Source organism: Fulmarus glacialis, unplaced genomic scaffold, assembly GCF_000690835.1.
Source record: "Fulmarus glacialis isolate BGI_N327 unplaced genomic scaffold, ASM69083v1 scaffold33577, whole genome shotgun sequence".
In the NCBI taxonomy this organism is placed as follows: domain Eukaryota; kingdom Metazoa; phylum Chordata; class Aves; order Procellariiformes; family Procellariidae; genus Fulmarus; species Fulmarus glacialis.
In genome coordinates, this window is record NW_009225660.1 from 1 (window position 1) to 61,825 (window position 61,825).

A 61,825-nucleotide genomic window follows, 5' to 3' on the forward strand; every position below is an offset into this window, starting at 1 on the left:
TTGCTGGCTAGGGTTAAACCACAACACCCTGTAAGCCTTCTGTCAGTAGAGCCACCTTCATCCTTATCACACTGTTAGCATGCCAAAATTTGGAAAAGAGAGGAAAGGTAATTTAAAGTAAAATATAGAAGCATGAGGTCATTTGGCCCTTCCAGTTTTCCTCAATGTTTGGCAATAATTCATCTGATATAATTCTTCACACAACATCTTAGCAAAACCCCCTCCCTTACAGCAATGTGCTTAACAAGTATTTTGATACTAATTCATCACACCAAGGCTGCATTTCTTGAGGGGGAATTCTTTATCACTGCTCTTCTTAGTAGGGGGAGGTTTGCTGGGCTTGGGGTTAGGAGGTCTGTCTTTTTGGACAAGTGTCAGGATCTCTTTGGCTCTGGAAACAGCAATGGTGGAAACCCTTCTAAATCTCTCCCACCTAATTTCTCAGTTAATACTTTGACCCCTTCACTTACATTTTTGCTACACTTATAGGTGCTCAGGCATAGACTAAAGTGCACACCCCTCCCTCTTTCTCTCATACTCGATGACTAGAATTGCTTGAGGTTAATTAGTGCCCCAACAGACCTGGTCATGGGTAATTGCTTGGGTCACCTGTCCCTAAACCTGGCTCTCTTTCTGCCTCTTGATTTTTATTTTGTGCCTTCATGTCTCTGGCTTTCCTACAGACAGCGTGTTAAAAGCAATGACAGAAAGTGCACCAGCTGCCACTGAACCAAAGTGTCACCTGTCATCTCCTTACCTCTTGTGGTTCCTCACTTGTCAGTGCTCCCAGGCAGCCACAGCAGCTATGAATTCAACAATTAATGTTTCATGTTTCAAAAACAATTACCAGCATCTGGCGAGTAAATTCTTTATTCTCAGTCCTATCTTATAAGCTGCAGCAAAACCTCTCCCAGAAGCTCAGTTGAGACTTGAAGTTAGATCATAGCATATAAGCATTTCTGGCAGGAAGGAGACACCTATGAAGATATTAAATGTTCAAGGTGCTCCTGGTTTGTGGTTACTGATAAAACAATGTGTATCCCTCAGTGGTCACACAGTTGCAGGCAGGGTTTTTGGCAGTTGTCCTAGAGTTGTCTAATTGCCACCTGTCACATCAACATGTCAAGTACTATGCCCCGTGTTCCCTATTGAGAAAAGCTGATTCAGTGAGTTAGAACAAACATGCCAAGGGACAAGTTTTTGGTTGGTTCACAAGAGGCTTTGTTACTGTGGCTTTAGGCATTTGGGGGGACAGGGGAGCAGAGTCTTGCATTACTCAAGAGAAGTAGGTGTTTTGCCAAAGGAGGAGAGTAAGGGTAGGAAAACTTGTTATCTTACTGCCAAAACAACACACAATTCTTTTGGTCACAGGTACATGGCCATGCAAACATGTATACAGGGATGAGGGAGTCAATTTAAATTAGTATTTTCTGAAGCTTTTTGTTTAACTATTAACTCATTCCCTAACCCTGTTTTGACCTCCTCAGACTGGCTGTCTTCAAAATAAATTTTCTGTAAGGGCACTATAAACCTCCCATTTGGCTATGGCACCAGGAGTCAGTCTTTGTCCAGCTTTTACCTAGCTCTACAGACATAGCCAGAGTGAGCTGGGCTTTGAGACTAATTGCTCCACATTTCTGCCAGTAACAAGCTTGGGGGGCTCAAGCTTGTGGAGACGGCGGAGAAGGAATGGAGGAAGTTGTAGAGATAAAAGTGCTGAGAAAGAGTACTTCACATTGCACTTATGAGAGCGGCTGGCTCTTTGCATACTATAACACTACTAGTGAATTGGAACAGGTCATTAGAACAGGTCATTGGAATAGGTCATTGGAACAGGTCATGGAACAGGACATGGACTTGCCAGCCACAGTGAGAAATGTCAGAAAAGTGTGTTTCAGTCTTATGTGGGGAATAGAGCGACCAGAAGACTTTTTGCCTTTCTCCGAAGTCAGGCAGGATGATAATAAAGTCTGATTAATGCTAAACTGTCCACAGATTTTGGGGAAAAAAAAAAAAAAATCTGTTTCCAGATTTCCAACTGTTTCTAAACCTCACAGGAAACCATGGTTGAACCTGGAGCATAACTGAGGGAGGAGAGGTTAGGATCAGAGTTCCCTGAAGAGAAAAGCACAGGGGGCGAAAACCTGCTTGAGAGGAGCTCTGCAGTGCAAACTGCTGTGCTTGGCATGTCAGTGGTCCTGTGAGCCCTCAGAGAGGCACATCCACAGGGTCCCTGCTGCACCTCCAGCCGCTTGTGAAACTTCCTGGTGGCACTGGCCATCACAAGAGTCTGTCCCAGGCAGTCAGCTTCTGCGAGACCTGCCACAGAAACTTCTGTTGGCTCTCCATGTGCTCCAGAAATTACACAGATTTATGAAAGATTTTGTTCAGTCCTGACATGCTGTGAGGAAACCAGGAGTTAGTATAGATCTATAAACACGCTCAAAGGGAGCAATTACTTCTGGCATGTGAATGATAGGATCAATATGTACACATTCTGAATAGCCTTTGGCTCACCTGCTCAGTGCATAGGGGAGATTATTTTTAGCAGTGCAAGTTGTCTTCCAAGGTAGATTTTTCTACCTTTGTTAAAGTTACTTTAGCCTGGGAAAGGCCAGGGGAGAAATATCTGGTGAAAGATTGTGGATTGGGAGCAAGCTTGCTTCTAAAAGAGAGAAGAAGTTTGGACCAAGCTTGCAAAGCTAAAAGCTAGGTTAATTAAAATATTTCATCCTGTCATTCTGATGTTCATGGAAGCAAACCAAAATACTTAATAGTGCCCTTCAGGGTCAGACCGTGCTTTGCTTTACTTTACTTCTAGCGGCCTCTCCCAGTCATTGCTAAATGCAAGCCTCCAGCTCATAGGGACATCAAGCTTATTAATCAGATTTCAGATGAGACCACATTATATTGGTCTGGGTCCCAGGATCACCAGGTGTTTTCTGCTCAGGACTGAGTCTGATACTTTAGCTTGATTGTCCATTTCTGGGCATTCAGTGGAAACCCATTCTCTACAGTAATGCTTCACCAAATGAGGTACATCACAAGCTGTAAAAGATTAGCTGGATTTCATATTAACAGAAAGCATTTTGGGCTAAAATACAAGCACACTGAATGGTGTAACAAGGAAGAGGTATGTCTTGAAACAAACTCTTCCAATGTCCAAAAGTGACCAGTAGGGAGGCTGCAATATGGAATTGCATTAGGCTTCTGCTGAATCTATAGAATCTGCGCATTAATTTCTTCAAAGTCCTTAGAAAATCTTAAATTAAATCTCCCTGAAAAGTCATACATCAAAATGACAGAAGTTGAAGACTACATTTGTGGCGACTAGAAGCTAAAATCGGTACCGTGGTCTCAACAGCATGAGAAAAGAGCAGAAAAGAAGCAAAAAAGAGAAGATTGACCCCCCAAAAAAAGAAAAAGGAAAACCTGTCATGTTTGAGGAGAAGGCAAATATTTGAGAAAAAGACAAAAACAGTTCCCAAACCATTGCACATCACAGCCACAGTGACACACTCAGGAGCCCAGGCTGCTCTTCTATGTCTTCTTCCTCAGGTTCTCCAAACTGTTCTGCCTTCACCCCACCACCATGGGATAGCCCCTCCTTGGGCCAGACAGTGCTAGCAGGAGGTGGCAGCCCTCAGTAGATTTGCTGACGTGACCTCCAAGCCATTCTTGCTCTGATATTGTTCGTAATAGGAAGCGTAGCGTAGCTGGATACTCTCAAATAAGTGACAGAACTGGAAAGCGGGACATAGCCACATTGGTGAGCTGAGGTAGGCATAAAAGCCATTTCCAAGAAATGGACCCTAGGCAAAATCACTGGAAATGGATATATGCCAGTCAAGGTTTATTATCAAGTTAAGGAGGAGATTACCTTTTTCCTGGAACAATTTCAGGGAACACACAGGAAAAAGAGCTGACCTACAGCTGTCACAAGTTAAAGAGGAGGTTAAAAATCCAAGGATAGATACCATCTCAAAAGGATAGATATAATCTCCTTCGCTGCCTCTCTCTATTCAGCCTCAGGACTCTTGTCTCATTCATGGAGGCTGACTGTAACTACATTACTCTTGAACACATACTCTGTCCACCCCGAAGTTCAAAATCTGTCTCTCCTTATGCCTGAAAGACATAATTTCTAGCATGTTTCCAAGTTTGTGAGGCAAGCAAAGGAAGCTAGATCCTTTCCTGGGCCGCTATCCCTCCTTCAGTTATCTCATCAGTTATCCCTGGGAGTCATGAACCTATGGCTCAGCTCTTCTCTGAGCCTCTGCTGGTGTCATCCTCTTTTATCCACTTCTTTGTCTTCTCCTACTTCAAATTCCTGTTCTCCTGTGAGTCCTTCTCAATCATCAACAACAATAGAGCAGTACTTCAACAGGTATACTTCAGCAGGGCACCAGAAGAGATTTTTTTAAAGAAAGAAACAGGGGAATTTCAAAACCTTGTTCTGTTTGGTCCACAGCTCCTTCTGAAATGACACGATGCTATTTCCTATTGTTCTCCTCCTAAATTTTTCTTTATTCGCCCCTATCATAAATTAAACTGGAAACTAATTCCTTCCTCAGCAAGAAATGGAGAAACAAGCATCAGAAGGAGGACTGAGAATAGGTCCATTTCTTTAAGACTTCATGTGCTTCAAAGGAACGAGAGCCAGCTTCTCCTCAGCTCTGCATCACTGGGAGGAACAACTGCCGGAGCCACAACAGGCTCCTCTAAGGCTTTGCAAACACTACTAGAAATAAGAAATCAAATGTGAGCCCTTCCTCAGGTCAGACTGAGTCCTCTAGTGTTACTGTAGCTCTTCTCTTCTTAAAGCATTTCCTTTCTGCTTTTCTGTCTCAGCTGGCTGGTTAGTCGGTCTCTAAAACTCGGGCTGAGGAGCGACTGAGGTGTGGGGGAAGGTCCTACTGTTCTGTCTGTAAGGCAAATTATTTCCTCTGATGGAGGGGAGTGTATTTGCCAGCTCACAAAATTCTTCAGAGTGGTCCATTTTACTGAGTATTAGTGTAATACTTAGTATTTTACCGAATATTAGTGTCTTTCAGAGGCCTCAGCAGTGTATAGGATTCAACGCTGCCAACTCTCCTGAGTTTGTCACATTATTTGTGAGTTTGTTTTCTGAGAAGAAATTATAGACCGTGGTTTTGTTACCCTTTCTCCTTAAGAAAGCACAAGCCTTAGTGCATATATAAACTCAGCTAAAGAGTCAGGGATATTAAGACTGATGAGGAAGCTGAGGTCTCAAGCCTGGGAGTAGTCCCCGGAGCTGGGAGGAGGGTCTGGGGCAGAGAAGGCTGATGGCCCAGAGCAGGAGGAGATGGGAAGAGGGATGGGGAGCACACAGAAATGGAGCCCAATTCAGCGATGTGGTTGCTGAATAGACTGTGGCTGCTGCAGGGATGGGGAAGAGCAGGGAGAGATGAAGAAGTCAGTGAGTAGAGAGCAGGCTTGAGGTAAAAACGTTGATAGTTTCAGGTTTGGGGCTGACATATGGAAGGACATGGAGAATTATATCCCCAAACTCTGAGTGTTTACTTTCTCCAGCTGTCAGCGTAGGGCTGTGAAATGCAACAACAGTGTGTGTGCCTTACCGGGTCTGGTGGAGGTCCCCGCAGGTGGGGACACAGCGCCCTGGCTGCTCTGGGGGCCTCCGCCAGCCCCAGGCAAAACAACGAAAAGTGCCAACCCTGTGGGTTGCCCAAACCCGTGTCAACAGGATGGTACCTAAAGGAGCCTTGGGTTTCTCTTCTGTTTGCGTTTTTTAAAAAGCTATGAGAACTTGATGCAAAACTATTGTAAAAAAAAAATTGAAAGAATGCTCTTTGTCAGTTTAATGGTCTCAAAGACAAGCAGTGTCAGAAGAAGGTGCAAATCAGTCTTTAATGACATACATACAAAATGTTGCCAGTGTCATATGGAAAAGTAGTGTCTGAACATGTAAAGACTCTCTCATAAGGCATACACAGTAGAGGAGAGGTGTTACATTCAAATTACCCAAGCAAATTTTGAGTTTTCCCAGCTCATGGGTGCTTTTTTTGGCAACGATAGTAGTGTTATTTTAGCTTCACGAGTTCCTTGTAAGCCAGCGCTGAAGTTAATGAGAGGCAGTATACCCTGAGCTGCATAATGGCATCTATTTTTACTGTGAGAGTTTGGAGCATTAATGCCCTTTAAACAGTTTATAGATTTTGTTTAACTAGGTGTTTATTGCTCAGTCTTTCATATGTTTGAATTCAATCTCTACAAAGTCTATATACACAGTTTTTGTGTGTATGTATGTAAGCTTATGCAGATAGGTATAATGAAACATTCTTCCATCAGCTTCCTCAAGTGAACGGCAAATGGAACCCTACTCATTGGTTTGTATAGGATATATGTGAATGGCATATGTGTACCTATGCTAAAAACATGCATATGCAGAGAGAGGCCGTAGAAGATTTTCTCAAAAAATATTGCTTTCACTTTCTGCTGATTGTGTTTCTTTATACTAGGAATGCATGAATGTGGTAACGTTTTTTTGTAGCTAGGTAACTCATTTATCTATTTCCACAGCATTTTGACTTTCAGGAACCCTAACTGGTGTTCCATTAGGCACACTGCTAGCTTCACTTTGAACAAATATAGCAAACTCTTCCAGTATGTATCATTAACGACTGCATAGCACACAAAATCGTTCTTTTTGAACGATTGATGAAGAAAAGACAGATGGCTTCTTTACATTTTTAATATTGCACACAGTCAAATCTTGCAATTGCTTTTATTCAATAAAATCTTTTTGTCTCCTCTGCAGTAAGATGTATTCTAGCCTTTATGGCCTTACAACTTATTAGATAAATAATTACAAAATTTCCATCTATCACTGAAGGCACAGATACGCTATAGATACAGATGGGACTGCAGTGTGTTTATGAAACTGATAGATCATCTTTAATCAGTGGGTTCCTGAAGTGACTTTCAGAGATATAAATAGCTACCATCAGGTGTCTGAGTCTGAAGATGGCCCATGGGTAAGGCATGTCCAGAGGGCAAATAAAAGGAGGCGAGTCACTAAGGTACTCTAAATTGTTCTTTGAGAGGAAGTCTGCCTCTGCAGATTAGGTACAGTGCCTAGTAAAACAGTGTGAGCACCTAAATAAAGTTAGAGTCCCAAAAAATACCGGCTGAAACCTGCCCTCTTCCCTCCTCTCCTCCAAGGAGAGTAGGAAGTATCAGAGGAGAGACTACCTTGGCAAGTACTTTGGTCAGAAAAATTCTTCAGCCCCAAGGGGATTCTGGGCATCTCCTGCCAGCTGTGGTAGCTCAGGATCACCCAAGCACACCCAAGCCTCTGCCTTGATCTCAGAGGCAGTATATTACCTGCTGATTCTGTGATATAACTGGAAATCCATTTTTTAAAGGACTGTTGGAAATGTATTTGCAGGAAGCTTCTGGTGCCTGAAGATGAGGGAGAGCTGGGCTGTTTTCTGGCCGTTTTCCCACTCTGTGCCAAGCACTGGGATAACGTGAGGAAGGTGAGGTGGTCACCTCTCCAGCTAGAAGATAGTGATCTGCTCTAAGCTGTTTACCTAAGCTCCTCTGAGAGTTGATGAAGGCAGAGAAGTGATTCCTTCCTCCTGTCTCAGACACTGAGACACTTTGGTGAGAGACAGCACATGTGAACTGAAACTGAGAGGGGCACGTTATGTTTTTCAAATCTTGGGTGACGTGTTGCAGTCAAGTAGCCATTCTCCAGAATGTTGAAGGGCAAAACAAGAAATAAATAAATCACCTTCCCTCCTGTCAATAACAGCAATAGCAAGAAAATAAGGGATGATGATCATTGGTACCCTAAGTGAGCAAGAAGAAATTGAAGTAAATCACTGCCCCACTCCACAGAGAGCAGCAGACCCTCAGTAGGGATGTCTCGTGCAGGTTCTCCTTTGGGCGCTGGTTTGCTGTGGAACAAAGTTATTTATTCCAGAGGGACAAATGACTGAATGCACAAGTGTTCTGCATTGATACTTGCACCACAGACAGCCCAACTTCAGGCCTAACCATTGTCTAGTGACATCCTTGGATGTCACCGAGAATCTGACTGCTCTGATCCTAAATCAGAATCATTGCTTTCTTTTGCAGCAGTACAACAAAGGTGTAACACAGTTGGGCAATTTTTAAAATGTTGGAAAAGGGCACAAGGAATTCACACTGCTATTTTTGCAGTCTAATTTTTCTCTGCAGGGGTTGCAGGGGTGTAAATCAACAGGGAGTCCAATGAAGTCAGTGGTGCTGTGCTGACATGGAGACAGCATTTTCTCAGCGGAGAAGTCTTTGGGCATTGCTTCCTCATGTTGTCACACACTCTTTGTAACTGTGCATGAGCTGTGGAAGCTAGTAATTTTGTGAACCACCAATTTTAAGATCTAGTTACAAAATCTAGTCATATGGTCATTTGTCTCTTGGTCCTAAGGGTCTGTATGTCTTTGTATGCTTTCTCTCCAGGGCCACCACAGATGAAGAGCGCTTTGGGGACAGAAAACAACAATAGCAAGAGCAAAGCTCACTTCCGCTGGGTGGAGCAGATTCGTACCATTCCCATGGTATTGTTGGGATCTTTCACTCGTTGGGAGGTTTATAATTTTCACATTATGTAAGAAGAGCATGTGTGTGAAAGGGAAAGTCTGTTCAATGCCTTTGTAAAAAACGCATTAACTGGAAATGTAAAAAAATGCTATTTTGCCTCAATGGTACAAAACATCTTCTCCGTCTTCCCCTTGATCTACAAGTAGGCATTTAGGAATCCAAAGTTTATCTGAATGTGGAGCGGTGACCACCATTTTAAGCAACATCTGTCTCTTTCTGTAAAAAAAACTGTTTTCCATTATCCATTCCGTCACCCTGCTACTGGCTCTGTTTCATTAGCACAACCTGTACTTGGGTTGGAAGCCCACTCCAAAATCATTCTCCAGGTCAGTACAGCCAGGCAGGATCTCCTGACACTGTGTGGATAGGCATGATGACTGCCCGTGACCAGGAGGACTACCTCTATCCACCTTTCTCTTTACGGCACATCCCATCTTCCTCCTTTTCCTCTTTCATATTTGATTTCTCTCTAATTACAGGTTGGAATACCTCTGGACAGGTAAAGGCAGGAGATTTGTGATCCTCCTGCTTAAATTTGAACAGTTTGGGTTGTCCGTCAAATTGAAGATGAATATGCCTAATGAATTCAAAACTCAGGAAGGGAGATTAATGGTAGGTGGCTTTTTGTACCATGATGTGTGCACCTCTGATCTTTATTTGCCTTTCAGTCTCAAACAAAATCTCGCTACTGTGCTGTTCCTATTCCTCACATCTGCTTACAAAAAATCTCTCTGGGCAATGCCTGATGGCTCTTTTCAGACACATAGTTGAAGAAAGGGAACCTCTGAGGGAAAAAAGTACTTAACCATGTTTAACTTCTTGAATTAGATGCACAGGAGTCTTTGATCCTCAGCATAATCTCAGATATATCCCAAACAAGATAAATGTTCAGGAAGGCTCTTGAAAGTGTTGGTTTTCTATTCTCCAGCCTTCTTGAATTTCCCTCCTAGCTCAGACTAGTCTGTGTCACATTTCATGCAACTTGTAATCTCCAAGGGGAAAAAAGCACTTAACCTTGCTGTCAGGCTTTTCAGGCTCTCCAAGCTCTCAACAATCTTCTGCTTCCTCTGAACACTAGTGTATATGTATAAGACATAGATATTGTCTGACTGAACAAATCAAACCACCAGCTATCTCATGGGAACTCCTGAGGTAGCTTTACTCCCCTACTCTTCAAAATGTCAGGATGTCTTTTAAACATGATTGAAAGTCTGTTAGAAATGCCATCCAAGGTGTAGCAGCTTGTAAACAATCAAACGAATGTAGGTAAACAAGTTTGATAACTTTGCCCTAATTAGATAGATTTTAGTAATAAGATGTTAGAAAGGTGCATATGTATACGTTTGTGAAATAATACATATACCAATACATTTTTTTACTGTGTATATAGTAAGTACGTACGTATATACTACAGCAATGCAACATAATAGCATACATATTGTTTTCCTGTTGCTGTGTAAGTCTAATTTCTAGAGACACTGAGAAATCTGGGAACTCTAAAGGAAGGACCAAGAATATATTAAATCTATCCTGAATCGCACTTGGAAAAATACCAGGAAGTTACTATCTCTTAAAATATTGTTAATCCTCACCTGAAGTAAAACATAATTTGGTGGATGTTCCACAGACAAGCAGATTATCTGGGAAAATGATCCACAGAAGAATAGGGATGGTCCACAGAATGGATGGGTTATCAAATTAACAAAAACAGGAACCATCTCTGGAAAACCAATTAACCTTGTATACGGATCACATAAGTAATCACACAAAGAACCGTCAAAGTTGACCATAACTAATATCTTAGGTTGTGTGTATCAGACTCCATCACACACAGCTGAGTTGTGCGGACACTGCTTTTCTTCAGAGCTGCGTGTGCAGAATTGTTCAGTGATATCCCCTACTGTAACACCCGGTATGTCAATATTAGTTTAGTAATATTAAAGGAAAATACATTTCTATTGCTGGTGTTTGGTCTGGTACCCCACCCTTGAGCCGTGTCTGTAGTTTGGATGCCACAGAGGGATTTCTTCTGCATTACTTTCACAGTACTTGCAGACTCTATGGAACCACACACAGCCCTACAGAAATATAAAGGAATAGTCCGGACCTATTTTTCTTGCTTCCTTTTTTCACTTTCTTTTCTTCCATGCTCAGTTTTCTAGCCATCACTGAGATGCAGCTCACGGTTTATGAAGAAATCTCAAACAGCCTAACAAACGGCGTGAGAACAAGCTCTTGATGCAGTACTCTTGTACTCAACATCTCTGCACTGGCAAGCACTTACAATTCCCCCTGGGTGTCTCTAATTATAATGTATGGTCCATTAAAAATGACAACAGAGTTCATCGAGCCTGCATTCTTGTGATTAATTGCAGTGTTCTCCTAATCAGTTGTTGTTATTTATACCTCCGCCTTTATGCAACTGATTATACTGTACATTTGCACCAGTCAGAGAGTAACAGAAAGGACACGAAGGGCATGTTTACATGATGCAATGGAGCATGGTGTAGATATGCCTGAACTAGTGGCGACCCAAGCTGTGTGCTGGCACAGCACAGAGCCGTACAGTGCTAGAGATGCTCGCCTGGGTCTCCGTCTCACAAGGAAGCTACGCCAAGCTCCTAAGTTCTGCCTCTCAGAAGGATTTGTTAGACTCTGTGAAGAGCTGTGGAGTCATAGTTTTTCTGCTTTCGGTTTCAGACCTCACGTTGTCTCCAGTTGGTGAAAATTCACAGGCAGCTCGGTGCAGGTATTTCTCAGGAACTCCCTTTGAGTGTTCCTGCCCGTACGTCTGTGTATATATCAGATATCAGATTTCAGCAACCAGAAGCTAAATCCTTCTTTAAGCCTCCTAAAAATATCTTTAAAATATCGTAGATCCACTGACTAAGCACTGCTGAGTATTAAAGAACCCACTGAACAAAACCTTAAAACAAAATCTCTGAAATCACCTCCTGTCCATCAGGAGGAACAGAAATTTTGAAGGTGCAAAACTCTGTGTTAAGTTGCTAATAACAAGGCTGTAGTTTGATTCACCTTGGGTTTATATTTGTGTGCAAACGACTTCTGGTTGTTCTTTTATGATCTCAGCTAAGGTAGTAAGCAATTTTGGGGGCCTGTTATTGGATATCCCAACCTGAGGCAGACACCAGTAATCTGATTTTTGGAGAAATTGCAGAGCAGCTATCTCTGAAAATAAGTTAGTCCCTCTTGGGTACACTGGATGCACATATAAAAGTTGTGGCAGTGACATGCTAGCTCATTTTTCAGAGTATTCTTGCAGAGAAGCTGCAAACGTCCTGTATCGTTACAGATCTTTCTTATGTCCTCCTCTTCTTTTAGTTTTCTGCTTGCTACACATCTGCTCTGCAATTCTCCTGTTCCTAAGTTTCAGGCTTTTAGTTGCGATCTAATGCTATTTGCACAGCATTATCGCCTGGAGGCCTAAGTCAACTTTGGCAAGCCTCCTACTGGCATGTTATGTTAATAACTGATTGGTTTCGTACACAGCGAGAGCAATTTATTCCAACAACTGGGACTCATCCCACTTTTTTAGCGAGTACACAGCTACACTTTAGCACAAACATTAAAGGCCAAGAACTTTAAAAATAGAAAGGGAGGGACCACCAGCATCACTGCATCCAATCCAACAGCTGCAGGCAACCACAGAGTAGCTGCCTAGTCCAACTGCACACCCACACACGACCCCACCGTCACAGAGCCTTTCCCAGCTTCTGAGGGCAAATTTACATTTTCAGACTTCTGACTGAAGTTTTTGAGCATCCAGGCATCCCCACCAGCTTCAAATATTTAGACTTTTTAGCCAGACAGTTGTTAAAACTTTGGCCCACACTGGTATGTTGATGCTGCCGGAAAAATCACGCGGATAAGGACCTGCAACATACTGCATTAATTCATACCCAGCAATGGGAATTAAGGTTGCAGAGACCATGCTTATCTATAATGTATTTGCTCTTCAATATGTGCAAAGTATGTCCCTGATATTACAAGCGTTTGTATTTGTCAATACAAGGATGTATCTCCATGGTTTAAGGTAGGCATTTTAACCGCCTGGGAAGTTTCCAAAAAAATATCCCCAGACAAACAAAAAATGCTACTTATGAGCTACGAAAAATAGTACGTGAAAATTACTTTGTCATCACATGCAATTTGCATTTTTAAAATGTGTCTGTGAGATTTTACAGTCATTTGCATTCCAAGTCAGCAATTAGATTAAAAAAGCCCACAACTGCAGCTGTGACAAGTACTCTGTTATGTGAAAAAAACATAAACAATCCTCTTGTCCTCCAGTAACAGCTCTGATGAGAATGAATTGTAGCATAGCACTCAACTTTTGCCTCTTCAAGGTTGCTTTCATCCTTGATACAGTATAACTGGAAAACCTAAAAGAATTGGAGTCCCAACAAGATATGTATTTAATAATACAAATCACTATGGTATTGCACAAGACCCTTTACAGAGCATCTTTTCAGGCGCCATTAGGATCAGCTGTAGAGCAGTCCCAGAGCCACAGAGAGGCTTTTCCCGGCACACAGGGTGGGATGGCATCCTGCTGCTCCCCTCAGTGCTCCCTTCCCACCAATCCCCATCCCGTGCTTAGCATCCTCCTTGGAGGGGGATGAAGGGGAGATGAAGGTCTCTGGGGATGGACATCCATCAGTTTCCCTGAAGCTTGGAGCACAGCCCCCTGCGGGAAGGGGAGCCGTGGCCAGACGCTTTCTTCCCCATCTTCTCCACCTGTCTTGTTGACAGACAGAGACTTTGAGGCTTTGTTTGGCAAAAAGAGATACAAAAGAGCGGGACTGCAAATAAATATCACCTCTTTTCCCCAGCTTCCTCAGCCCTCAGTACCAAAACTGGCACCTTCCTTCAGAGGTGCCTCCAGCTTGTCCTGAGCATTGGTGCACCCAAGCCCAGGCATAGCAGTCAGTCCTACCTTTGGGGAGTAACAGATATTCAGCGTAGAGAGGACGGACACTGACAATTTACTTATTCAACAGCTGCTCACGGATCAGGTCTCTATATTAAACAACCTTTGTCCTTAGCTTTGTCTTCAGCTTCTTTCTGTCCCGTCACACAAAGCATCTCCCCATTTTGTGCTAGAACCAGCAGGTCACGACTGGCTGCGGGATCACAGCTTCTCTTGGGGCTTGAATGGGATCTGATTTTCAGCAGGGACATTTGGAAATCTCTGTGCAACCCTGCAAGTGGCCTACCAAAAAAAGAACAGGAAAGAGCAGGCAGTTTTAGTCTTTTCAGAAAATGTCAGCCAGTATTCAGTGGTGGGTTTTAAAACGCACGTCTGCATCAGTGGGGAAGTTCCTTTGGCTTTCTGAAACACCCCTGCTCCGGCGGGCTGCTCCGGCGGGCTGCCGCCCGCACCCACGGGGCACGACCCACGCCGGGCAGCCGGAGGCACCAGCGGGTTGTCATGAGCGCACTGCACCGCTCTGCTCCGCGCCTGGCTGTTGCTGCTGTGCCGTTTTTCCCTGGGTGGTTTTTGAGGACAACATTTGTGAGCAGCTTTTATGCTTAGCTGAACTGGCGGGAGCAGGGCCCACCGCAGGCCTGTCCCAAGCACCTTGCTTCACCTGTGGCTCCAGTTTCAAACCCTGAGGTAACTCAGTGTTTAAAGTCTCTTTAAAGCCAGCGCCAGTGCTCACCCCGCAACAGGGGCCTGTTAGGCCTGAGCCCCAGCACCTTGCGGAGGAAACGCGGCACCTTGGAAAATACCATCCCCTGTCGATGTCTGGATTTCTCTGCGCTTCAAATCCTGTTCTGGCCTTATTTGTCAGTAGAGCTGGGTGAAAGATGCAGAAGACTTGGGCTCTATTATTCATCGGTGAGATGGGATGCAAGCTTTCCCTTCACCTTTAATTCAGGGCTTCTCCTTCCCTGTAATCGTAGAATCATAGAATGGCTTGGGTTGGAAGGGACCTTTAAAGATCATCCAGTCCAACCCCTAATATGTGTTGATATGAATTCCTTTGCTTACATCAGAAGGCAAGTGAATAGCACAGAGAGAAGAGAATTAGAGACAGAGAAGAATGAAAATAAATGATGAGCTAAGGGCTGGGCAGGGGAAGAGGCTGACAATGGGTATGAGGAGAGTGTGTCCACACCACATGAGAGGATGTGATCCAGAGGAATAAAGACGGTAGGAACAGTATATCATATTTTGGTCATTTGTGATCCAGAAAGAGGATCATTATTATTTTTTTCTGCAACAGGTGAGAGAAAGACTAAAATGGTGGTCAGGGGAGAGAAGAGTATGGTGTGACTAAAAATAGCTGAACTTCTTTTAGCTCAGCAAATTGAAGGTTTAGAAAGATGTGATTTCTCTCTAGAAATATATCGAAAGAGTAAATGCCAGATGGAGATGGGCTATCTGAGCTAAAGGGCAATTTTGGCAAAAGAATAAATCATGTAATATGTCTATATTATTGTTAAATAACAATAATACTATTAATATTATTATATCACTGTTTGTATTAATAAAAAATAATGAGAATACCTATCTGTTGCAGTAGGTCATCAGCCTGCCTCCGGAGATGGGGAGAGCCATCTGACCTGCCAGTGGTGCTCTGCTTCCATTTTTTTGGGGTGCTTTAGAGGTTTTTTATTTGGTCTGGCATTTCGCTGACAAGAGGCAAGTCTGGGTTTTGTGCACATCCATGGACAAATGAAAACACAATTCGGCTATTTGTCACCTTACCAGTTGCAATGTACTCGATTAAACTAAAATCACACAAATTTCTATCCCCTGCGGCTATTGCAATTTTGATCTTTCCCATAGATGCCTTAAGTTCTGGCATTTTTTTATGTCTTGAATTTTATGTAATCAATTAAGATGTAAATTTTCCATCAGTCTGGTTAATATTAACTTCAGGTGGTATGCAAAGCCTGTCGAAACCTCCGAGAACTTTTCTATTGACTATAATGGGCTTTGGATCAGGACTCTTAATAGCAGTCATTTGTTTGAATCTATTCTAGTTTAATGAGTGATTAGCAGATGTTTTTTCCACTCTTTACCTAACAGTTGATAAACCAGAATCCGTGAGGAGCTGTGTACTAAATAATGGAATGATTTTACAACCCTCAAATTGCTTTAGAAAATAGATTTATAAATCACGCACATAAAAGTAAAGTATATTGACAAATTCTCTGCTATAAAAGAGGAGGCTTGCTGTGCTTTATGTGAGTCTCTCAACAATAAAGTGTTAACTACTATGGGACACTGGGAAAAACTATCAGATCTTTATACATCTTGGTGTCTTGGGTACCTCTCCTTTCTGTTCTCTTTTATTTGAGCTAGTTTACACGTCTTTGGTACGGCAGCTCCCATTCCTGCATCTTTCAGGCCCAGATTCTTGTTTAAACAATGTATAAACAACTCTTCATGCAGGAAGAGAGTTGCGCAAAGAAAAAAGCCCTTTATTTTCCAATTACTTGTTATTATTTTTTAAGTCACCTTCCAATCCAAGCAACGTTTCTAACGCTGAAAGATACCAACTATCAGGATTTGTTCTACTTGACCTTTCATGATATTTAGGCATCTGGCTTTCCAGCTCAAGTAATCAAGATGGTAATTAAACCTACATCTTTGTGAATGTCAAAACTGTCATCTGCATTCAGAATGTTACAGGTCTTCAAGAAATGATGATCAAAAGAAATTTAACATCAGTGAGGTCATTAGGAAATTGTTCCAGCATTGGCTTCACCAAAAACTGCCTTGTCAAAGCAAATGAGATACATGGAAGTATCCTCTATGAACTGCCCATATAGAATACCTAATCAGTGCCATTATAAACTAAGCATACTTTGCAAATGTAATTGCTGATGGTATTTTAGATCATACCCAAGCAGTAACAGCAGGTTATGGGTATCCTTTAGATTGTTTCGCTATTAATACTTTGCACTATGTGCAGTTGTATATGCTTCCAGCTTAGAATAAGGCAAAATCAGGAGTTTTAAGTTCACGGGAAAATGTGTGTTGAAATTGTTCTCATTTGCAAATGAAGTCATGTCACAGTTTTCCAATTCCAATAAGTAATCAGAAGTTATTTCCCAACAGCCAACATGGTCCTGAGTTTCCAGCCAAAGTTGTAAGCCCACACTTTGCTCTCACCGATACCGAAGGGGAGGTGAGTGGGACCAAGCGTTGACCGTGATATGGGATCACTCGCATCGCAGGATGTCTTCTGTCACCTGCAACTGAAACAGTTTAGTCCAAAACATTATAAATCTAGGCAAGTGTAGGAATTATTTCCATTTCTCTGGCCTTATTTCTCTCTTGCTCTCCTCGCCACGTGCAAACTTCAAGCACAGCAACTCCAGCTGCAGAGCACTGCTGCACACACAGTTCCCTCTGTCATCACTCACAAGTTTCTCTGGAGGCTGGTTTTGCAGCTAGTCAAAGAATTAAAACTAAAAATGTTGGCTTGGAACTCCAGGTGTGGGCTTTAAATAGCCCTCGGGATGATAGTATGTATTTCTGTTGGTTATAAATAGGGTCTATAATGACTGAGGGACTAACTGGGTGCCTCAGACAAATGTGCCGTGTGAGATGGAATGAATTCAGCCCATGTGTCCTCTGCAGCGGGAGGGGAATTAGGCATCTCTGAAGGGCAAAGCAGCACGTCCAGCATGCAACTGTCCAGGAACAGCGGCAGGAAATACAGAGCTTGGGGAGAATCCATGCCTTGGAGGCACTCAGATATCTGCCTGGCACCCAAAGCCTTTTCACAACAGGAGGCTCCCCTCCAAGACGCATCTAGATGCAGTGCTTTTGTCAGCTCTTTACATCAGAGGCAGATGCCTAGAGCACTTGCCCGAAGGGTGCTCTGGATCATGTCCCGGGACCGTTCTCAGCTGATCTTGGAATTCCCTTCAACACTCTCCAGCTGCTCAGCCAAGAAGAAAGACCTTTGAAAGCAAGAGGAGCACAAGTGCCTGACTCCAGCCTAGCTCCGGGGCTGCCTGCACTGGGAGATTTACTGTGTGCTGGTTCCTCTCCCGCAATTGTTTGTGCCTTTCACATTAAATATCCCTGGAAGAAAAAGGACAGAAAGACTTCATTGCTAGCAATTTTAAATACTTTTGCATCTACCTACATTACTGGTGTTTTGGACTGCAAACTCTTAAGAGTAGCCCTAGGCAGGAGGAATTTTGTACCAAATTACTTCTGTCCCTTCTTTCCCTGAAGGAAAATCTGAGCCTGTGTGTACGGACAGAGGTTCTTAATTGCCTGACAGCCTGCAAATTCCCCTTTTTCTAGTAATTTTCAGAGGATGGGAAAATGGGGTCTCTAGCAGCAGCGCTGGCATTTTAGATGGAGGAAGTGTGAAGCAGCAGTTAGTTGTTAGACAAATATAGCGTCTGATCTGTGAGACACTTTCTAACAAGCAGAAGATCTAATGGTACAGCTGAGCAAGTCATCACTTGGCAGCAGACGGCTGCAGGCTTGAGCTCTCGGTAACCTCTAGATGGGTGGTTAACCTAGCACGGGGGTAATGTAAACTCTGACCTGTGATATGGATGAAGGACGAAGGAAATGCCCAGGGGAGTGCTGCTGAACGGATTCAAAGTCTTCAGAAAACTCCCCATGCTCTGTCCCAGACTCCCAAGTACATTCATGTAAAAAGCATCAGCACCTGGAGACAAGTGTGTTAATTCTTGAAGGCTAAAACATAAACTGAAATATATTTTAATACGATATTAGAACGAATAACCTAAAGATTACCATGATGTATCATAGCCCCGAGTACACAGGCTGTTTGCCAGTGTGCTTCTGCCAGCTAGGATAATAGCTACTTTATCTTCAGGTGTCCGCAGCAGGAGCAATAACATCTGAAAGAAGCCAACTGCTGGTGGTAAGCTGGGGGATAATTCAGAGTTTAGCCTAAGGCTCCCTCTGGAGTCAAAGGAGAGAGATCCGTGCCTCCGAGGAGGGTTCAGAGCAGGGACCCGAGTGGCCTTGGGGAGCTCTGTCTAGGGAGGTATGCAGTGCAGGGGCAAAAGTGGCCTGAGCAGCCACTTTTTGGATTTTCCCTTGTTTCCAGTGCAGAACAAAACCTGCTAATCTAAATAAGGCTGCGATGCTGGGACAAAGGCATACCGCATACACATTGCAAAAGTAAGCGACATCGTCCAAACAAATATTGTGCTTGCTTAAGCATTACCTAAAGTTCAGTTAATTAGGCAATAATTTAAACTCTGGCTGATTTTAAGGGCAGTAGTTTTTCTTTTTGTATTATTACATATCCCATCCACATGGCTTTAGTTTTCAAGTATGACAAGTGATGCTGTATGTTGGGTAAGCTGCCAAAGGGCCTGATTTTCAGTGTGTGTCCGAGTCTGCAAGTCAGGCCATCACAAGCTATAAGAACCACATAAATTAAACACCCAAAATCTGAAATAATTTTAGAAAATCTCAGACTCTATATTTGGAGGAGTTTGAAGGTACTTATGAGAGATTCTTTGCTCCAAAACAGTTCAGAGAAGCCCTGGGATTCCCACTGCCTTTAGTTTTCAGCTGTCTGCTGTACTTCTATTAGCAGGTAGCATTTGCTGTTTTGACAGTCGTGACTATAAAACCAACATCTGTGGAAATAGTCTTGATACTAATAGGACCATATTTATTTGGGGAAAACAGCCAATTATTTCTACTAGAACCTGAACTCCTTTAATATAATGAGTAGTACTTAAGCAATTAATTGATAATGTTTATCCATACATCAGCTCCAAAACACACAAAGAAATACATCTCTTACCAGATATTCCCAAGCAGAAAACTAAGCTTGGTACATCATTAATTTTTCCTACTCTACAAGACGGGCTGGACTGGAATAAATAGATAATAGATGTTACCTATGATCTGGGAAGCGTTGCTAAAAGTGAGCAGAAATGTGCTGAAATCAGAGGGAGCCTTTCTGTTGACTTCAAAGGCCTTGCAATCACATCTACGGTGCTGAATATTTTATCTACTCCCAAAAGTTGTGACATGTATCATTAGCTACGATGAGATTTAAGCAAGCATGTGACAGCTTATTCCAATGCAAAGCACGGCAATTGGGTTTAAGGACTGTCTGCTTTCCAAATCTTCAGGGTATTTTTTAGTTTTGGGGGAAGGGGTTGGTGAACTACTGTCAAGATGACTTCAAAAACCCCTCTCGGAATCTGTCCCTATTCTGACTCCTCTAAAATAACTTACTAATACTTAGCAATAAAAAGTGTAATGAACACAATTAGCATTCCTGATACAATTAGCATAGCTGGAGAAAGTTTTTTTGGTTTGGTTTTGAAATATTTATGACTTGATGAATGAAACAAACAGGACACCACTGCCTTGTTGTGCTATCAAAAGCTCTTTTGCCTCCTGGGCGGGTAGAGCTTTCATATAAAGCAGAGGACAAACTTTCTGCTCTTAAGAGGCAATGCCCCAGCCTGAAGAGAGGTTGGTTTGCCATTAAGAATCTTGCTAAGCCAATGGATGTAGTTTTTCCCTCTTCCTTAATCTACCATAGAAAACACTATGAAATACAGTAGTTTAATGCTTAAGAATCCCTTTTGCTCCTTGTGTGTCGACAAGGAAATGTTTTCATGTGTTTTTTTTTCTTTAAAATTGTGTAAGACTAACCATTACATGATATTTAACACGTAATTAAACATTAAAATTTAGCCAAACACACAGTCGTCATACTCGCTCCATCCCCAGGAAAAAAAGTAAGCAATTGATCTTTAAATCCTTTTTAATAAATGAATATTCATTTATCAATATTTTCATAAAGCATCTCTTCATCATTCCATTTTACTATTCTTTTTTTTTTTCACTGCTGAAGAATACCAAAAATACATAGATGTGCCTTCAGCAAAAAAGACTGGGTTTTAGTTTATCTTTACAATGGGATGAAATCAACTTAAACCACCATAATATTTCTGCTGTTTATTGACCCTTTGGGCTATAACACAAGATAGTTCCAGTTTTCTTTTTTTTAATGCCTTTTACAAACAAATGATGTGTAAGTGTTATTTATAGTAGTGTTGAGTTAGAAAGGAGTTAATTAGCTACGAAATACATTACTCTGGTGCAATTTGGTTGAAATTACCATTTTTAGTCTTAAAGACATCTATGGTTAAAATCATATACTGCAGCCAGCATTAAGGGACAAGAGCCAGAAAATGGGAAGTCAAGGCAAACACTGTTCTTAACACATGGTTGTGTGTGTGTGTCTGTGTGTGTCTGTGTGTAAGAAGTGGTGCTGGGACTGGAGGAAGGGAATTGGCAAAAAAAGGCACAAAAATGCGTGTTAAAGATGAAGTGTTAACCTTAAGTGAGAATTTCCTGGCTTTTTTCAAGTCAAACCAAGACTTGGATTTGTTCAAGGTTCAAGCTGCTTGTGCCCCATGGAACTCAACTAGACTGATGAAAACGGAATCTCGTGAAAAAGCTGAAATGTGCAACTGGCCACTTTTTGCGATGAGAGGCAAGGTGAGGAGTACGGTTTCATGAAGGGGGCTGCAGTAACACACCACCCTCCAGTTGTGCAAAGGGTAAGAGAGGGAGAGTACTCAGAGACTCAGTTCTCTTGCCCACGCAGGGTCCCGAAAATGCACATTGCCTCTACGCTCTGGCCAGACAGTAATTTTCCGTCTGCTTGAAAATCCTGGCTGAAGCCACTGAAGAACTGATTTCAGTGGGATTTGGAGTACACATTTCTATCACAACTAAAAAGTCTCTTCTTCTTGTTGAAGATCTCTGCCTGACCACACGATTTCTAGGAGCTGGGGCTTGAAGAAAAGAGAGAACTGTGATTAAATCATCAGGGTGGGACCACTCTCTTCTTGAATCCCATTTTTCAAGGTAGTTCTTTAGGGCACTTACTGAAAGACTTGCTTGAAGATTGTTTCATTAGGGTAATTTTGCTAAAGCAAAGCCTACCATTTTTAAGTTTTATTATAATCAGATTTTTTTGTTTAATTATATTTTGTTACTAGGATAAAAACTTAGGAGGGCTTTTCAACAATTCTACCAAATATGTACTTTGGGAGGGTGTTAATTGTTTAGTTACTTTGATTATAATGATGACAATGTGCTCTATAATCCCTTCACAGTTTGAAGAGATACTAGAGAGCTCATAATACATTGTGGTTTACCAATGGGAGCTAATACTGAGGAGCTTTTAAAAACCAAGTTTTTCTGCTCTAGCTATACAGGTTCCTTCGAGGCTCTTCATACCGTAGAGTTGTCTGCAGATACAGTGCTTAAAAACTGCAGTTACAGCCACTTTGCGCCACTGCCAAGGATGCAGCAAGACTGCGGTGCTGATCCTGCACGCGCCGGCAGCCGGGGTTACGGTGAACGCTACCAGCCGGGGATCGCATTGCAGCTTTGCTGCAAGGCAGCTGTGCGGAGCCCTGCTCAAGGAGCAGCCCCAAGGATGGGATTACAATACAGACCTTGCAACCCAGGTTCTCCATGCTGATTTTCAGCCCAGAGCAAAGTTTTACAATTCAGCTGCAAATAGCCAGGGGTGGGAACAGTAACGGACCGTACATGGCTGTGCTGGTTTTGGCTGGGGTAGAGTTAGTTTGAGGGGTTAAACCACAACAATGGCAGCAACACTAGTACCATTGCTCTACTCACAGATAAACCAAGTACTAGCAAGAACACGGGTCGTTACACAGCCAAGGCAGCCTTTTCAGTTTCATCCCTTCTTGGTGTTTTTGATAGATGCATATCCACACATTTTTCTCCCATAGACGTCTCTAATGAGCATCCAAAGCTCTCTATCTGCCAAAAATTCCCATCGCTGTCCAGAGGAATCCTACATGCGGGGCCACACCTGAATTATTTTTTTTTAGATCTATTTATGCTACTGTATCTGTTGTTATTTGTGAATGTACATGATAGAAACACTGTTTACAAAAAATATATCTTCTTTTCTTTAGAAAGGTTTAGTGCTGATAAATAACAAATTAAGTTTACAGATCTGAAATTGGCATACCTTGACGACTACAATCTACTAGACTGAAAAAAGTTGGAATCTTGGTGAGGGAATGAATTGGGATGAAAACCAAAGTGGTCACATTTGCATGAAAGATATGTTTGAACATAGTTGATGTTGAAACAAAACTACCTCTTGTGATCTGTGACTGCAGCACACTAGCTTGATAAGTGTACGTGTATATACTTTCAGTATATAAATAAAATATGAAAATGCTCCATTACTGAATCAAAGTATCGGAAGTGTTCTATTTGCTCAATTCTAGAGAATAAAAAGTTGTAACATCACAGAAACAAAAATATGACATAGCATGCGGTCACGATAGCAAGCACAGGGAAGAAAAATATTGAGAAAATATACTTATATGCATATTATGCAAATATATATTTACATTAACATACAATGTTATAAGAATGTTAAATAATGTGAATGCATGTTTAAAAAAGGCTACAGCTAGGTGGTTTCATGTCGAAGTAGCAAATAACCTGAGACATCTTCTACGCTTTCACTGGAATAACAATCTTTAAATCTACAGCAGATGTAGAACACATTGACAGTAGTTGAATTCTCAGCTAAATTATACTAAAAATGTGCTGTTCTCTTTCAAAATGACATGGCAGCTGGAACCAGTCCAAGGGAAGGAAAATGTGCTGTACAATTACAGTACTTACAAAAGATTCGTTTCACTGTTGATGGACACTTAAAATGCTTGTTTGAAATATTATGAACATGTATATGTCTCCAAAGACCTAGAGCAACGCTCCCATGATCAGCTTGCTCACTGCAGAAGAGAAAGCAAGAGATCATTAAAAACGATGCCCATTCAGGACTGGGTTTATATATGTCATAACATATATAACATATATTATGACATATATAAACCCAAGGAATTTTAGCACAGAAAAGTAAATTTGGCTTGATGAAATCGTAGTTGATGGATCTGCAATATAAATGACTTACTTTAAACTTACCAGTGTAACTCTACCACTTTATGATTAGTGTGTATGGCAGCATTTACAAACAATGTTACTAAATACTGACTTTATACACGATTACAGCTGTTCGAAAATTCCTATGACAATCCAAGTTTTGCAGTGATAATATACAACACTTACTTTCTCAAGGCTTGTTGTTTTGACGACACCTGCCTTTTGATTTAAAAAGTTCCTCTGAAATGCATTCTATGTTAAAGTGTCCATAACCTCAGAACGAATGTGTACATGTGTGTGTGCATACATACACTTTTGCTTTGCAGTGTGTGCTTTTATATACACACAATTCTTTGCTATATGTATTCACACATACATGAGTATGGTCTACATAGTAAAAGTTCATATATATATATATTTATAAGTATAAATATATATATAAACTCTGCAGGCAAGTAGTACTTCACTTGTTATAATTGAAGTCCTTTAAAAAAGTTCAGTCACTCAGTTAACATAGTATAGCCAGTAAATTAAGTTGAAAAGAGAAAATGTGAATGGAAACACCATTCTTGACCATCTATCGATGGCATTCACATCTGTTAGATCAGGGATTTTTATTTTCAATTGCGAAGACCTTCTTCGTAAATGGCCCCTCTTGCTGTGGGAGCCTGTTCTTTCTGACGAACGCCTTCCAAGGCTTTCGCGATGTGAGCTTTGTTTTCTGTACTGGATTCCTGAGTTGTCAAAGGATATCGTTGAATTTCGGGCATCCGTAATGCTGGTGGTGACCTCGTTGCTTGCCACCTCGTTGTGAATTTCAAGTGATGTTAGCAGAATGTTTCCATGGGTGTCCACCTAGGGGGCAAAAACAGAAATACAAATTGTTTCAAAAGACTTGACATCTATCAGCAGAACGTGGGTGTATTTAAATCTCCAAACCCATACATATTTTAAGAAAGCATGTATTCATTTTAAGCATGTGATAATCTTCGAAAAAAATGGCAATACTCAGCTGCTTAAAATTAGACAAGTACTTAAATACTTTTACAAAGAGGGTTATCATCATACTACCAATACCCAGTACAAAACCATATTTGGCAAACCCAATCATTTTCCTCTCCCTCTAAACCAGACGCATTTTAAAGGACGGTGTAGTTCAGTGAAATCTCTACGTTGCTGGCGGTGGAGGGAGAGGGTAAGGGATGGATTCTCTCTCTGCTACCTCCATGTGATGTTTGCTAAAATCACACGAATAGTTCTGACCTGCTGACATCTGGAATCACAGAGCTTATTTACAACTTCTCTCTTAAACTTTTCCTTCCAAAGACATTTGCACAGTTTTGCAATCATGGCAATGCTTAGCTGCAGGGCTCTTCCGCTTGGATAAAGTGATCTTAAAAAGCAATGAACTTAGACAAGGAAGAAAGCTGCCAAACTGAGGAAACAGGTGGCACTCTTCCCTTCCACCTCCATATCCAAGAGGTGGTGAGTACAGTGTTGAGCACAGGTGAGGAACGCAATGCCATTTGCAGTAAATAAGTGGAAAGTTATGATCATTTAGAGTCCTTAAATTCTAGTCCAGACTCTCTAGTCCCCCGAGTACTGATAGAGGAGGAGCAGCACAGTTGGGTACAGCTCCTTCAATCCAGAAAATCTTCCAGTTCCCATGAGTGGCACTGACGCGCAGTCCCAAACGATGCTGTTTTAGTAAGTATTTGGTAGCTTCAGCAGTGGAGCACCACATCGCCTTGTGCCCCATGCCCTGCACGGCAGAGAAGACAGGCAGAGAAGACAGCTGATGCAGGGATCAGCTCCAATCTTCCTGCCTGCTTTTGCGAAAGGAAAATAATGTCTGAATGTAAAATAAATGCTCTGTACTGGGTATTTTCAGCCAGTTAACACACGTGTGACTCTGTTCAAGTGAACTCAGTTCTCCATGTCAGAAATAGATAGTGAATCATGCCATACAGGACAACTTCCAGTTTTACGTACACAATTTATTCATCCACAACTCATCCTGCAATTAATACATTTTTCTAACCTGCCACATGATCTAGCCAAGTTAACTGTGCAGCAGTTGAGTATCTCATCCTAGAAGCATCTGTTTAAAAGTGGTTGAGAAAACACACTATTGTCATGGCCTTTTGAAGTTTATACAGTCATCTGGTACCACGTCCTTTGCAAGCTTTGTGTGATGCATTAAAAGTATGCGTAGCTATGTGTCTGTCCATATGCATTTAGCTCTTTTCAATCATCTTGTTAAAATTCTGTAAAATGGACATTTCTTTCATCAATTATTGATGCTACAGCTTATCTTTTCTCAGTGAAAACAATTATGGTAGTATATCAGTAATGCTTTGCCAAGCTTCTTGCAAATGGAAAAAGAATATAAAATGCTATGAACGACATACAGGCAAGTAGAAAAGAAGACCCTAAGGTATCCAACAAATCCTGCTGTTGTAGGCAACAGTACATTATGCTGATGAGTGCCTATAAATAAAAATAAACAACGTGAACCGAAATAATGGGATGGAGAAGCCTCAGTGGTGATTAAGAAGAATTTATTTTCCCCATGGCAGAAACCCATTGGGTACAAAAGTATGAGCTTGAGGTTTGTAGAAACGAGTTCATGCTGTTGAGCAGTATCTGTAACCAGGGAATACACACAGCTGTAAAATACAGCCATGGCTATCATCACTACTTATGGTGGTCTCTGAAAAAAACTGATTCCGTTTTCTCTGTTTTTTTTTCACAAAGAGTACAAATTATGATCAGGATTTGTAACAGCATTGTGTAAAGTATCTCCACAATCTGAATCTTCCTTACGAAGCTTCAAACTAAATCTCTCATCCAGGCCCCCACGGCGTCACATGTCATCTCCCTTCCCATCTCCTCCCAGGCTTTGAGAAATGTCCTTCAGCTTACTAAAAATGCCCCAGCAGAGGCCATTTTGCCGGGCTCCACCCTGACAGCACTGCCTTCCCCTTGCAGGTCTCTACTCCCTTTCTGTCCACCACTACAGATGTCAGCTGCTCTTTCCATGATCTCTCCTACTCTGACTCTGTCTGCCACCTACATATCTACAGACATTAGCCTGTCCACGGGTATTTTGTCCTTCAACACCGAGCCCTGGATTTTTGTAAGTGAGGTGTCAGCTGAAAGCTTGTATTCTGGAGGGTACATCTATGTGTTCAAGCTTCTCCTGCCCAAGAAAAGTATTCATTTGATTCCACGTATTTCATCACACCGCATAGCCTGCTTCACCTTATCTGCCAACCTTACATGCCACCCTAACGTAGCTTCTGCCTCTGATCTGCTGATGATGCTGCCACTTTTCACTGCTCGTCACTGCATCTATAAATCAAACCAGAAAGGTGGTCAAGAAAGTTGCAACGTTTGTGTAAATGCTTTGTCTGAACATACCATCATGTCCTATGAGGTTGTACGACAGCATATATTTTCTCAAAATATCAAATGAGACATCTTTGGAAACATACTTTTGAAATGCATCTCTTTGTTAACAGAGCAACAGACTTGCATGTCAAATACAAGGAAGGAGCAGATGGAGAGAAGAAGAGGTCTGCAGAAATTGCAATCAGGCTTCTGGTCTGCAGATATTCTTGAGACCTATTCCTGCAAATTGTATTGATTTCTTCAGAGGTTTTGGATAAACCACCTAAGCTCTCAACAAAGTTAGAGCAATATATGCTAATACTTTGTGACAATCTTACAGTGATGTTGTGAAGTATGAATACTTAATGCATGCAACATGTTAAAAAGTATTTGCACGTAAGCATGACTTCTGAATGATTTAAGCAATGATTTAAATGACTTTGACAAATGTACACAAGCTCTCTCAATGAATAAAGAAGCAAACCAATAATGGCAGGGTATCTTGTGCAAGTCGACTCATGTTTGCCAAATATACAGGTAAGGCAAAATCCTCCACGACTTGCAGGGATTTGGACTTGATGATCCTTATGGGTCCCTTCCAACTTGAGATATTCTATGACTTTATGAGTGCAGATTGGTGGCTCCAGGGAAACTGTTACTCCAGGTAACTGTACAGGTACAGATTAAGAAAAGCAGCTGAACTGATGCCAGTCATGGCTACACATGACGAACAAGGCCAATGTCTTTGATAAAACTTTAGTTTTACTCCTTATGAGCTGTAGAATATAATTTTATCACCTGGCACAGAAATGTCACTGTCTGTGCACTGGAAATTCTCCCTAAAGTGTGAACACCAGGCTTTGCTCTCGAACCTTGTTATAAATCAGAGAGATGACGTTGTGTATTTGGCCAATTTCCCCTCACTCCTTACCATCCTGCTCTACCCTAAGGATTTCCCTTGTCTCCCTGGGCCCCCATGCTTCCTGTAGTCTTCTTTCTGCCTGACCGTGGCTCCACCTGAAGCCATTCACTCCCGTTTCCCCGCTGTGGTCTCCACTGCCGGTGCTCCCATCTCCTCCCCGACACAAGCCAGGGCTGGTTGTTTCCATGGAGTGTTTCCCAGTGAGCTCATCAAAGCAGATGGTAACAGCTGAGTACCAAATCATTAATTAAGTCCCTGCTGAATCAGCATGGATCCAAATATGCAAAACTGGTGCTCTTATTTCAGAATCAGTTTTAGTCAACCCCCACCCCTTCCCCCTCTGAACAACTACAGCTCCTGCATGCCGTGAGATATTTTATACACGCAAAAACAGATTCACTTTTGAAAGTTCACCATTTCTGAACTATACATGTTACAGTTCAAAGAAAAAACCCAAAGACTCTAGCAGCCTAATGTTATCACACAAAAACGACCATAACTTACCTAACTGAAGCCAGAAAGAGGAGAATTAAGATAATGCTCACAAAGAACCTCTGGTCCTTGCTCTTGGAAGAACACCACATCTCCAATAGGCTCAACTTGGGTTGTACATTGTAGATATGAAACTTCAACGCCCTTTTTACACCTGGAAAGTCCTGAATCTACTACTTAATTCTAGACAAGCTACTGGCTCGTTTAGATGTTAAGTATTATATTTTTAAAGAAATGCAAGCCAAGAGCTGCTCTTGAATACCTTTCTCCAATCAAGATTCTTGGGAAACTTCAGCTTTAATGCCAGTTTGGAAACACTTTACTAGGGTTGGGAAACTACCGTAAGGTTTGATTTACTATTAGGTAGTGTCTGAATTATTTCAGGTTCATTTAGTTCTCTGTTTAATATTCCATAAATTTTAAGGAGTACTTTACAATGAAATCTCTTTTTCCTCATAAGTCTTTCACTCTACTACACAAAAAGAAAGAGAGGAAACATTTTGCTCAAACCCCATAGGTATGTTTGGGAGTTCATCAATCCCAAATTTTTAAATACCATGTAAACACTTTCCATCATATGAAGCAATATAAATGCAAATAGCGGGTTTAAATAACAGCACGAAAAGCCGTCTCTGTAGTTAGTCTTGCAAAATTACTATTCAAGTACATTATCCCACAAAATAGATATCCCCTTAAAATTATAATAAAATGGAAATTATTTTTGGTGGAAATTGTAATCTAGACTCCAGCTACCTGATTCTCACCTGATCTGCCCTGGTGCAAACATCTATGGTTATGCAAAGGGCAAACTACCTGGTAGCAGTTTTCATCTTCTTTACTCACATATAAATGACTTTCCAACATGTAGAACAGTACGCAATCAGGCCCTAAGTGTTATCTGTGCTTAAAGCAAAACTCATTGACCACATTATGCCTTGGATATTTTTTAAATAATTTAAAACTGCAAGCACAACAAAAATGATAGTGTTGAGTGTTCTCCCTGAGTCTAAAAGTTGATACTTCTCTCACTACCGTCGTAATATGTTTATATTAATTAATAAGCACAAAAAAATGAAAGAGACAATTATATCAGCCTAGTAGATGAATTCAGGGTAGCCAGCAGAACTGGGAAGATGGAAAAATCTTGGAAAAAAAGGAAAGGATGAAGAATAAAAAAAATTAGGAAGTTGCATCTTAGTATCACTGTCCACCAAGTAAGAACAGAGTTTGACAATTAACCTTGGTATATTTGAACTGACGAAGAAAAGGAAACGAATGCATGGTCATCCCTTCGCCTGTATTTTACATTGTCTGTGGATTCTTACAATTTTTGGGCTGTACTATGGACTGCATGTACAATCCTTATTACCGTCTCTGGATTTGCACCATTCATACTTGTGCAAAGTGGCTGTGTAACAAAATTAGTACACACATGACTCTCCCAGCGCACACCGAACGTCCCCATTGTAAGCGCTTCGGGACGAGAGTTCTTCTCACAAGAACTGTGCTCATCACCCTTGACAGACATTTTTCAAAACTTGGCACATACTCATCACTGCTCATGTTTCAGAAATATCCCACTGTTCAAAACAGCACCGAAAAAAGTATCCAGGAAAGATGAAGATGCACAGGAGAATACTGGCAGCTTTGCTATTCTCGTATTTTCCAATTTAAACTGAGTGATAATTCTGCCACAGCAGCCAAGATATTAATTCTCAGAATAAAATCCCACTTGTGAGAAAGGTTGCTACAATTAACAGTTCTTTAAAAGCGCTAAGTAGACGTAAGTGGCCTGAGCCTCTATTCTCAGCAATGCCTGGCGGGAAGCTGCTGCCTTGGCCGACAGCGGGGGTTTGAGCCAGGAATCTCCAGAGCTAAAAAACCATGCAGGAACTGCCTGACGAGAATGGCCTTTTTATAAAGGGTTATGATTATTGTTGTTCAAAGGAAGCTCTTCCCACATGTCTGGCAGCCACAGGGGGTTGAAGCTTGAATAAGCTTGTGTGATAGTTACCCTCCTGATTGATACCCTGGGGCTGAACTTTTGGTCCCACCGAACTGAAAACGTAAATTGCCACAGCTTGAACTAAGAAGCAATATTTTTAGCAGGGGACTGTAACAAATCATAACCTCTGTGGATTGGCCCAGAAGGAGCAATGTCCAAAACACATGCTCACCAGCTGATTATGCCAGTAGCCTCTACCACAAGAGCGAATAACAAGTGAAAACAGCATTGCCTTAGAGCTCTCTCATGCTGATTTAGTTATAAATTAGGCTGTATCTGAGCCTTATTTAAAAGAAACAATTTATGTAGCAAAACTGAAAGTGCACGGAGAGCTACAAATGAAGGCTGAATCTGCCAATGCAAACAGGACAAACAGAACTGATTTGTAACAATGGCGACCAGTTTTCAAGGGAAAACATTTTTACAGGCTACCTATTCTTTTCTGACAGTTTTTCCACAGAGAACTTTAATTTAGGCATCGATACCACAGGCAGAATAAATATTTTATGAAAAATCAAGATTCTTTCTTTATCCTAGAGCTTGTCCTTATGTATGAACCAGTGTATCAAGGTTTTCAAGAGAGAGTTTTCAATCTGAAACTGGTAAGCGTACGAAAATTGGTTTACACAAAAAAAGGAGCATCCTATGTTCGTCTCCAGTAACTGTGGTTTACTGGGAAAAGTCTGGAAAAGTTCAGCGAGGAATACTATTTACAGTGCATTATCTGAAATAAAATATGATGCAAAAGCAGTCAGAAGAAGAGGTGGCTATGTGTGAAATTTTCTTTGTAGTCAGCTGCTGATCCACAGATGAGTCATTCGTAAAGGCTCTCTCAAGTTTCATCTCATCACCAGTTCTGAATCTTCTGAAACCATTTCCAGAGATTCCGTTTAGTCAAACGTGCCTCAGTCATCGTCCCACCTTCAGCAGTGCTACACGGGAGAATACAGGGCAGTCTTCCTTTCCCCACTGCTTTTCTTTGTCACCTCTGTAATGTCAGGACACTGGCTGTGCCGTTCGCATGCTACGAGGGCTCTTTTCTCCCTAATGCCTGGAGCTATTGGGCTCGTTGGTTGGACAGAAAGCCGTGTTGGGAGCAGTGAAGCCAACAGGCAGCTCGGCAGAGGCAGCTGGTGGAGCCCTCCTCAACACAGCAAGCCTCAGTGGCAGCGCACCAGGAACAACTCAGAGAGAAGTGCCTAAACGGCTGGCGTTGGAGAGGCAGGTCCATAGCAGCAGCATCACCATGGAGATGGCTGTGCCAGTTTCGGCTTTTGAAACCTGTAACCTCCTGATGCAGGACAATGCAAAGGCATGCATTAGGAAGCAGAGTTACTGAGCATGAACAGTGGCTGCTTTGCAAAGCAATTACCGCATAAAACACAAACATACCCACATCTGTGGATTTTGTGGCCTAGAGCATTTTTGCTATTAAAACTTTCTTTACTGAAAGAGTGGTTAAACATTGGAACAGGCTGCCCAGGGAAGTGGTTGAGTCACCATCCCTGGAAGTATTTAGAAGACGTGTAGATGAGGTGCTTAGGGACATGGTTTAGTGGGCATGGTGGTGTTGGGTTGATGGTTGGACTCGATGATCTTAGAGGTCTTTTCCAACCTTAATGATTCTATGATTATAACTCTCCTGCTCTACAATCAGTAAGACGAGGAAAGCATGAAAAGCCCTTTTGCTACTATAAGAGCAGTGTTTATAACCAAGCCTGCTAGCTTGCACGCCAGACTTCAATTCTCTGATGTGTGAAAAACGAACTACGGTACCAGTGTCTATGCTGGTTCTACTGGTTTCCATGGGCTAAAATGCTCCCGAGTGAAAATAACGCGACATTTTCCCTCATCCTCCTCTTGTTCCCTTTGCCTGAGAGACAGACACTGCCTCAGTAGCACTCCCAGTCTTGGGTACCATAAGAGCAATGCTTGAACTCAGGGCCTGAACGCCAGGCAACATGTTGTGCTGCCTCTGCTCTGCTAGTGCTGCCTCCCAATACAAACAAGCGATTCCCACAGCGCCGCAGCCCCTCCTGTCTGGACCTGATACAGCACAGAGTTGTTCTGTCACTACACCCACAAGTTACAGCATCTGATGTGGACAATAAATGGACTAATGTTTATTTATTTATTTGGCTGGGTTTGGTTTTTGCTTGTTTTTTTCCTAGTGCCCTGAGCTAACGCTATAAATCAGTGACAGGGAGCTCATGCACACGGTTCGTATACAAGCAAATTCAATTACTAAAACAAAACAGCAACACAAATCAACTCAAAATGGTAGTCTTAGAGACAAACTAAAAATAATGCTTTCTTCCAGTTTTATATCTGAATGCTTTTCAATCTTCTTTCCAGCACAGCGTACATTTTAACAGTCATCAAATAGAGGCGATAGCTGCAAAGGGGGCTGCCTGTTTTTAGGCACTCTCCCATTCTTTAAAAATGTTGCTCAGCCCCAAATCATGTGAGATTTGAAATATTTCCCAGGATTAGAAACCTCCCCTTTCTGAATGGAAATATGCTCCATGGAAGCCTGAAGCCTCACCAAAATGAAAAAACCAATAATTTCATTGAACTCGCACAAGGTAGTGTGGCTTCACCTGTGGCTCTGAGCCTCCCTTACTGTGCAGTATGCCCTCCAGTTTGTGAGCCTCTCCCAGGACATCCAGCCACTGAGTCCCAACTCTAAAGCACGAAGCAAGCAAATGCCAAGCAGCCGCTATTTCCATCAGATCCAATGATCTTCGAGAGCCACCAAAGAACAGGTTGGAAGTTAATGCCTCTTTACTGCCCCTGAAGAGGTCAGAGCCAAAGTTGCAGAGCTTTCAGGTACTGTCTTACCATGGCAAGTGTGTTAAAAAAGTCTGGCATGACCACCTGTCCTGCTACATCCATGGATGCCTGTACAGCAAGGTACACGGTGGGCATGATCCAGAACCATGGAAATCGTTCTCCTGCTTCAGGGCTATGGTATCTAGAAGCCCTGGTAAATTTTGTCCAAAGTAGATCTGCTAGATTGATTTTCCTGGAGTGCTCATCCTGAAAGCAATGGGACCTCTTACCTGCTCTGAGCAATTCCCTCTGCTTTGCATTTGCCAGTGTTTTTCAAATCAGAAATTCAGATTTGACATCCTACATCCACTGAACTTGCATTTTCTGTCTATGCTTTCTTTCAAAGGAAGATTTCTGATCAGCTCTACCTAATGTCCCTGTCTTTTCCTGTTGCGTGCTGGCACTGCTTCTCTGAAGGCACTGAATCTAGTGACTGCAACAAAGCTCTGTTGACTTCACCAGCTGAGGCCTGGAAACAAAATGTTTTCCACAGAGAATGGGACCATTATTCATCCTAGATCATTTCAACAGCAAATATTCACAGTCAGTATGAGTATATGTGTCTCTACAAAGCATTTGGAGTTCCCTTTCACAGCTGGGACTACAAGGGACAAAGCAACACACTCTTCTTTCAGCTCTGCTGTGCCAAATTTGTATCCTAATTTAATTCATGCATGGTTGATATTAAACCAGCAGAGAAGTTAGAAAAGTCCATTATATTTGCTTAGGATGGTCTGGAAAGAAAAGCTTGTAAGTCAAAAGTGAGAAAAAAAAGGGTTGATATATGGTATGATCAGATCTGGGATATAAAAGTGACATGATCTGGGTATGAGGACCCCTCATTTTCATTAGTTTACATTCATATGCTTCTTTTGACAACACAGACCAATTGATCTCAAGATAGAAGAACAGTCAGGCATGGGGTGCTATTGAGCCCATTAACAAGACTTCTACTGAATTATGTACATCATTTAAATGGATAAGATTCACCAGATGGTTTCCATTGGGAGAACTGAACCTTAGTGCATACATCTGCATTACCTGCTTGCAGCTAAAATCTTCTCCATTGCTTTCAATTCTGATACTCTTTTTTTCCTCATCTGCTTTTTTTATTATTATAACTATTTATTTTTCCAGGAAAGGGAATTAATTCTTCCTGCTAGCTTAGTCCTAAGCAGTGCTGCCAACTGTGATGAGAATTTGGTTTCATAATATAGTAGACAAAAACGAGTTTATTGGTTCAAAAATTACTTCACAGATATGACTGTCGATAATTAGGTGTAGTTCTGCATTACATTTACTATAGGAGACAGAATCATTAGGATAAAAAAATACAGCTGAAATTACTTTTATGATACTGGTATTTAATAAACAGGTAGTAGTTTTGCCACTGTGGTCTCTTCTAATTTATAGCTGACAGAAAAAACAGTCTTACTCAACAGGACTGAATGAAAAAGCCTCACTGGGAGCATTTTAGCTGTTCTATTCAAACTGACATGGCTTGTTAACATCATATAGTGTTGAATACCTTGAATTTTTCTTCCAAAGGGAAAAAAAAAAGGGTATTCAAAAAAAGGGTATTCATTGGATGAAGTAATACTCCAGGCAAGGAAATAGGCTGGAGCGTAATCAGCACAGATGATGCCAATACTGTGCTTCAGAAATCAATCTGAAAGTTTCTCTAGGAATCATAATTTTCTGCTGGTCTTAAACAGCAGCAGGTGACGATGCCACATGCAGCAAACAATTAATTAGCATGGCAGAACTAATCCCTTATCTGTTCTCTCCCATTCTAAATGTGTCTGCTCTAAGTGAAGTGAGAAAAAGTATGCTCAGATCCTGGATTCCCTTACGTAGGTACTTGAGCAAAATCACAATTAAATTATATTTGATTTAAACAAATAAATGCCTTTGTAGATCTGGGCCTTTAGTTTCAAGCTAGCTGCACTCCCATTGTTATCTTCTTCTTACAGTTCCTTGTTATACAGATCATGATCACTTCGATTTCTGTATGCCTAAATATATTCTTCAATGTAGGTTCTTGAATATAAAAATGCCAAAGTTTGCCCACAAAAAGGAGATGTGGTTGGCAATGTTTTTATGCATCATTATTTTGCTTATTTCATACAGTTAGTTTTTGTAATAAAAGAAAAGAGAGACTATATAGAGATTAAAGATCCTACCCTGTTGCCTTCAAACTTTGAGCGATCGTTGTTTGCCTTTGCTGTTTTTTCTGCAAGTTTCTTCTGCCTTTGAGGGCCTTTTCCGAAGAAAATGTAGTTGACAAAGGCGTATTCAAGTAAGGCCAAGAAGACAAATACAAAACAGCCCATAAGATACATGTCAATGGCTTTAACATACGGAATTTTAGGCAAAGTCTCTCGCAGATGAGTGTTGATTGTTGTCATAGTCAGCACAGTTGTAATTCCTACGCAAAAAAAAAAAAAGAGCATATATCTTACAACTCTAAGCAGATCATGCTTCAATTTTATTTTTCTTTTCGGCAAATTTTTCTTGTCAGTGTGAAGAAGCTTAAAAATTTGTGAAAGATATCCTGCAGGTGACATCACTGCAAATGAAAGAAAAATTAAAGCTTGATGCATTATTATTCTGTTACAGTATTTCCTTCCTATGATCAGGGGGAGCGGCTAACAAGGGGGCCTGCCACCACTGCCGTGAGTTAACATAGCTTCATGGAAGCCAGTGTAGCTGTATGGAGGATCTCTTCCATGAAGACCAAACCGATCTGCGACAGGAAGGCAAATAGTCTGCCAAGCATTAAAAGATGTGCTCTTATAGCACTGTGCTGCTCAACACAACGGAGAGAAGTTTTTAAAAAGTAACAAAACTAATTAGAGGTCTGGATAGATAAAACCATGTGCACATATTAAGGCAGAGTGTTCATATAGATGGTGACAGATTCCTCTCATGCAGTTTTACATTTCTAAGAGTTAAGCAATTGGTTGAAGTTAGTCCTCTAGGGCCCCTCTGTAGTAGATGGAGAGAGACAGGCACCTTTCTAGAGCAGTTCATCCCATCTATTTTAGACACCTGTTTCAGGAAAGAATAACATAGAAGAGGGATTTGAGGTTACTAGTTTAGAGCAGTAGTCTAATTTTTACATAGAAAGAAGTGAGATGAGCAGTGAGAGGCAGACAGGTATGTGCATTTGTGGAAAGAAAAAGCCAAGGAGGGAGAGCAGCATTTTTACAGTGATCGACTGGACACTAATAAAGTACCTAGAAAATCTATAAGGTATGTCATACCCTCATTTATTTACCTAAGGACATAGCACCTGAAAATATATTCCAGAGCACTGTTTTGAAAAGCTGGTAAGAAAAGCAATTTTATTGTCAGTCTACTTGAATTCACCATAAACTGCAGGGTCTGTATCTCTGCTGGAAATTTTACGGGAATCACAAATCACAGGTGGCTGAAAACACTGATTTGTGGACTAAGTCTATATTGGTAAAAGAGGCAAACCATTCTAATAGGTCCCCTCCATTACTATTTTCTCTGATTCTGTAATTATACCATCAGTTTGTAAGTAGTCACTAAAATGCAGGCAGAACAAAAATAAAGAATGAAAAAAAATGGCTGCCATATTATAAAGCACAGCTTCTTTTACCTGAAGAGACAGAAATAAAGACAGTGTAACTCAAAATCAAGCTGTTGGTGTAAATAGTGTCACTCCAGGGAACTGTAGTAGTAGCCTGTGAGGTTCTGTAACAGATATTTTGTATATTTGGTAGGTCAGCATCACGCGGTTTTCAGCGCTTTTCTTCTAAACTGTGAAACAAATGTGTGTTGATGTCAGATGTTTCACGGCTTGAAATACATCGGAGACACACGCAGCACAAGCTTATTTAAAAATTGTATTGGGTATAACTCACCCAGCTCTGCAGTAAAATGAGGAGTATAGCTGACACGTTACTTCTACCTAAAGAAACTTCGACAAAGTCTCTAGAAAACCTCCATGCCAGCACAAGGAACAGGGGTGTGCAGCAAACACTATCATACATTTGCAGCCCAAGGGCTTTCTCTAGCCTGAAGTAGCTTCTTTCCTTGTAGGATTACCTGCTGCTGCTTCCCACAAGGAATTCAAAGAATTACCTAAGATCCAGTTGATTCTTGTACCAAAAATCCTGCAGATTCCTTTTAACACACCCTTGGCATCTCACCATCATTGCACAGATGCTTACCAAGGCCTATGTCAACAAGGGACTTAGAGGACTGCCCAGTGGGGGTTACAATGCCCACATTTTTGGTGCCTGTTCCCAGGCTATAATCTAGATTCCAGAAAGAAGCCCTTAAATACCACATGGAGAGAGTTTGGTGGCTCTCTCGGTGATCCAGAAGATTAAGCACACCGAATAGAAAGATGGCTATCACCAACCAAAAGGAAATACGTTCCCTGGGAGATCCTGACACCCTGCAGGCAAATGCCTTTCTGAAGATCAGTAATTTATTTTAAAGCACAGCTGGAGGAGAAGCAGCTGACACTCACCTATAATATTAAAATAGGGTAATCTTGTGATTACAGCCCTTCCCAAGAGTGAGAACTCTTCAGATTATTCTTCTCCTCACTCAAAGGACTGAACTTAGGGCTAACTAGCAAAAACTCAGTTTTGAACGGAATTGATGGTTTTGCATATTTCTCTTGAGATCAGCCCTGTATCAGCCTCGATCGGCAGTGTCTATAGTGCACAGTCTCTGGAATGAGCTGGCCTTTGCTCTATGCTGGGGTTCCTCTGTTGAGGGAACTACCGGGTTCAGTGCAGGCTGGAGCACAGACGGCGTGTGCAGTGAGGGACCAGGGACAGGAGCAAAACATGGAAGGGAATGAACTAGGACCAGGCTCTTTCAGAGAACACAGGCTTCTTCCAGGGGTGGAGTAAAAGCTTGTCTCCATGTCTCTAAGGACTGCACAGGGAATTCTTTCTCTAACAAATACCTAAGCCAGCAGGCCTTACCCTCCTCTGAACTGAGCTTTTCAGAGCCAGTTCCGTATGTCCAAAGGTGCTATATTGCCTTTAAACTTTGATACCATTTCATATCAGCTTCAGACTCATAAGAGAGGCTATACAAAGGAACATAGGATTAGACCCATGGTACTGAACTTTATTATGCAAACATCACAGACATAATCACCAAGGCACTAACTGTTTTCTCAGAAAAACCTATTAGATGGATTTTCATCCTCTCAAAAGGACTTTGTATCAATCGGAAATAGAACATCTGGGCTCCTGAGCCTGCCTTGAATGTAGTCTCCAACTTTTGTTCTAATATTTGTGTTATCACAGTACGGTACTTGATGAACTTGTGCTACACAGAAATACATCACATGAGACAGTCCTGTTTCTTAAACACGGAAAAACTGTGAGAACTCATTATAGAAGAGCGTGGAATGTCACTGGGTTTGGTAACTTCCATCTAACAGTCTATTCTCTGCAGTCCTGGCCGGCATGTAAAATCTAGATGCTGACTGATGTGTTTGAAGTGCTCCCCTCATAACACCTCCAGGGTGGATCTTCGGTATCCAGTAGTTCATTTATGAATACATCAGAGCTGTTTGGACTCTATGTCCCACCTCTCATTCAGCTACTACTTAGCTGCAACCTGCTAAATGTCAGATCGTGTCATGCCCATATGCACCAGCTAATCCACAGTATCTGTAAAATTACTGTTCAGTAACTGCAGTTAATCTACAGTATCTTCAGTTATCCAAGTTCAGATGCTAGGATGTAATATTATATTGCACAAAGGTATAGGTGTAGCTGCCCAGCCTGCTTCGGTACGTGGGATCTTGGGACGTACGCAGTACAGAGATGGGGAATCTCATGGGCATGGGTTGGAGTCACCTTTTGCTGCAGAAAAATAAGGGAACTAGGAAATATGTTCCTGTTTTAAGAAGAGAAGAGAGCATAGCAGAAAGTTATACAGCATAGGCTTAGTGTCAAGTTTTGGGAAGGAAGGTATGTGCTATTGGGAAGCACAGGGTTGAAGACAGGATTTGGGATGAGATGAGAGGCAGCAGTAGTCATAAGGATTATTTATGGATCCATTTAATATTCCTTGTCTCTAGCTATCCCTGAGTATGCTTCTGTAATAGATGAAATATTTTCTGTGAGCTATTTTGAAGCCACCTCCCCTTATCTAAAGCATACTTTGATCTGAAAAGGTCTTGGACTGGGATCACCAATCTGTGCCAAATCCATGTTTTTCTGCCATGAGGTAAACGGCAGTTTAAGCTGTCATAAAAATGCACTTAGCATACCGTACATTCTGAGGGTGAGCTGGGATGTCATGGTCCATAGCTGACGTGTCCCCTGCACTCTGAATGAGCACATGGTCTTGAGGTCTGTTCCTGCCACTGGCAGATAAAACACCCAGCGCCTCAGGAGGAGGCTTGGAGCCACACTTGTCCTCCCACATGAGCTCAAGCCCTTGGAGTATGATTCCAGAGCTGGTCCCCTCGCTGAAGCTACTGACAACAACATTAACTTTGACGAGAACAAGGCTGAGACCCATATGAGCAGCTCACGCCAGAGATTTAGTGGCAGCTACATTCTTGCATGCAGAGGAAAACTTATCACTTTTGAGACAATACTGAATGACATGATTTTGACGTAAATGATTTTGGAATATCAAAACACTGACATCACGTTGCAGCCTTTAACAACCTCCGATGGCTACATTCAGTCTGACATTTTAACGTCCCACTCATTCTTAGCACATACCAAGGGCAACTCTTGCTGCGGATGCATCATAATTGATCCAGAATGACACCCATGATAAAATGGTAATCAGTATGGAGGGCATGTAGGTTTGAAGAATAAAGTATCCAATATTTCTCTTCAACCTGAAGCTCAGCGAGAGTCTTGGATAGGCACCTGAGGAAAGGGAGGGGAAACCAGTGTTATTCATACTGAAGAGAAGACACTTGCAGATAGTTGTCGTCAGTTTTAGAAACTAAGGTGTGCACATTTTATGGGGTAGTATGACATCTGCAGAACAGTAGGGAAAACGCCTTCACTGTCTTACTGGTTGGTATCAAAAGAAACCTTGCAGTGAATATAGTGAAATCCAAGCAATTTGTATTTGGGAAGAAAAGAGAGAGTAAATTATTCTAGATTACTGAACAGATGGGGGAGCACTGGTTAGTTTTTAAGAACAGCTGCTTAAGTCTCCAAGTACAATGCTTATCCAAATACACAGTTTTATGTGTAGTATTTATATTCAGAGGATTAGTAACGTGCATAGTTTTGTATGTGCATGGAAGAGTTGTTCATGAGATGGAACTTCTTAATTACATCTGCACTATGAGAAACATGCTACCTGTGGTGTCAAAAATAAATTGTAATGAATTCCAGTAAGGAAAAGCCTTCAAATTAGATCCAAAGGCCTCTAACATCAATTACAGCCAGACAGAATTTTTCTTCCAAAAATATTTTTTCTTTTTTTTTTTTTTTAAGCAAAAAAAAAAAGAGTTTATATGTGTGTGTACATATACACAGTATATATATAGGATTCATTAATTGTTAGAATTGGAGCAAATAAATAATGAAAAAAATGAATAACCTCAATGTCAATGTTTCCAACAAAACATTTTATTATTTAACTTCAAACTGATGTATTTCAAAATTGGTGTTGATCTTACTGAACAGATTTTATATATTTAGAAATCTCAAACAGTTTAAAAAATTGTGACTTCTTTCACCAAATGCAAAGAGGATTAAATCTGAGTACAGCTGTACAAGAAAAAGGTAGTCATTCCCATAACATTAGCTCAATGATTTCAGCTCAGTGTTTGCATTACTAGTCTTAGATATGACACTTCCAATAGCTCATGTAAAAGCTCTAGTTAGTCAACATCCTAAAAAACATTTCCCAACACACCGAGGGCCCAACTAGATATTAGATCACATCCCACCCATGCTAATGCAAATATGTGCAAGATATGAAAGATTACATCTAGCAACAAATAAAAAATTACAAACTTCCCTTTAAATTATGTTCATATGTTTGCATATGAGCATAAGAAATTACATTTGCCCATATACACAAGAATGATGGATTTCCTGAGAGAGAAAGCAAAAGAAGGAGTAGAAAACTGCAGATGTCTCTTCATCACATTCCTGATATTTAGGTATACTTTGAGTCATATGACAGAAAAAATGCTACACTGTTTCCAGGCAGCAGAAGCATCCTGGGAGCATCAAATTTTATGCAACTATCCTTAACTGTTTTATCAAACAATCTCAGAATAACTATCACTGGAAAAAGAAGTAGATGTATTTGGTTGCTGTGATTACTTCAATCAATCAGTAGTAATTTTTTGCAGGGTGAAATGACTTCTAGTTTCACCAATAGAATAATATTGGTAGAGTCAGAAGAATTTATTTCATCATGAAAATCAGACCAAGGTTTTCTGCTGTCTAAAGCAATCAACATAATTTTCAGCAAAGAATCATTAGACTTTAGCTTGCTTAAAATCTTCATTTTCCAATGAACAATATTTCATTTCAAAAGACAAATTCTCTCTTTGAAACCATGCCTGCTTTTTTGCTAACAAAGCTTAACTTTTTCATTGAGCTTCCTGTGAAATGGTTTCCACGGTCTTGTGTCTGCAGACTATGTAAATAAAACAGGAGCATACCCTGCCATAATGAAATACACTAAAAATGTAGCAGACCTGATCACCTTTCTGCAAGAAGAGTAGTGCATCAGACAGAAATCTTTATAAAGCTCTGTTGAAGAGAATTATTTCATATAATACACCACCCATGTAAAGGATTCTCTATAAATGTCTTCCTTTCCAAAAGTCCTATCCAGGTCTGGGTGTCTGTGGAATATCATTGATAGAGGTGATGACTGGAAAATTTCCCATAAAATACTGATTCTTTGATAAATAGTCTGAAGGATTCATTCAAGATTGTTCAGTGGAACTGAATCACTGAATCAAAGCCTCTTCTTGGGCTGCTCCAGTGCCAAGGACCCTGGACGCATTGGGGAACCTCAGAGAAAGAAGAAAGAGAGCACTTTGCTATTGATAAAGCAGGGAAAATGGTGTGGATGGAGGAGGCGTGTGTCCACAGTGGAGAGAAGTAATGTGCCACGTATGTCAGTAATGTTCAGTAATGAAATTCTGAACTGAGAAACAGTACAATGGAGAAAACTTTCGACATTTGTCTTGAATGCTTCACCGATGACCATCATCCGTTATCTCATCACGATCTCCATCTAATGGGATAAGGTAATTACTGAAACTAGTGGGACCTGGCCTTAGAGATGGACTCTCCAGGCAGATTGTCTCAAGGCGACCGATATCAACATAAAGTTGTTTCAAGCACTAGGTTCTTTGTCCTGAAGCTAGAAGATAGAACCCTAAGAACCATACCTAGGGCCAGGGCTGTCAGTGCTGTCTGTCTTCCTGCTCTAAAGTTGGAGCTGGACTGTAACAGAGAGATTCAGCTGCAAATCTGAAGGTGCACTGTTCCTTTTGAGATGCCCTAAGACATCTCAGACACTAGCACGCAGCTGGTGGATATGACATAGCCCCTACATCTTTTTGATCAGCAGCTGGAGACTAAGAAGGCTGCCCTGTATGCCATCTCAAATAGCAGCTTATAAAGCGACTCACTTGAACTGCATACACATGAGCTAGGTGTCTAAGCTCTGATTGTATTTACATGAGAGTCAGTTCATCTATTCAATCTAGTAAATGAAACCTAGAGAATTATCCATCTCCTCCTAAAATAGACTCCTACTGGTGGACTGAATTTGTCTCCAGACTCCACAGCTGTATTGAGTAGATTCCCATCAACTAAGACACCTAGTTCATATGTAGACACTGAAATTATATTCCATCAGAGCAAGATGAATCCCAGCCCTGCAGGTCTCGGGGTAGGTTTTGAAGGTCTGTGGCTCCTGGGCAATCTAACCAGAAGTCTTGCTGGCATCACGGCTACTTACTGGAGTTGACACATTGTTCAGTTTCATAAAGGTAAATAGAATGTCATCCTGTTTTGTTGTGATTTTCCAAGCTCAAATTTTATTGGAAGGTCTGGATCTCAGGAAATTCCAGAATAATTTGATCTTTATATAGTTCAGCTTGAAATTGAAACATGAACTGGTAGCCTTGTTTTTTCATATTATGCAGCCAGAGTTCTCCTTTAGGTAGCTCTCCCTGAGACTACAAAAATCTGTATTACTTTCACCTGTATTGCTTTTATGCCTTCACAGATGATCTATAGGCCTTGCCTCCAGCCTGCCATCTCTGCTATAATATCTCACCTCCGGCAAACAGACCACAGGAATCTGTGGAAAAAAAGAATTAAAAGAAGGCGCATTCCTTATTTCCCCTACTTATTTCCCCCTCCTTGTCTGGATGGCTAAAGCTCAGTGAAAAGGATGGGTCCTAACCTGCATGGAGCAAAGATAGTAAGCCCAGATCTTTATTTATCTAAGAAGGAACCATCTTGTGTAGTTTATTTAATAAAAATGGATTTCTTGGTGAGCTCAACAATTACACTGTTACTTGCCCGATTATGCTTGGATAATGATTTGTCAATTAAGGCTCAGTACATTTAGAGATTAATTACCAGGAAATTCTAGTTGTTAACATTCCATCAAAATTTGTTTTTGCCTACAGAACGGTGTTGCTGTTCAGGGACCAGATTTGTTACCCTTCCTCCCATCTCATAAAACATGTTGATGTCTATGTGCTAATTTAAAGAGTACAGGAATTACAGAATTTGGCCTGAAGTATTTAAATCTAACAACAGTATTGAGAATGCAGGCATGAAAACAAATACTTAATCAATAACTGAGCTCAAAATATTCCTCTTTCATATATTTGGGCACTTGGTAAAAAGTAATTACTTGTTTCTGTTTCAATTTCATTAAAAGCTAGCTGAAATATCTAGCTCCAAGGCTAAATTAGTCTCTTGCTGTTTTATCCAAGTATGAACCAAGATAACAGAGTTGGTCAGTTACAGAATTCTTATTTTAATCTGTTCTTCTGGGAAGGTTCTTCCGCTAACTGGAAATGTACTTTACAGTTTGATCTTTCAGAATACAGCAAATAATTAATTTTCAAATCTTTTAAGACTACCCTCCTCTTACTAACAGGTTGCTAATCTGGCTCTGACTGCTATGCATCTTGAAGCTTTTAGGTGGTGTTTTACATATCCCCATTCCTGTTCAGTTTCTTAGCATTTCTGGATAACAAACATTTAGGAGGGGGATTCAGCTCACAGGTTTAGGCACTAAATTTCAGGTGTCTGCATGCAGATATTTACACATGGATAGCGCATAAGCTCTCAGTGTAAACCATGAAGATCTAGACATAGAGCCAGCTGAATCTAAGGGTGTGATACAAGTGCCTATAGAGAGGTGTCTAATGCCATTTGAGATGCCTTAGGCTACTGAAGAGTCGAACTTAATACTAGTTAAGTAATTAATACTGAAGCACTAGATTGGCACATAGGACACAAGACTGTAAAACTCTGGAACAGCAGCCTAACTGCTAAGCAGGATGTTCTACAGCATCTCAAGAGGCACCAGATACCTATGTTTAGGCAACTGAATAGTGTCCTAAGAGGTATTCACTTGACAGAATAGAAGCGTTTAAGAGCTGAATAGCTCTTCAGGCTCCCTTGACAGCACTGATTTTATATCATTTAACTGTAGACTTAATTTAGTTACTGATCCATAGGCAGCCAGTGCCATTTTAGATGTCTTATGGTAGCCTGTATGGCCTTCAGCTAGTGTTAGAAGAATAGTCAAACCAGATTTTTCTTCACAGCAATTTAAATACTCCTTTCTCTTATTTCCATCATGGATAAAGAGAACAGGCTATTCCCCATGTCTTTGTACATGCCTTCTAGACACTTGAAGACGTTATGTCCCACCAAGTGTTCTCTTTTTTTAAACTACACGATCATGCCTGGCTCTCCGGCAATCTCATGTATTCCATTTTCTAGACTTCCTACTTGCTAATTTTCCCTAGACCCTCTTCTATTGCTCCACGATTGTCTTGAAGAGTGCTACCCATGACCACAAATGCACAGCTCAGGCCTTAGCAATGCAGGTCACACTCCTTGTGGGATGTGGTTTGGTTTTGGTTTTTTCTCCAAAAATATGTTATTGACTCATGTTCAGTCTGAGATCAATAGTAACACCTAGATTTCTACACACATAACTCTGGCCTAACCTCGTATTCCCTATCCTGAATTTGGATAGGAATAATTAGTTGTATAAATGTTGTATTTTGCACTTGTCCATACTGACTTTTCTACTTTTTTCCAGACCCATTTTGCTAATCTGGCAAGATCATTTTTAACTCCAATGCTATGCTTCAACATGCATGCAGTTCCTCCAGTATTCTTGCAGCCCTGCACAGCTTCATGTCATTATCTATGGGGTTTTCTCGTGCTTACCATTGCTTCTCATTAGTAACTATGGGAACAGATTTTTCCATTTGCATAAGTTACACAAGATTATACAGCACTGTTCCTCATGGATGATAGAAGAAATAACTACTCTAAAAGCTGTTTATGGCATGATTCTGAAGTCTTCTTTTAGTTTTATACAATCAAAGCACACTAGTACTGAAATGTCTGAAATGTTCACTGAGATACTGCGCTCAAAGAACTAATATTTTCCCTTGAGACTTCAATAACCTCTAAGCTAAAAAAAAAAAAAAAAAAGCATGCCTGACTTATTTTCCGCAAAAATGTAGAAACTGGCCCTAATTACTAGGACCATAAAAAAGTAGGGTCTTGAGAAGAAATTTGAAAAGAGTGTGCTGACTTTATCTGTCAGATTCACTAGCATGCTTCGGATTTACAATTAAATATGTGGTTTTGAGAAACAAATGTGATGCTTCCCCTGCATGGAAATACTTGTCACAAAATTTCATAATTAATCAAGCATTTTCATAATGTCCTGTACCAAAATAATAGTAAATGCAGTATCGTGTCTTCATCAGTGACACAAATTATATGCTTCAGAAAATGGTACAAGAAACATGGAATAATCTGTTCTCCGTGACTGTCTCAAACCCTAAAGTATGAGACTTTTTTTACTCCTTCCACAAGTTTTTTTTGAAAGAACTGTTAGGATTCTGAATATTTGGTCAGTCATATAAATGTCTACTCCTAGTTTTCATTCTCTCTCATATTTGCCTCACAGCTCTTAGAATTTCTCTTTTTCCTGAATTTAACAAATCTCTCTCATCTCTAAATTACTAAATCATGTCTTTACTGAAATATTTCACACGGAACTAAAAGGTGGCTTTGGACTGTCAGAACAGATAAGTTCTCAGTATTCTCATTGTTGCCCAAAGAGCCATTCCACAAAAGTATATCCAGTCTTGTGCAGGGGCAGGTAAACCCTGGCTGCCAAAGGTGACACTGGCTGCAGAACGGAGGGATAGAGGATTAGAGTATTGATTTCTCTTTAAAAAAAACCCCACCCTTCCATTCACAATGATAAACAAGAACAGCAGCAGTTGGCAAACCTCCTCACATTAATTTCAATCCCAGCAATATTTACATTTTGTTCTAAAATACAACTTGTGTTTCTGTGTACTTTGAAACAGATGCTGTGGCCAAAGAGTGGGTGAAGTGATGCTTACAAACAGAATAGAGCTGAGCTTCATTTGTTCTAGTGTGCTGGGACAGATGGAACAGCACACTCCTGTGGTCTGAAGAGTACTGAAAATCTGGAGGTCCCAAATAGTAGCCCCACACTTGCTGATGGCTTTCTGTGTTACTTTGGTCTTGCCACACATAACAACATTTTCCTATGCTGGTGTCTAATATTAAACATGTAAATCAACATCGTGCTTTGTCACCTGAAGACATCCAATGCTGTCAGTTACCAGTAACTTTTACTACATCTTCAAGGAAACAAGGAAAAAAGCCAGGGATTTAATTTTAGCATCTTAACAATGATGACAAAAGCCCTGGCTATGGACACAGTACTATATACCCATCAGTGCAAATCAAGATATAAAAGATATTACATTCACTATACAACAACAAAACAAACATGCACTGAAAAATTGCAGGGAGGTGTTCATAAAAACCGTGGCTTTTTGACCTAGTATGCCAAAACATACTTATGTATGATCAGTAACCCTGTAGGCTACATTTAAACTGATGATTCAGAGGCAAATGACTTCATATTTATTTAGATTATAGATATTTAGGTATCTGTTTAAGCATCATCACACACACACAAAAAAACCAGAAAGATAAACAAGAAACGCTATTTCATGGACCCCTGCCTCCAGGCTTTATCAAGTAAATAATTTCTTTAGCCAAACACACAACACAGACTATATATAATTATGATTAATAATGATTAATTATGATTAATAAAACAGTAATTGTCATGCACAAGGAAATTAAATACTACATAGGCAAATGACAGTACTTGCCTGTGGCAAAGACAACATTCTTTGACACCAGTCTATATTCCACGATGGAGAACTGAGGAAGCTCAATCCTCTCCACGCCAGTGACCGCGTTATCTCCACCTCTCCAGTAGAACTCTATGTCATCGGTTGTGTAGCCATCTGTAGGCAAAGCAGAAGAGTAAGTCAGAAATAACAGCAGACTCAAATGTAGCTTCAAACACAGTACACGCAGTTTGTCATTGGAGACAATGAAAAGAACCAGAACAGCTGGAGTGGTGTATGGTATTTTGTTCTGTATGCCTACGGGAAGGTGTCCTGAAGAGCTGTGCCATTACAGTTTGCACAGTAATTTGAGGCAAAATACTCTGTTTCCTTTTTTTTTTTTTTTGTTATCACTCTTATAAGAGTCACATAAGGATTAATGGCCCCAACGAGACAGAAAATGCTACCCAATAATTTGCAAAATTGCAGATTAGCATGATTTTAAGACATCATACGCATTTAGCACTGAAACCAAGTGTATATTTATGCTGGTAAGCACCAGAAGAAGGTGGATTATTCAATGAATACAGACAAACATAATTGGGGCAGATCTTTTCCACTCACACCAAAGAGCGTGAGTCGCACCATTTCCACTAGCTTCTGTAGTGGAGGACTACAGTTGAACATAGAATATATATTAGTATTTTCTGTATATGGCCCACAATCTCCAGCCAGTAGCAGAAAAGAAGCAGGAACTCTTAAAGCGCAAATATACATCTGAATATTGCAATCCTAGGACATGACTAGGTGGAAGAGAAAATCTGGTTCTGTTTGGAACACAATTGCAAATCATAAATGGGGCCAATCTGAAAGCCCAGGGGGGTCCTGCAGCAAGACCATCCATGCATAAGAAAGCATAATGAAAGAAAATGATATCACAGTGTTTGCTCTCTTGACAATAAATCTGATTAAAATATGAACATTCATTCTCTTGTGTTGAAGATAAGCATCCAGTCACTGCCTCTGCCAAGTAAGGTTGGAGCAATAAATGACTTCATTCTGTCCTAAATCCATTTTTCTAGGATGTATCCATCCATCTAGAAATGGACGACCCCGTACATTTTTCTAAGTCAATAAAGTAATAAGTCAAATAAACAAACAAACAAAAAATCCAAAGAGTGATAACTACATGACTCACATAGTGTTTACAGACACCAGTGTAAATATAAAAGAAAAACTGCCCCACATCTGAACTAGGTTTTGCATTTTCATATGTACATACAGCTTTCTATTTCCAGAGTACAGTTTTGTTCATCTAATGGATATCTTCTCAAGTCCATCATACAAGCTGCAGTGGTTGTGATTCTGAAATACAAACATCAAATAGAATTACTGTACAGCCAGTAATCCAGGTTTTGTTGTTGGTGTTGTTTATTTTTCAAAGTGAGGACTCTCTGATGAATAGCTTACAATAATTGAGAATCTGGTCCACAGTTTTACATGGACCAGCAGCTTAATAAAACAACGCTTGCACTGACCGCAATGGAGCAACTCACTGTGACTTACCCTTATGCAACCAGTCCCTTTGGGGTTCAATGGTTAGGTGCCTTTCTTCAACTCTTTCACAGTAAAAAAACCCTCCTGTAATTATTATGAATGTTCCCAGAAAAGTAACGAAAGAATGCTTATCCTTAGTTTATAGGTTATTTCAGACAGATAATGACATAATAACGAAAGGAAGGGATTAAGACCATTACAACTATTTCATAGGACAACGGAGGCTACCCTTCTCTGACTGAGAAGGTGCTTTTGCAAGAAAATATTATAATGTCTTTGCACAGGCAGAGACAGTTGTATGAGCACAAAGGCAATGGATGAGCTAGGAAAGGAAAAAGCTTGAGGATCTGTTACTCAGCATATCTTCTCACTTGTGTTCCTACCAGCAGCCAGTGAGAAAGGCACACAGTTGATCTTTGTCTTTCCCAGCCTTACCTATGGCACAATCATGTCTGCCACTGCTGTTCACTCTGGGTGTCCTCTGAATACCCTTCTGTTAGTCCCATAGGCTTTCAGGTACCAAGTACTGTATCACAGGAGGATACTTAGGTCAACCTTCCTCCAGCTGCCTGCTGGGAGATGTTCTGGTTCCTCTGTTAACACATGTCCCAGTGGGCAGGAATAGTTTACAAACAGCTCAGCTGCTCTGCAGTTTAGGGGGACGTCTTCTCTGCAGTCAACATTTGCAAGTGCCCTTCTGGACCCTCAAGCAAGGTGCTAGACACAGGGCTATTAATTATGGAGATGAATGTCTCCTCAATATGACGACTACTAGCAGCTCTAGCTAAGCATATAAAACTAGGACTAGCCTAGGGTCTCAGAGAAGAAAACTTAGTCTTAAATCTGTGATCATTGATGAACATTTTAAATGACAAGGTGTTAGCAGTGATCAACTTTACAAAGCCATATGGATTGTGCAACCAAATGATCTTGCTCCTGAGTCAATTGGTAACTGTGCTCAAAGTAAAACAAGCAGGCGCACTTGGGCATTGCTGCTATGAGGTTTCTATCCCATGCTTCAGTACATTCACCTACGCTAGCATAGGGCTCATTTAAGATCCTGCAGCAGAATCCACATGAGCTAAGCTGATACAAGAAGGAGTGTGGTACCAGGATCTTTACTATTATGTTGTATAACTAGCTTTAAATACAGAAAACATGCACTTACAAATGATTAATTTGACAGAATTATCAAAAATTATGCAGTTGGCAAACTTGAGTGCTCAGAGATCCCTCCTGAATGAATGTCCAAGCAACTAAATTTAACTTGCACAAATGCTCACCATAAGCAAATGTTAATTGCTCAGGCTTATGCACGCTCCCAAGAAGAGCAGGTTTATTTTTTATGGGATGGGATGCTGCGTGACACAGCAGGACAACAACATTTCAAGAACTCATCATCACAGCAGTGACAGAGAAACAATTACGAGCCAGACAAAGATAAAGCAGTACACAGATACACATACATTTTGGGTGAAAGCAATACACAAAGGAAATATTTTTAATTGTTTAAAATTCCCTACTCCACTTATCTGTCCTCTGGATATAGCTTGTCTTACCCTTCTCTGCTACTTTATTTCTGGGCTGATTGCCTTTGATTATATTGCTATATCGCTTAGGAACCCCACCTGTGATGTGCTGGGGGGTGCTGCACAACCAACCGGCAGAAGGATATTTTCTGTCCCCCAAAAGTTTACAATATAAATCAGTATAAGCAATATAAATACTTCTTATGTGACTAGGTCACAGTCCTGATGGCTAATTTGATCCTCTTTTCACCTTGATACAGAAATACATTCATCCAAAAAAGAACAGAAATAAGTGCAGTTGCCTTGTCTGACCGATCACAACTAACCTTTTCACCTTGCAAACATTCATGTTTTATATACAGGTGATAACTATGTGAGTCCTTTCAGATAAAATACGTATATTCCTCCATTCTATTTATTTATAACATTTAGCATTGTACTGCCTGAGAACAAGAGGTCTATATATGGCAAACACACAAGCAGTTGGAAAGACTCTATTTTTGATCCCCAGTCTATAATGCCATTATTTCTTTTCTGGTGTATTATGAAAAAAGCTGTTGTGCCATCATATGTCTTGTATATTGTTCTGAACAAGGTGGAACAACGTCAGTATCGTGCCCAAAGAAAAAAATTCCCCAGAAATGGGTTGAACTTCAAAAAGCTATTGTCCCATTCCCCCACTCTCATAGACTTTTGCTGTGGTAGCAAACTTCTTTCTCTGAAGTAGAGAGAAACCTTGGATAACTGGAGGTCAGGTCTTTCAAAACTATGACAAATTCTACATTGTTCAGAAGAGAACACAGAGCCAGTGTGGCCTCGGGATCACTTTCGTTATATATTTTTTGAGGAACTGCTTTGCACCATGGATATTCTATAATCAGCTGCAACCCTCCAAAATTTCCCCTATTATTCTCAGCGACCCTGTGTTTTGTGGCACATAAAACTCCAGGTTCTGGTCTCAGCCCACAGGATGAATCACTGTCTGCAGACTGCGGCTTGAGGCCAATGCCATCAGGATGCTCTGAAGCCACAACGCAAGAAGACAGGCAGAGCAACACAAAGCTCAAGTCTTTAAATCAATGGAGCTAAGGCTCAGATATTTTCTTCCTTCTGATCACAATGTCCTATATTTTGCCAAGATTTAATTTCAGACAGTTATCCTTCATTAAGTAACTCAGCTGCTTCACCCCACGGATATGAGACTCTGGATATTGCGTGCTTTCAGAGGAAAGGGAATGGAAAGAAGTGTGCCACACTTGAGCCACTGGTGAAATCCCTGCTAAGCAAATACTCTATCAAGTGAAATCCAATCTGCTTGTGACATTTACGTTTTGCAGAAGAGGAAGCTAACATATTCAAATACACTGTTTTATGACAGATAATCCTCACCTGAGGATCATTATTATGATCACAAGAGTTCTAATCTCCATTGCTTTTTTATTACATTGCTTGTGGGGATGGTTCTTGAGATAAAGGAAACAAAAATATCTTGCATCATTTTTTGACATTTAACTACTTGTGGAAAGAATCCTAAACCTGCAGTGTTCCATATTGGGTCAATAGCATGCGAGATGAAAGCCTCCTTTTGCTAAAAACAGTTAATTATAGAGACAACATTTCCTGAACATCCCAAACTTCTTTCAAGTTTCATAATAGGCTGAGTATGTTTTTGTTTTGTCTAGGAAGATTCATCCAATTATAGTCCATACATGATATGTAATAGGAGTAATTAAAGAGGTGAGAGGCCAAGACCCAAGTCAGGTAAAAAGTTCAACTGTTGATAAAAACCAAAAGCAGGTAAACTAGTCATATAATCCATCTGCATCACTTTTCAGATCTCATTCATTTTTATACTAGGGACTCTTTATCCTGCACTACATATGTGCAGCAATCTTGAGTATTATTTATGCTTAAAAATACAAGAAACTTCCAATGATGGAAATGGAGCTTTCACTGACAAAGACTTGTTTCGCTGGTACAGTTTAAACCACTGGAGCAAATGGTGTAACCTGTCCAACGAAAGCAACTTTTTGATACTACTGAGTCTTCCATTAAGATTTGTGCTGGTGTAATTATGTTTATTAAGAGAATGATTTTTCAGCATTCCTAACCACAAAAGCTATGACAGAAAACAAAGAAAACACAGCCTAAAATACGTAGGAAGTAGGATAATGTAAGGTCACTTTGTACCTCTGGTTTGAAATATACCACATTGCAGTGCTGATCCCTGTTTGAAGAAATCACCGAAGGTACCCATAGTCATGGTCTTGACTGTGGCTGACTCCGTTCAACCAGGGCTGCTTGCGGCTTTTTCTTTATTATAGACTACAGACACATCAAGGGACAACATAAGCACCCACGTTCAATCTTACCGCCTGTTTTTTTGGACAGAATTTTCAGGTTTACAATTAATGCTTGCTTTTCTGCTTCCCATAGCCACCGGGCTTTCCAGACGTGGTGGCTCTACAGAAACACATAAAACCTGGCTGAAGGCGCTTCTGGCAAAATTAAGGAACACTGAGTGTGTCATTTGTTTTCTACGGGCATCTTTCGGAGTTACAGGGAAGGTTACACAATACACTACCCGATGTTTGTCATAACCTTGTACCAGGAAGCAAATATCCACAATACGTAACGACAGTGATTAAATCTTCATCATGGAAGTACAAACCTGAGGCCGTAAAGCACCGTTCCATCCGGGTGAAGGCGAATCATTCGATTCTTCACGGTAACACCATGCACAAATGATTTCTTGTCATTTAAGAAGTAAGTGTCAGGCACCCAGAGTTGATCTGCCACTCGATTATCAAGCGTGAGGTTGAGAGGTATGCCAGCGTAAGCCAATCTCTTATCTCTCCAGTACTGTTGAAAATACATAGTCAAAGTGTAATCCTGGTGAGGAAAAAAACAGAAGCACAACAGTCAATCGTACTTGGCATAACTAGAAAAATATTTTTTCCCTGTCACTAGCTTATGTTGCTGTTGTCTTAATTTAATTTTAAATATTTTTTAGAAAAAAAAAGCTTAATAAAAATATCAAGTACTTCTATCACTTATTAAATAATTCTAATAATTCAAGTATCACTCCAGTCTAAGGGAGCATTTCAAATCTTAAGAAATTCAGCTATTATTGGTAGATTTTGTCCTGCTCCTCCATTTCTTTCATTTAGTCCCCCTGACAACTACTGAAAATTATGTTGTTTGTGGAATGATAAATGGGGTAATAGGTAAATACCGCCATCTTCCCCATTTTTAAAACTGATAGATGAATGGAAAATCATTCACAGTATCTTGAAGTAGTATGCAAAATTGTATGTGAAAAATAAGCTGCAAAGATGTTGTCTATACATGTGCCTTTGTGTGAGACTGCATCTTGCAGTGACATAAAGATTTTCTCATCAACAGGCTACACTGGTACTTAGAAGAACAGTAAATTGCAGCAAAATCCTACTAATGTCAATATTTGGTTTTTATAACTTTGTCAGTTAAGGTTCATGGTGTCTGCTAAGAACTGTGATCACTAACACAAGAGCCTAAAAATGGATACAGAAGTCTAAAACATCCATTTTAAAATTCTTTATTTCATTTCAGAATTTGCTAACTTGACTTGGTCATGTTGTAATAACGCTATATTGAAACACTTTGAAAGTCTTAGACAACAGGCCTCACTCATTAGTTTCATGGTATTATTAAAAAAAAAAATACAGGAACATTTTAAAGTTAAGTTTCAACAAAACTGAAAAGAAAAAAAATCACACGAATAGCAAAATTTCCTGTTAGGAAAGAAAAACCTTTGTCTTTTCTCTCCCTCATAACTGTCAAAGAGTGGAAGGACATTTTCATTTTTAGAAAGCCTGTTTTTATGCATGAAATAAAAAAGGTGAACATCTGAAAATAATACTTTCTTATATATGGAAATTAATGTTTACAATTAAAGAAAACACTGGATTTAGGTCTCATAATATTGCCGTATTTAACAATGAAAAAAAATGAGATGGTAAGTACAGGCCATTAAAACTCTGATTTTCAAATTACAGAAGTGCTCTAAATGATAAAACTCTTCACAAAACTCTTCACAAAACACTGAGAAATTTATGTGCTCTCCAAACACATTTAAATATTTAGCAGCAGGTGTGCAAGCCACAGGATACCTGCATTTGCATCTGGTTCTACAAGCTGGTGATGCAAAACCCCTCAGGCTTGCTGCTTGCTTGGGAAAAGGATGCTCAGGCTTTCCAAGTACGGCTGTTGGGAACGGTCCATTCTTGTAATGGGTTTCGTGTGGAGACAACGCAATTTCAGGCACTGATCCGGCTCTGCTTCTCTCAAGCCCTACAGCCTTTCCTTAAAATCAAATGAAACTTGAGCACGCCTTTCACACTCAGAGCCTTTGCATTTTTTATTCAGTGATTCATTCTCTTTAATGAGGGAGCTGCTATAGCTTTAAGAAATCAATTTTAATTGCTTAGAAAAATAAATCATTATAGATATCAAGGACAAGCTGTTCCCATTTTAGGAAACTAATAGGAGACGTTTGAAAACAAAAGGGCCCGGTGATGGGAGAAAGGAGCCCGTGTGGAACTGCCTGGAAGGAAGCTCATTCTTCAAAACTCAAATCCAACACGACTGCTCAGAAGAACATGCTCCGACCTTTTGGTCGGAAGCTTTCTTCACATCGCTGAATGAGGTACATGCTACACTGGGTGCAGTTGCCTCACTCCCGCTGGCACATCAGGAAGACCACATCTCTCCTCATGTTCTCTGCAACCGATTTTCTGACGCTGATGGATTAGAATGAATATCCTCTACCAGCTCTGTTTCACCTTACTTAGAGCTTGTTTCTATCAACGTTCAAAATTTCCTATGTGCTTGGCTTCTATAACGGTTTGCACATCAATGTCAAGAAATCGGGGATTATAAAAGCTGTGGACACATGAGCAGCACACCAAAAGCTCACTATGTATAAATGCACAATATATGCGCAAAATAATGCAAAACAAAAATAAAGAGACGGGGTGGCACTGCACAGCGTTGAAAGAAGTGAACTGGCTAGCCGTAAAATGTAAGAGAAGCAGTACATTTGAGCAGAAGAGAGCTTTAGGCTAGGCTCCTTTTTCCTTTGGCTTGAGATAAAATACATGTTAACAGCTAACGAATGGAGTAATTAACGAGCTAAGTAAAACATATGTAACAACACAAGCAGTAATAGTCTGTCATTTTATTTGTTTATTTAACTAAAATTTACTATGGCAGGGAACAACAGAGAAAAAAGTTTACAAATTGCAAACAGAGACAGCAACATCCAGCAAACATCAAGAATTTTCAGTGTCTTGACTGAAAGACAAACTTCCAAAATACATCCTCTAAGGCACAAATTTAATTAATGCTTTCTCAATTAACCTTCACTTATTTCATCTTAACTTTAAATTAAAAAAACCTATCTATATGTCTGCTAATGTATATGACTGTACTTGCAGGTATTGAAAGTGATGAAAGTTATTTAAAAAAAAAAAAAGTACATTATTGCATGCAAAATATTAGCTCATTCCCAGTTCTTCGCTTGGTATCTACTAAGGAAAATGCTCACGCAGCATCTTCTGCAATGGCAATATACTGTTCAGATGCACTGACACGTCTGCCTAACCCCACTTTGAACAACAGACATGGCAGAAATAAAGTGCCCAAGAAAGCATGTGTGCTACCACACACCTTGAAGGATCACTGTATATTTGTGCTCTGTCAGCCTGACCTGCTCTGAAGACGACGGGATAGAAAGAATGAATATGAACCATGCTTGTTCATCATCACATTTTTTCTGATAAGCTCAAAGCAAAAAGCAGCAGCAAACTCGTATTAGAACTGCACTGAAACTGCTTGGTTGTGCAAGGAGCGACAAAATGAGCAGGAAAGGCCAGTTCCTTAGGGTGGCTTTACCAAAGTCACCACCAGCAGAAACTAAGCTTATTAAAACCCATGAGGATGTCAGCTCTCATTCTTCGATTAGCTAATTTGCTAGGCTTTGTACCTGTAAAGGAAGTTTTCCCCTTTTCTACACTCCAGAGGAAAATGCAAAAATGGTTTGAGTGTGGACTGGAAAAAATGGACTAGGTAAAATGAGAAAATTGACTTCTACCCCCAGGTAAGCAGCCTGTGAAGTTTATTAAGGGCTACCTTCCTCCAAGGGAGCTTATGATGACTAGCTCTGATATAGAGGTCAAGAGGGTAGATGTCTAAAGCAAGAAGAGATTAATCCCGCTACAGCTACTGTATTAGGGTGCTATTATATGTCAAAGATGACACAGAGCTGCCAGCCTTAGGAAATTCTAACTACCGCACAGAGCAGCCGACAATTTCCTCAGCAGCAAAGGCCTCCATAAATCATATTTTTTTCCCGTACAATACCATGCCATATCCAAGGTCCTCCTTTCCCCTCTCCAGTTCCTCACAGTAATAGACGCTTCAGGTCAAGAATGGTAACAAAATCACTTGAAGCCCTGACAGAAAGACAAACACCGTGCTTCTGAAGCACAGGAGAAATGTCCTCAAAATGGGAAAAGCTGGACTGCACAGGCAACATGAGCTTTCTTTTGTGTATTCAAAGACCATGCAACATCCGACAAGGATAAAGAACGGTGATGAGCACCCTTGACTTTCTAGCACTGCAACGATGCCACCAATGTAAAGAAAGGCACACAGAAAGGTGTATTTTCCTTGGGGAAAAAAAGAAAAGAAAAAACTCAAATAGTAGATAATACTTGGGAAGGAATTTAGATACAATGGTAAAGAGGCCTATATCGCAACTTAAATAGAGCATAATATATCTGTATTCTTTGGTGTATTATCTGTGATTTCAAAACATCTTAGGCAAGAATTACAGAGACTCACAAATATTATATGGTGCTAACCACGTACAAAGAAACTTTTAAGTGTTTTCTACGTGATATTCGATACGTGATTTCGACATGACTAAACATACCATGTAGGAAGCACAACTATGATTTAACTACAAAGCCAGGCAGAAAGTATTATGATATGCTACTGTACAGTACCTAATGCACTGACTATAGGACTAATGAACAATAAATATTAATATGCTGTAATCTTAAAAGCAAACAATAAGTTGTTGTCTATTACAGGGTTTGTTATCTTTAGCTTTTTTCTCCTGCACTCAATAAAAAGGAAAGAAAATTTTTAAAATATAGTTTGTTCATCAAAATAAAATTAGCAGCCTTATAGCAGCAATAATGCTCTAAAATTGACTATCACTATTTACAGTCTTAGTGTGTTGTGTATCAAGGATGTTCAAGTTTTCCATTTGCTGGAAAAATGTTGTGTTTCTTCAAAATGACTGCTAGATAGAACACTATAATTAATAATTATGATGGAATACTGTTAATATGGCACTTAATAAAAATAAATTATTCATGCAAAATAAATAAATATACTGAAAATTACAGGAAATATTGGAAAAAGTTATGCAAAAAAGAATTATTCCACTGCTTGGGAGGACAGCCTTGTACCTACTTGAAATGCAGATTCCTGTCTTAGATCTGCATTTGAATGAAAATTCACATCCTGGTTTTCTTGACCAACAGACAAATGTGATTATTACCATCAGCTTTGGATTATTTATTTTTGATGAGTTAATAAAGTAAATACTCATTCAGTGGATAAACAGATGTGTTGAAAATCCATGCCTTAGTCTCCGTATAACTTCAAGGTCCCTTCCCACACCTTCCACATAACTTTAAAAATTAGATATGGCTGCTGTAGTATAAGGAGCTATTTCTGAAGCATTGATGATTGAGTTACATTCTTCCCAATAAGCCCAAAGTGAGTTGTAAAGCCAAACTCATGAATCCTACGCTTTGACAATATAGCTGTAAATCTGTCCCCCTACTATACACAGAAGAGACCTGAGAAATAGATTCATGCACACATCAATTCATATAGTTAAATACGAATATAATAAAGACATATTCAGAAAGGTAACCTCAGGAAGTCAGAATTTACCAGCAATACTAGTTAGTCGTATGAGATGACCAGTTAAACATTTTTCTTAGCATTCAAAATTTTCTAAAAGCTTCAGCAACTTCCGTATTAAAAAAAGTTTTATTAAAGAAAAGATTTATTAGAGAAAAATTTACAATTTACCTGTTGACATTTTGAATTGCCGAATGTCTAAACTATACATTACTTATTTAGCTGTCAGTGAATGGAGAAAATCACCAAAGTCTATTCTTCTGCGAAGCCTTTTACAAGCAAACCATCTGATGAGAACCTCTCTGGTGTTAGATGTAGTTCATGAGCACCCTGAGTGAAGATTTGTGCATGCACACAGACACACACACCCTACCCCACCAACGCACCTTCCTGTAATGTTTCTTGGTCTACCTGCTGTTATACTCAAGATTCATCTCACCTATAAGATCCTGATCCAGGCTTCTCTCTGGCACCACTCAAAAACCCCATAATAATGTGGTTGAAAACATGGCACATATTTTCCCAAGCATGTGGCTAACATACTCTTCTGTTAAGAAAATGCAATGCTAAAGCAGCTCAATTACACTGATTTCACTGTGACCCTCCATATATCCATGTTGTCTTGGTATCCTTTGTACCAAATTACCATGATTTTTTTCCTCTTCTACTGAAACACACAAAGATGATGTTATAAATAGATATAAGGAAATATTTAGCCCCCAAGAAACCATTTGATGCTGCAAAATAAAGTTTTCCAAATAAATGGATGATTGCATGGGTCTTTCCTGCCCTCTCATACCCTCTGGCTTAAGAGTTTCTGTCTCCACCGCAACCACAGTGCCTTCTCCAAAGAGCCTGTCCCCCACTGAGCATCTCTGGGTGCTCCGAGGAGGGTTGCCATACCAACCAGCACTCTGCTTTCTGCAGGCAAAGGGAGCACGGTTGACATAGCAACTGGCCAAAGCAGCTTCTCCCCAGCTTTTCGGGGACAGGTGGTGGTCTGCAACAGAACAGAAGCTTCTCAATAGGAATGAAGGGAGCAGCCAGGCACCCTCAGTGGGTATTGCCCCACTGCACCTTCCTGCCATGGCCATGGGAGCTTCCTCTTCAAAAGCTGGGTATTGGCTCTTCTCTTTATGTGTTTCTCTGCCCACAACAATCTGACGGGGACGCCTTCACGCTCTTGGGGTGGAACATCAGAGGACACCAGCTGACAAGGAAGCAAATGCTTGGGCTGAGCTTTGGTAGGCGAATGCAGAGACAGAAGGAAGTTCCTAAAAATATTTCAGTTCAGGGACATAAATCAGGACAATAAGAAGTCAGTCTGGGCTATTTAATCCTTGACAGATGGGGGTGGGGGGAGACTACTTAAATATTCCTTCTCTGATTCAGAGTATCACAGGTGTTACAACACCATAGGCTTCTCAGTAATCAGGAGTTTCTATTCCCAAAGGACTGATCAAAGAAAAACTAACATACTCTCTGATCCGGTGGCAGAAAGCTGTCTAAAAGAAGTATGGTCTTTCACCACACCCCTGAAGATCTGTCCAAAGATTATGTGGCAAATTGCAATCAAAATCCACTTGATGATGGACAGATAAAACATAAAATTCAACATCTGACGGAGCCCTCCTAAAAAAGAGCAATAGAAATGTCAAATGTTTAGATGCTATACTTGAAAACTCTGGAAGAGACCAAGTCAGAAAAAACCCTGCCAAATATCCTTAAAAAAAAAGACTTGTAAGAAAGAAAAATAATCCTAGGCTCAGTGAGGCACTGAACTTGCTTCATGAAACACAAGTTTGTTTATTTTAGAACTGACAGGACCTCAAGAAAACAGGTACATTTAATTGCACTCATTGAAATCCTGCTAACAACCTACAGGAAAGAAAAAAATCAACTTTTATCAGCTGTCAGCTGGTTCCCACGATTGAGGCAGCTGACCTTAGAGAGATGGGAACTGACAACTAATGGATTGTGCCTCCTACACAGTAGCGGGATGTGCCACGAGTGAGTTGGAGAAACGAGCTAGTGCCCTAAAATCTTAAAGAGATGGGTTGTTTTTTTTTCAGTTATGAGATACGAACAGAGGCTAAAAAATTGGTATCTATCAGGTATCCATTTTAGAGAATGAAGGACTTCCCACACTTCTACTTTGTTCTTTCAATAAATATACATACTTATTTCTCTCTTTGACATTACTTGAATTATCAATAAAAATCTGGAAGGAAAAACAAAACTAAAAGAAAGTCCTATAAGTTGGTATTATTTGTCATATTTGTTCAGGTCTTCCTATTTCTTAGACTATGGCATGCATAATTCTTTTAGTGTCTGCAAGGTGCTCCAGGACAGCAGGGCTGAACGTAGTTAAGAGCCTCCATAGCTGGGCATACACGTGTGTTTTAAATACTGTGACCATAAATATATAGCTCCACGCCCCTCTTACTTGCTATGATTAAACATGAAAACCATCCAAAATAATTTTCAATAAACCCGTATATCAGATCGAAAAGTCCACAGTCTTTTTGTCACCATAAAATTGTAAAAGACCTTTCTAAAGGCACTCCGGAACTCATATGATTTTTTTTTAAGCACTCCAGAGTTAAAAAATAAAACTATATTTAGGAACAGAGAGCTAAGGGAAACATGCCCTTGAATGAAAACTGAAATACGTATCTGTTCACATCCACACTTTTTGGTTAAAAAAAGGAATATTTACTCCACTCTGGGGAGAACTTTTTAAATTTTCTCACCTCCAAACCTATTCATTTGCTGACTCTGGGAGCCAGCCAATCTCACTGGTAGTAGAGCAGCGAGGCTGACGCTCAGATTTCTACTTGCTGTCTGTGATTATCTGAACCATCAGATATTCTTACAGGAAATCCCATTCAAGACAGACACCATGAACAAAATGCCCTTTGAGAAAGAGAGCGAGAACATATTGACCATGAAATGCTTTTAAAATACGTAACTTGAAACACGATCCACGTATTTTTCAATATCGCGGCATACGCCATTTGGGTGCGCCAGGCCTGGAGGGCACCATCAGACCTCGCTGGCCCTGCCGGCCCCCTAGGGCTCCCCCAACTCTGCCCACAGCCCAGGACCCCATGTCAGC

At 40.5% G+C, this 61,825-nt stretch overlaps 1 protein-coding gene across 3 annotated transcripts; it reads right to left on the reverse strand.

The window, feature by feature from the left end:
- Window positions 1-23,256: 23,256 nt before the first annotated feature.
- Window positions 23,257-53,615, reverse strand: LOC104071609 (gamma-aminobutyric acid receptor subunit beta-3). 3 transcript variants are annotated; one of them, XM_009582551.1, is made up of 7 exons: window positions 53,396-53,610; window positions 48,921-49,003; window positions 47,678-47,815; window positions 39,969-40,121; window positions 35,412-35,656; window positions 27,832-27,849; window positions 23,257-24,439 (listed from the first exon to the last, which is right to left on the reverse strand). In XM_009582551.1, the coding sequence occupies exons 1-7, from the start codon at window positions 53,599-53,601 to the stop codon at window positions 24,089-24,091; spliced, it is 1,194 nt and encodes a 397-aa protein (XP_009580846.1). In that variant the 5' UTR covers window positions 53,602-53,610; the 3' UTR covers window positions 23,257-24,088. The 3 variants fall into 3 exon arrangements, with proteins under 3 accessions (XP_009580846.1, XP_009580845.1, XP_009580844.1); XM_009582550.1 differs by lacking the exon at window positions 27,832-27,849 and adding an exon at window positions 31,383-31,404 and having other exon boundaries at window positions 35,389-35,656; XM_009582549.1 differs by lacking the exon at window positions 27,832-27,849 and having other exon boundaries at window positions 53,396-53,615.
- Window positions 53,616-61,825: the final 8,210 nt, after the last annotated feature.

Coding starts and splice junctions, on each gene's coding strand:
- LOC104071609 (XM_009582550.1), bottom strand. CDS start 53,601: ATGTATTTTCAACAGTACTGGAGAGATAAGAGATTGGCTTACGCTGGC. Junction 49,004..53,395: donor ACGGTGCTTTACGGCCTCAG/GTTTGTACTTCC, acceptor TTTGTATTTCAG/AATCACAACCACTGCAGCTT. Junction 31,405..35,388: donor GGATCTTTAATCTCTATATA/GTCTCTCTTTTC, acceptor CGAACGGCACAG/CCAGTGTCCTGACATTACAG.